At 38.9% G+C, this 71,937-nt stretch overlaps 3 protein-coding genes and 2 pseudogenes across 3 annotated transcripts; 1 reads left to right on the top strand and 4 right to left on the bottom strand.

Moving 5' to 3' along the window:
* LOC127196945 (RRP15-like protein) overlaps positions 1–1,027 on the bottom strand; it is a 1,741-nt pseudogene extending 714 nt beyond the window's left edge.
* A 7,881-nt stretch (positions 1,028–8,908) lies between these two features.
* Reg1a (regenerating family member 1 alpha) lies at positions 8,909–11,188 on the bottom strand. Its single transcript, XM_051154568.1, has 5 exons — positions 11,125–11,188; positions 10,427–10,566; positions 9,998–10,135; positions 9,174–9,285; positions 8,909–8,976 (listed from the first exon to the last, which is right to left on the bottom strand). Exons 1-5 carry the CDS (start codon positions 11,186–11,188, stop codon positions 8,909–8,911), a joined length of 522 nt encoding a protein of 173 aa, XP_051010525.1.
* Positions 11,189–33,259: 22,071 nt separating this feature from the next.
* Positions 33,260–36,376, bottom strand: LOC127196799 (regenerating islet-derived protein 3-alpha). Its single transcript, XM_051154567.1, has 6 exons — positions 36,358–36,376; positions 35,972–36,077; positions 35,014–35,132; positions 34,678–34,815; positions 33,775–33,901; positions 33,260–33,532 (listed from the first exon to the last, which is right to left on the bottom strand). Exons 2-6 carry the CDS (start codon positions 36,045–36,047, stop codon positions 33,468–33,470), a joined length of 525 nt encoding a protein of 174 aa, XP_051010524.1. The 5' UTR covers positions 36,048–36,077; positions 36,358–36,376; the 3' UTR covers positions 33,260–33,467.
* A 3,793-nt stretch (positions 36,377–40,169) lies between these two features.
* On the top strand, positions 40,170–40,768 carry LOC127196944 (high mobility group protein B3-like; annotated as a pseudogene).
* A 5,033-nt stretch (positions 40,769–45,801) lies between these two features.
* On the bottom strand, positions 45,802–48,239 carry LOC127196798 (regenerating islet-derived protein 3-beta-like). The gene is made up of 5 exons (XM_051154566.1): positions 48,164–48,239; positions 47,550–47,668; positions 47,230–47,367; positions 46,525–46,651; positions 45,802–46,282 (listed from the first exon to the last, which is right to left on the bottom strand). The coding sequence occupies exons 1-5, from the start codon at positions 48,237–48,239 to the stop codon at positions 46,215–46,217; spliced, it is 528 nt and encodes a 175-aa protein (XP_051010523.1). The 3' UTR covers positions 45,802–46,214.
* Between the last annotated feature and the right edge of the window lie 23,698 nt (positions 48,240–71,937).

The raw sequence follows: 71,937 nt of genomic DNA, 5'->3' as shown, positions 1-71,937 counted from the left end.
TGAGCTCATCTTCCAGCTTCGACACTGCAGCCTTGGCTACCATTTCAATTTTTTTCTTTTTCTTCAGGGAACGCTTCAGCTTTTTCCCGGTGCTCACATGTGAGTCTTTTTTTAAATATATTTTATTAATTTATTCATATTACATCTCAATTGTTATCCCATCCCTTGTATCCTCCCATTCCTCCCTCCCTCTCATTTTTCCCTTACTCCCCTCCCCTATGACTGTGACTGAGGGGACTTCCTCCCCCTGTATATGCTCATAGGGTATCAAGTCTCTCCTTGATAGCCTGCTCTCCTTCCTCTGAGTGCCACCAGGCCTCCCCATCCAGGGGACGTGGTCAAATATGAGGCACCAGAGTTTGTCACATGAGAGTCTTAAACGGCTGTGGCCATTTGGACTCGCCAGAAGTGTCCCGTCCTGATTTTTATAGTGACTTACTAGTTTACAATTACTACACACTTACTGGCATTTGTTTGTTTTGATTTACCGTTGTTGTTTTGAGGGGAGAACTACAATGAATGTTCTATGCAGAATACTTGACACTACCAAGAATGAAAAGTCTGCTTGCCATTCTGTCATGGTTCCTCTTGCTTTGTTCATTCTAAGATCTTTCTTTTTCAGAGTTTGGGAGCTACATCTTTAACCACACTTGACCAGAAGCTTCACCCTTATGCTAAAAGGACTGCACACATTTCTTTAAAATATTTTATATACATGTAACAATCTACAGAATAGAGGTGCTCTGAGTAATGATCAAATGGGTTGAATATGAACGCAATTTGTAAAAACAGCAACAAGCACAAACAATAGAATAAATTTTCTCAAGAAAATGGCAACTTGCTAGACAATCTCATTCTATGAAGACATGGACCAATGAGCTATGTAAACGATTACAATGTAATAACTGAATACACAGGAGTTTGATAGTATGTAGTGATCATTCTCAGTTCTGTCAACCCAGTATTACACTCTACAGATGTCATTCTGCTGCGTCAGCACTGCTTTTGTTCTTTTAATGACAGCCATTCTGGCAGAAGTGAGATGGCGTCTTAATGTGTTTTACTTTGTAGTTTCCCAAAGCTTAGGGTTTTTGAACATTTTCATATCACTACTGAACACTATACTTGATCCTTTGAACAAAATGTTTCTGCTTTTCACTTGTCCATTTATTGATTGGACTTTTGGCATTCCTGTGGCTTAATTGTTTAGATGTTTATATATTTTAGATATCAATTCACTGTCAGATCAATGAAAAGTAAAAAAAAAAAATTCTGCCATTCTTTTGGTTATCTTCTCCATCTATTAATTGTACAGAACTTGAAAATAATTCCAAAAATGACAAGTGACATTGGTGAAATGGAAAAGTTTCTTTAAAATGTGTTGCCCTTAATACAATATCTTTACCCAAATTTTACACACAAAAAAAATTGCGTATGTTTCCTAAGTATCAACCTAAGTCTTTTAATGAAGTATTAAGTAAGCTAAACCTTAAGTTAAATTAAAACTGCATGAACTAAGATCAGAATCACTTACTACTCAAAACATTTAAAGTCTGCAAAAGGACAGAAGTCACAAGTGTGTAGTGGCAAAAAGAGCCATAGTGGAGCAACAACAACTCATGAAAACACTAAAGGGATTCAAGAAACACAGTAATTGCCCTCTTAGAAAGTTGTTAAATTTCTTCCTTAATATAATGAAATGTTTTATATAAACATATATGTGTGTATTCAGATCACATATGTGTATATGTGTGTGTTCAAATATTTGTACATCAGTTTGGGAAATTTCCTGGGATCTTAACATAGACATGGCCCCTACTATATTTTAAAATGTAAACATGAAAGCTTCTACAAAGAATATTTGAAAAAAAGGCACAATTGTCTAAGGATTTCTGTTAAGTTCAACTGGAAATTTTTCTTTTTTCTTTTTTTCTTTTTCTTTTTTTGAGATAGAGTCTTATACTACGGTATAAGCTGGCTAAGAATCCACTAAGTAGCCTATTCAGCTCTCAAATTAAGGTAACCTGTTGCTACCGTTTCTTGAGTGCTTTGATTACAGGCATTAGAGACAATAGCTGGCTTATTTATTAAACATGTCTAATTAACTGGGCATCTACTGCCTTTTATTTTTAACTTTCTAACGGTAAGAACAGAGCTTGTGAGTATAGCTCAGGTTGTGGAGCACATGTTTAACATGCAAATGCCAGGTTGATACCCAGTACCACATAGAAGAAGTGTGGTAGCTATCACCTGCCTGTAAACCCAGCATCTGAGATGCGAAAGCAAGGGAATCAAAATTAAAGTGATTCTTGACTACCTATGAAGGTTCCGGTCAGCTTAGGATACATGAAACTCTGTCTTGGAGAGCAGTAAATAAATAAATAAGATTTTAAAACTGCATTCTCTCTTAACATAAAGGCCCTTAAGCTTCATAATTATTTGCAACATGTTTCATCTTTAATGCTAAAACAGTTAATAGAAGTTGTATATTTTTCAAAACTTTTCAGTGCTTTGTCATTTTCATTTCAGTGAGCTTGTTTGTGCTTATTACTGTGCATTTTTTAAAGAGTGGTGTCAGTTGTTTTTCTTCGAGATGGGGGACAGTAAAGTGTTTATTTACGCTTACACTTCCAGGTAACAAACCATTCCTGAAGGAAATCAGAGCAGGAATTCAAAAGGGCAGGAACCTGGTTACAGTAGCTGATATAGGCTGTGGATGAGTACTGGTTACTGGCTTGCCTCCATGACTTACTCAGACTGCTTTTGTATAGAACCCAGGACCATCAGCCCAGGGGTAATACCACCTACACTGAGCTAGACCCTCCCACTTCAAACACTAATTAAGAAAACACCTTACAACCTTGCCTACAAGCTGATCTTATGGAGGCGTCTTTTTTTCTTTCTTTCTTTCTTCCTTCCTTCCATCCTTTCTTCCTATCCTCCTTTCATTTATTCTTTCTTCTTTTTAATTCAAATTGAAACCACAGTTTCACCTCCCTGAACTCGTCTCACCTTCCCTCCCCTCTCCTTATTTTCCTTCAGAAAAGATCAGGTCTCTAGGAGAAAACAGCCAAATACAACAAAACAAGATACAGTAAGACAAAACAAACACCCTCATATTGAGACTGAACAAAGCAACCGAATAGGAGGAAAGGAGTCCCAGGAGCAGGCACAAGAGTCACAGATATATCTGTTTACACTGTTAGGAGTCCCACAAAAACACCAAATACAAGGGACCTACATTTGTAAAAGAAACACTTTTAAGGCTTAAATAATGCATCGATACCCACACATTAATAGTGGGAGAATTCAAAACTCCATTCTCACCAAAGGACAGGTCATTGAGCAAAAATCTAAGCAGAGAAATAATTAAATTAACAATTTGAATGAATCAAAAGGACCTAGGAGCTATCTACGGAACATTTCACTCAAACACAAAGGAATATCCATTCTTCTGAGCACGTCTCTAAACCCTTTCAAAAACTGAACATATACTTGGTCACAAAGCAAGCCTCAACAGACACGGAAGATTAAAATAACCCATTGCATCTTTTTAGACCACCATGGATTAAAGCTGGACCCCAGAAACAACAAAAATAACAAAAAGCCTAAAACATGCATGGAAACTGAACAACTCTCTACTCAATGACAACTTAGTCAGGGAAGAAATTTAAAAATTAAAGACTTCCTAAAATTAAATGCAAATGGAAACACAACATACTCCAACTTATGGGACATAATAAAAGCTGTGCTAAGAGGAAAGTTCACAGCATTAAGTGCACTCATAAAGAAGTTGGACACACCTCATACAAGCAACTCAATGATGCTCCTGAAAGTTCACCGAGAAAAAAAAAAAAAAAGGAAGCAGACATACTCAAGAGGAGTAGACTACTGAAAATAATCAAACACATGGATGAAATAAACTAATTAGAAACAATTTAAAAAAACCAACAAAGCCAAGAACTGGCTCTTTGAGAAATTTGACAAGATAAACAAACCCTGTGCCAATCTAACTAAAAGACAGAAAGACAGTATCTAAATGAACAAAATCAGAAATGATAAAAAATGGAACAGGGACAGAGGGGAAGGCATCCTATTGGGATTCTAAATGAGAGATGCATGGGAGAATAGCAAAACAAAAGGATACAGAGGGTCCTAGAAATCTACAAGTAGAACAATATGATAGGCAGATTTGGGCCCAGGGGTCCTGCTCAAACTAAGGCACCAGCCAAGGACAATACAGGAGGTAAACTTTAAACCCCTTCCCAGATCTAGCCAATGGTCAGAATATTCTCCACAGTTGAGTGGAGAGTGTGATACGACTTTCTCACTTACTCTGGTGCCTCACATTTGACCATGTCCCCTGGAGGGGGAGACCTGGTGGCACTCAGAGGAAGGACAGCAAGTAGCCAAGAAGAGACTTGATACCCTATGAGAATATACAGGGGGACGTAATGCCCCTCAGGAACAGTCATAGGGGAGGGGAATAATGGGAAAATGGGGGGGAGGAATGGGAGGATACAAGGGATGGGATAAACATTGAGATGTAACAAGAATAAATTAAAAAAAAATAATAATAATAATAATAATAATAATAAAAAGAAAAAAAAGAGGCATGAAGGAAATCCAAATAATCATTAGGTTATACTTTAAAGGCCTGTAAGATACAGAAATTCAAATTCTAATTGAAATGGACAATTTTCATGATAAATCCCACTTAACAAAATTTAACTAAGATCAGGTAGAATAAATTCCCAGGGACACATGGATTCAGAGCAGAATTCTACCAGACCTTCAAAGAATAGCTAAAACCAATACTTCTCATAATATTTCACAGCATAGAATCAGAAGGAACATGAACTGACTAATTATTTGAGGCCATAGTCAGCTTGATACCTAAACCACACAAAGATCCAACCAAAACCAGGCAATTTCAGACTGATATTCCTTATGAGCATTGATGCAAAAACAGTAAATAGTCACAAACCAAATCGAAGAACACATAAAAAAAAATAGCACCGCCTGCTCTTCCAAAGGTCCTGAGTTCAATTCCCAGCAACCACATGGTGGCTCATAACCATCTGTAATGTGATATGGCGCACCCCTCTGGCTTGCAGGAGTACATGCAAGCAGAGCACTGTATATATAATAATAAATAAATAAATCTTTAAAAATACTTTGACCTAGTAGGCTTCATCCCAGGCATGCAGGGGTGGATCAATATATGGAAATCCATCAATTTAATCTACCATATAAGTAAACTGAAATAAAAAACCCATGATCATCTCCTTAGATGCCAAAAAAGCATTTGACAAAATCCAGCACCCACTCATGTTAAAAGTCTTGGAGAGATCAAGAATACAAGGCACATACATAACATAGTAAAGGCAATATACAGCAACCCTCTAGCCAACATCAAACTACATGGAGAGAAATTTAAATCAATTCCACTGAAATCAGGCAGAATAGACTGGCCACTTTCTCCATATCTCTTCAGTATAGTACTAGAAGTCCTATCTAGAGCAATAAGGCAACTAAAGGAGATCAAGGAGATAAAAATTGGAAAGGAAAAAGTCAAAGTATCACTATTTGCAGATGATATGATAGTATATATAAGTGATTCCACAAATTCTACCAGAGAACTTCTACATCTAAAAAACACATTCAGCAAAGTGACTGAATAAAAAATTAATTCAAAATATCAGTAGCCTTCCTGTACACAAAATACAAAAGTGCTGAGAAATAAATTAGGGAAACAACACCCTTTTCTATAGCCACAGGGAAAAAAATCAAGTATCATGGTATAACTCTCACCAAGCATGTGAAAGACTTGTATGAAAAAAACTTCAACTCTCTGAAAAAACAAATTGAAGAAGATATCAGAAAATGGAAAGTTCTCCTATGTTCATGGATCAGCAGTATTAACTTACTAAAAATGACCATATTACCAAAAGCAATATCTAGATTCAATGCAATTCCTATCAAAATGCCTGCACACTTCTTTATAGACCTTGAAAGAACAATTCCCAACTTCGTATGGTGAAAGAAAAAAACCAGAAAAGATCTTCTGAAGGTATCCCCTATTGAAGAACATTATTAAAATCTGCATAGTACTGGCATAGAAACAGACTGGTGGATCAACTGACTGTAATTAAAAACTTAGACATAAATTCACATACTTATGGACCTTGAATTGTCGCAAAGAAGACAAAACCATACAAGATAAAATGATAGCATCTTCAACAAATGATGCTGGTCTAACTAGATGTCTATATGTAAAAAATGCAAATGGATCCAGATTAATCACCCTCCACAAAACTCAAGTCCAAATGGATTGAAGACCTCAACATAAAACCAGAAGGCACTAACTCTATGAGAAGGGAAAGTGGGAACCATCCATGAACTCATTGGTACAAGAGACAACATACTGAACGGAACCCCAATAGCTCAAGCTCTAAGATCAACATTTAATAAATGGTATCTACACTGTCAATAAGACAAAAGAACAGTCTACAGACTTCTAAAAGATCTTCACCAACCTTACATATGACAGAGGGTTAATACCTAATATATATAATGAACTCAAGAAATTAAACACCAACAACCAAATAATAAAACTGAAAAATGGTAAACAGAACTAAACATAGAACTCTCAACAGAAGAATGCGGAATGGCTAAGAAGCACTTAAAGAAATGCTTAATGTCACTAGGCATCAGGGAAATGCAAATCAAAATGACTCTGAGATTTCCTCTTACACCTATGGGAATGGCTAAGATCAAAACCTTAAGTGACATCACATGCTGGTGCGGATGTGAATATAGGGGAACACTCCTCCACTGCTGGTGGGAGTGCAAACTTGTACAACTACTTTGGAAGTCTATCTCGTGCTTTTTCTGAAAAATTGGAATAGCTCTACCTCAAGACCCAAAAGATGCTCCATGATACAAGGGAATTTGCTCAACTAAGAACGTAGCTGCTTTATTCATAATAGCCAGAAACTGGAAACAACCCAGATGCCCCTCAATCAAAGAATGTATAAAGAAACTGTGCTACATCTAAACAATGGAAAACTATTCACCTATTAAAAACAAATACATTATTAAACTTACAAGCAAATGTATGGAACTAGAAAAATCATCCTGAGTTAGTTAACCCAGACCCAGAAGGACACACATGGTATCTGTGTGGTATACTCACTTATAAGAGGATTTTAGCCATATATTATAGGATAACTACACTACAATCCACAGACCTAAAGGAGCTAAGTATCAAGGAGGACTCAAAGGAGGAGGCTTAATTATCATTAAGCAGGGTAAATAGAATAGACAGTGAAAGCAGTTGAAGAGAGGAAACAGGATGGGAGCCTTCCATAGAGGTCTTCTGAAAGATTCCACCCAGCAGGAGATTGAAACAGATGCTAAGTCTAACAGCTAAACTTATGGAAGAGTGGGGGCATAGAAGGACCTGGAAGACACAGGAGCTCCACAAGAAGACCAACAGAGGTTAAAAAAAATCTTTGAGCTCAGGGTGGCCTGGCAATACTAAGACACCAAACAAGTACCATGCATGGAGACCATTGGTTCCTTGCTCATATTTAGTGATAGGCAGTTCAGTATCCATGTGTCCCTAGTAAGAGAAGCAGGGGCTCTCTCTGTGGTGGACACTGCTGCCTGCTCTTTGATCACTTCCCCCAGGCAACAGAGGAAGAGGATGCAGACAGCCCTGATGAGACATGATAGGGTGGGGTTGTTTAGTAGGTGAGAAGGGATTCCCCTCTCTGAGGACTAGAGGAGGGGAAAAAGCAGGAAGAAGGACAGAGGGTGGGACAGGGAGATGAAAGAGGAGATGCCAATGGGGATGGAACATAAATATATTTTTTAAAATAAATTTAATTTTAAAAAATCTGGACTCTTGACTGCATTTGGAAATAGGGTCCTTAAATGCCAATTAACCATTTCTATACATTTTTTTTATTTGAGTAATCATGTTTTATTTATTAGTTCATTCAAGTACTGCCATTTGTCACTATGCTGGCCTACAAGCCTCTAGTCTGTCTGTCACCAATTTATTCAGTATTTTAGACCTGGCAAATTTCCTTAAAATCTCAAACCAATTGTAGCTTCAAATTGTTTCCCTGAGCACACAAAAGTAACTTCCTTAATCTCCAACTTATGAAATCCCAAAGGACCAAAACACTTATGTCATTCATTAGTGAGCAAACTATCAATTTCTACAAATCACAGTCTCCTTAAGCAAATGCAAGAAATACTTGCACTTTAAATTTATCACAAATAAAGGCATCAAAGGCTCATGAGGAAAGCAGTTTTAACAATGGCTATGCCAGAATGAGCTTGACAGTGATGGAATTCCTTCCGTCCTAGATGCCCAAGCATTGGCAACAGACATAGGGAACTCAAATGAAAGCACAAGTGAGGAACTCTATTTTATCTTCATTAGGTCATGGATCAAAAAAAATTGGAGTAGATAAAAATACAGTAATTATTATGGTTTCTGATTTTGTGTTTTTATGGGGTTTCTTGTATGTATCTCTTCCTGTATATGTTTTTAGTGTATTTTCTTTGTTTTGTTGTTTTATTCTGTTTGTTTGTTTTCTTTTTTATTTGCCAGGTTTTTTTATTTTAAGTGAGAGAGCAAGAGAGAGAATGCATGGAGTTGGATGGTTGTGGAGGTGGTAAGGATTGGGGATGATATGACATGGAGAAATGATAATCAGAAATATTATATGAAAGGAAAAGTATTTTCAAAGAAAAAAATAAAAGAAACCAACATACTGCAAGTCTGGTGTGAGTTCAAAAGGAAAGAGTATTTAATTTGGGTTGGATATGTGGTTTTCTTTCATTTTCTACTCCACAGTAACAGATCTGGACATTTGTTGTTCAGGTGACTTTAAGCTTTGAACTTGCAGACAAAGGAGTACTGAGCATCACAGTTTTCATCCTTCCATCTCTTGTATGCTACAAGTCAATGAAAAAAAAAAAAGTCAGATGGAGAGAGTATGGTCTCTTCTACTTCTAAGATTCTTTGGGACACGAAATAAGGGGAACGTGCTTCTATTTCTTGTTTAAGTAACCCTTCCATTATCTCCAACCCCAGGTACATCTCAAGAGCTGAGCACAAGAAGCAAACAACAATGTGAGACTCTGGTTCTCACCTGTGTTTGAAGTCAGTGACACACAAAAACCACGATTGGAAGTGCTTGGAGCTCCAGTGGCCCATGATTTGAACCGAAACAGAGATCCACTGCTCCAGTGCCAACGACGGTTCTACAGGGAAAGAGTCAAATTGGGCCAATATCACTCAGAAAGTGGTAGAAATGCCTGGGTCATGTGCATGTTTATAAGAGGACCAAAACATAGGACAAAAGTAGATGTCACAGTCTCATTGAGAATCATAATGTTTCTTCATTTCGGGGCTTCCCTGAAATATTTAACTCCTTCCACTCTCCTTCAGAGAAGTAAGTACTCTGAATTTTACGAAGAAGTATTTATCACAGAAAGCCATTCCCAGGGTCTCTTTCTTGAGGCAAAAACCTTGCCTAGTTCAGCATACCACTAGATAGTACAAGATATGTTGGTATAGCAACAAATTTGTCAAAGCAGAATTACAAATAAAATATAAAAATTATTTTATTCTCTGTAATCTGAAAAGTCTTCTCTTCTAACATATAAATCATCAAGATACACAATAAGTAACAATCAGTATGTAACAAATGTTTCTCACATAACACAGTAAAATTAACCATGAATGCATGAAGCTATAAAGAAGTTGAGCCCCAGTTAGGTCTATATCCACCTTCAGTGAATCCCAACATGATCATATTTCTAGCATTCACAAACACATTGCTTTTCTATGAGTGTTGTAGAATTGTTTCTCACAGACTTGACTTGGTTCTCTGAGTTTTCCTTCATCTGATTATTGGGAGATAAAAAGGCCACACACTCACATTGTTGGGATATAAAGAGGCCACACACTCACATTGTTGGGATCATGAAGTCCAATCCAGACATTGGAAATTGTAGTACCACTCTCCTTAACCAGAGAGGCCACAAAGTTGCTCTCAATCTGGCTGAGCAGTGACACCAGGTGACCTGAATTCATGTTCTGGCAAAAGAGCTGTGGGGAGAAAATAGATTACTCAATAGAAAGGGAGTTTTGAGCAATATACTAGTCCTCCTAAGGAATGTCTTATAAAAAGGACAGTGTGTTGATATTCCTGATGATAATGTGATTCAGCACCAAGATTTCTGTTGGAAAGATTCAAAATGAAAGTCATCATCAAGGAAAAAAGCTGAGGTTGGCCATTGGGGAAAACGGTGATGTGCCCTATCTTATGGAGCCTCTAGGAATCATGAACTGTCTCTATATTCTGATACCTCCCTCTGGCACACATCTCTCCTCACTTACATCTGCCTCCCCCCAGGTCAAACGATCTTCAACAAAGTAGTAGCAGTAGGAACCATAGGAATTGGCACCTTCTGGACAGGTGATTTTGGAAGAAGGGAAGTCTTGTTCGGCCAAAAGCAAGTCTTCTGCAGCCTCCTGGCCTGGAAAAGGAGAGGGACAGGGACGTGAAGGAGATAATGAGTATGTGAGAAAGCCGGAAGATTAGACAGCCATTGTTGTCCCCTCTGTAGGGATACAAAGATGTAGCACAGGCAGTAGACCTGCTGCCAGCTCTAAGCTCTTTTATTACTGCTTTTCTCTCCCAGGCTTTCTTTCCTTGAAACAAAAACTCACTTTTAACTTCTGATGCTACTTTTCCACAGTTGTTCCATTACTTTTCTGAAGTGCTTACTACCATTTTGGGGAGTATCTTACAGCTTTTCATAGATAATTTTTATATTTTCCTCCATAATTTTATGCTCTTTGCATACAAGCCTCCCAAAATTAATAAAGTCATCGATGTTTAACCATATAAACAAGAAAACATTAGTTGTCAAATTTTCTGGTAGGTGGGGATGTATTTGTCCACCACCAGTGAAGCCATAAGAATGGCTGATTAACCTCCAATGTTTACCATCCTTTTTCTCAAATCACATGAGCATATATATGGATGGAACAAAGCCTTCAAGTCTATAGGGATTACGGTTCAACAAACTTACCTTGGCTGCATGACAGGAACATCAGGCATGCAAACAGGATAAGGGATGCACTGTTCTGAGCCATGCTGATCAGCAGACTGTCTTAGGTTTAAACTCCAAAAAAAAAACAAAAAACAAAAACAAAAACAAAACAAAACAAACAAAAAACAGTTCCTATTGAAGAACAAAAAGAATGAAACTCTAGGAGTGGTGAACACAAGCTAGATCCTACACAACACTTCTTGTCTCTTGATTTCTTAGTGAAAGAAGGTTGTCTTGCATTCCCATATACTTAATTTCTTCTCTCAAGATTTCAGGAATTCATAGACCTAGCAATGTAAAGGCAGTTTTGTCCTTTCCTGGGGGATTAATACTTATAGAACATGTGTACATCATCCATTTGTCTCTTTCCCCAGGTCTGAGTAGAATAGCTTATGTTAGAGGAGTTTTGCTCTTGTAAACACACTTACCTGACAGCTAGTAGTAATAAGGTTTTTCAGGCTATGTAGTGGTTGGGCTTTTATATGCAGCAGGATAGGGCCAATGGGTCATTACAAATGACCAAAGGGAGGAGCATGAAGTCTCAGAAGATTGACTTTGGCGTAAGTGGAATAAAGAAATTCTGGTAACATGAGACACACATCTTCCTGGAACATCATGAGAATGTTCCCAGGTGCTGAACTCTTTGTACTCCCACTTGGAAAAGTTCTCAAGTGAAAAAAAAAACTATTTTGTTGCACAAAGGCATCCAGATTCCTTGTTCCCATGTCCCTGAGAAGGAACCAGGTCCTTCCAGGAATTCTCAAAGGTGAATTGGAGAAAACGGACAGCAGGGGCACCCAAAGGAGATGTGTGACTTTAGAGCAGGGCAATCTGTGGAGCGTGGGGGAGGATAGCTACCTGCACACAACATGGAACACATCTGCTTAAGACAGAAAAATAGTTTAAAATTTAGACAACTTAGGTACTTTCTCTGGAAGGTTATTATATAAGAAAAGAATAGTGAACTCACTTTTTTCTATTCTGGTATTTTCCCTCTTTTCTCTTTCTCCTCTTTAATTTCCTAGTGTACACACTTTTGTCTCTAAACTTTACCACTTATAGACTCCTGCTCAGGGTGTCTTATACACTTTTTTTTTTAAATATATTTTCTTATTAATTTATACTTATTACATCTCAATGGTTATCCCATTCCTTCTATCCTCCCATTCTTCCCTCCCTCCCATTTTCCCCTTATTCCCCTCCACTATGACTGTTCCTGAGGGAGATTACCTCCCCCTGTATATGCTCATAGGGTATCAAGTCTCTTCCGGGTAACCTGCTGTCCTTCCTCTGAGTGCCACCAGGTCTCCCTATCCAGGGGACATGGTCAAATGTGAGGCACCAGAGTACGTGAGAAAGTCATATCCCACTCTCCACTCAACTGTGGAGAATGTTCTGACCATTGGCTAGATCTGAGTACGGGTTTAAAGTTTACCGCCTGTATTGTCCTCAGCTGGTGTCTGGGTTTCAGCGGGACCCCTGGGCCCAAATCTGTCTATCAAATGTTCTACTTGTAGGTTACTAGGAGCCTCTGGATCCTTCTACTTTGCTATTCTCTCATGCTTCTCTCATCTAGAGTCCCAATAGGATGTCCTCCCCTCTGTCCCAGTTTCCTGGTAAGTGAAGGCTTTCGTGGGACATGCCCCTTGGGCTAGTATGCAGATATAAGTGAGTATATACCATTTGAGTCTTTCTGCTTCTGGGTTAACTCACTCATTATGATCATTTCTAGCTCAATCCATTTATCCACAAATTTTGGGAAATCCTTGTTTTTAATAGCTGAGTAGTATTCTATAGTGTAAATGTATCACAGTTTCTTTATCCATTCTTCTACTGATGGACACTGAGGCTGTTTCCATGTTCTGGCTATTATGAATAAGGCTGCTATGAACATGGTTGAGCAAATGTTCTTGTTGTGTGCTGGAGCATCTTCTGGGTATATTCCAAGGAGTGGAATAGCTGGGTCTTGAGGAAGCCCTATTCCCAGTTTTCTGAGATAGCACCAGATAGATTTCCAAAGTGGCTGTACTAGTTTGCATTCCCACCAGCAATGAAGGAGTGTTCCTCTCTCCCCACATCCTCGCCAGCATGTGGTGTTGCTTGAATTTTTGATCTTAGCCATTCTGATGGGTGTAAGATGGAATCTCAGAGTTGTTTTGATTTGCATTTCCCTGATGACTAAGGAGGTTGAGCATTTCTTTAAGTGTTTCTCAGCCATTTGATACTCCTCTGTTGAGAATTCTGTTTAGTTCCAAGCCCCATTTCTCAATTGGGTTATTTGGTTTGGTGGTGTTTAGCTTCTTGAGTTCTTTATATATTTTGGATATTAGACCATTGTCAAATGTAGGGTTGGTGAAGATCTTTTCTCAGTCTGTAGGCTGTCGCTTTGTTCTCTTGACACTGTCTCCAGCCTTACAGAAGCTTCTCAGCCTCATGAGGTCCCATTTATTAATTGTTGACATTAAGGTCTGGGCTGTTGATGTTCTGTTCAGGAAGTTGTCTCCTGTGCCAATATGTTCCAAGCTCCTCCCCACTTTTTCTTCTAAGTGACTTAATGTCTCTGGTTTTATGTTGAGGTCTTTGATCCACTCGGCTTTGAGTTTTGTGTAAGGTGACAAATATGGGTCCAGTTGTATTTTTTTACACATAGACCTCCAGATAGACCAGCACCATTTGTTGAAGATGCTGTCCTTTTTCCATTGAATGGATTTGGCTTCTTTGTCGAAAATCAAGTTACCATATGTATGTGGATTCTTATCTGGGTCTTCGATTTGTTTCCACTGATCAACCAGCCTGTTGCTGTGCCAGTACCATGATGTTTTAATTACTATTGCTTTATAGTATAGTTTGAGATCAGGTATGGAGATTCCTCTGGAGCACCTTTTATTGTACAAGATTGGTTTAGCTATTATGGGTTTTTTTTTTTCCATATGAAGTTCAGAATTGAACTTTCAATGTCTTTAAAAAATTGTGTAGGTATTTTGATAGGGATTGCATTGAATCTGTAGATTGCTTTTCGTAGGATGGCCTTATTTACTATGTTAATTCTCCTGATCCTTTAGCAAGGAAGATCATTCCATCTTGTCATGTCATCTTCAATCTCTTTCTCCAGAGTTTTGAAATTTTTTTCAAACAAGTCCTTCACTTGCTTAGTTAGAGTAACTCCTAAATATTTTATATTGCTTGTGGCTAATGTGAATGGTGTGGTTTTCCTAATTTCTTCCTCTGCAAGCTTGCCATTTGTGTATAGGAAGGTTACAGACTTTTTTTTAATTAATTTTGTATCCTGCCAATTTGCTGAAGGTGTTTATCAGCTGTAGGAGTTCTCTGGTGGAATTTTGAGGGTCACTTATGTACACTATCATATCATCTGCAAATAGGGATAATTTGACTTCCTCCTTTCCCATTTGGATACCCTTGATCTCCTTTTGCTGTCTTATTGCTCTGGCTAGAACTTCGAGTACTATATTGAAGAGATATGGAGAGAGTGGGCAGCCTTGCCTCGTTCCCGATTTTAGAGGAATTTCCTTGAGTATCTCATCATTCACTTTGATTTTGACTATTGGCTTGCTGTGTATATCCTTTATTATGTTGAGGAAAGTGCCTTGTATCCCCGATCTCTCTAAAACTTTAAACATGAATGGATGTTGGATTTTATCAAATGCTTTCTCTGCATCTAAAGAGATGATCATGTGGTTTTTTATTTCAGTTTGTTCATATGGTGCATTACATTGATGGGTTTCCGTATGTTAAACCATCCCTGCATGTCTAGAATGAAGCCTACTTGGTCATGATGAATGATATCTTTGATGTGTTCTTGTATTCGTTTTGCACATATTTTATTTAGTATTTTTACATCGATGTTCATAAGAGAAATTGGTCTGAAATTCTTTTTCTTTGTTGAGTCTTTGTGAAGTTTAGCTATCAATGTGACTATGGCCTGATAGAATGAATTTGGCAATGTTCCATCCATTCCTATCTTTTGGAGTAGCTTGAAGAGTATCGATATTAGCTCGTCCTTGAAGGTCTCGTAGATTTCCGCACTGAAACCGTCTGGCCCTGGGCTTCTTTTGGTTGGGAGACTATCAATGATTGCTTCTATTTCTGTAGGGGAAATGGGACTATTTAGCTTGTTTATCTGTTCTTAACTCAACTTTGGCAAGTGAAATTGATCAAGAAAATCGTCCATTTCCCATAGATTTTCAAATTTTGTGGCATATATGCCTTCAAAGTAGGATATGATTCTCTGTATTTCTTCAGTGTCTGTTGTTATGTCTCCCTTTTCATTTCTGATTTTGTTGATTTCAATACTGTCTCTCTGCCTTTTAGTTAGTTTGGCTAACGGTCTGTGTATCTTGATGATTTTCTCAAAGAACCAGCTCTTGGTTTTGTTGATTCTTTGGACTGTTTTCTTAGTTTCTAATTTGATAATTTCAGCCCTGAGTTTGATTATTTCCAGACGTCTACTCCTTTTGGTTGTTTCTGCTTCTTTTTTTCCTAGGGCTTCCAGCTGTGTCATTAAGTTGCTTGTGTGCGATGTTTCCAATTTCTTTTTAAAGGCACTTAGTGCTATGAATTTTCCTCTTAGCACTGCTTTCAATGTATCCCACAAATTTGGGTATGTTGTTCCTTCATTTTCATTGAATTTCAGGAAGTATTCAATTTCTTTATTTATTTCTTCCCTGACCCAGGTATAATTAAGTAGAGAGTTGTTTAGTTTCCATGTATTTGTAGGCTTTTTGTTATTTCTGTTGTTATTGAAGTCCAGCCTAAGATCATGGTGATCTGATAGGATACAAGGTACTATTTCAATCCACTTGTATATGTTGAGGCTTGCTTTGTGACCTACTATGTGATCAACTTTGGAGAAGGTTCCATGGGGTGCAGAGAAGAAAGTATATTCCTTTTTGTTTGGGTGAAAAGTTCTGTAGATATCGGTTAGATCCATTTGATTCATCACATTGGTTAATGATGTTATTTCTCAGCTTAGTTTCTGTTTCAAGGACCTATCTTTCAGTGAGAGTGGAGTGTTGAAGTCTCCCACTATTATTGTGCAGGGATTAATGTGTGGTTTAAGCTTCATTAATAGATCTTTTACAAATGTGGTCACCCTTGTGACCATAGATGTTCAGAATTGTGATGTCATCTTGGTTGACTTTACCTTTGATGAGTATGAAATGTCCTTCCTCATCCCTTTTGATTAATTTTTTTTGAAAGTCTATTTTGATTGATATTAAAATGGCTGTGCCTGCTTGCTTCTTGTGGGCATTTGCTTGAAATATTTTTTCCAACCTTTCACCCTTAGGTAATGTCTATCTTTATGTGTGAGATGTTTTTCTTGAATGCAGAAGTATATTGGATCTTGTTTATGCATCCATTCAGTTAGTCTGTGTCTTTTTATTGGAGAATTGAGACCATTGATGTTGAGAGATATTAATGACCAGTGACTGCTAAAAATCTAATTTGATGTTGGTTCCAGTAGAGTGTTTGTGTGGTTGTGTTTTTGCGATGGTGTAGTTATCTATTTCCTGTGTAGTTTTGGTTGTAGCTTGTCCCTTTGGGGTGTTGTTTTTCTTCTAGGACCTTCTGTAAAGCTGAATTTGTGGACAGGTACTGTTTGAATTTGTTTTTGTAATGGAATATATTTTTCTCTGTCAGTGTTTATTGATAGTTTTGTTAGATAAGGTAGTCTGGCCTGGCATCTGTGGTCTCTTAGGGTTTGCAGGATCTCTGTCCAGGCCCTTCTGGCTTTTATGGTCTCTGTTGAGAAGTCAGGTGTAATTCTGATAGGCTTGCCTTTAAATGTTATTTCACCCTTTTCCCTTGCAGGCTTTTAATATTTTTCTTTGTTCTGTATATTTTGTGTTTTGATTATTATGTGATGGGAAGTTTTTCTTTTCTGGTCTATTCTATTTTGTATTCTGTAGGCCTCTTGTATGTTTATAGGCATCTATTTCTTTAGATTAGGGAAGTTTTCTTCTATGATTTTGTTGAGAATATTTTCTGGGCCTTGGAGTCTGGCATCTTCTCTTTCCTCAATGCCTATTATTCTCAGATTTCTTCTTTTCATGGTGTCCTTGATTTTTTGGGTGTTTTGTGTCATGAGTTTTCCAGATTTGGCATTTTCTTTAATGGTTGCTTCAAAATCTGTGATTGTATCTTCTAGACCTGAGATTCATTCCTGCATCTCTTGGATTCTGTTAGACCAACTAGCCTTCCTCTCTGAGCTCTCACATTGCCGTTTTTCTTCTGTCTGTGTGTTTATCATTGGATCCATTTTCATCTTCAGATCTTGAACAGTTTTATTGATTTCTTTTATCTGGTTGTTGTATTTACCTGAATTTTTTCCAGTGCCTCTCTATAGGCTGTTTTTATATCTTCCACCTGTAAGGCTGCATCTTCCTGCATTTGATTATGAATTTTATTTGTTTCCTCCATTATCATCTTCATTACTAAGGATTTGAGGTCATTTTCTTGTATTTCCATTGGGTTTGAGTTCTCTGGGTTTTTTTCTTTGGGATAGCTGGTATCTGGAGACTCTATATTGTTTGGGGGGGGGTTGTGTATGATTTTAAGCTGTCCTTTAGTCATCTTGCCATCTCTGTTTTTGGCAGGTAGCTTCTGGAATTGGGTGGAGGGAGTCTGAGGATAGATTCACCAGTTTTCTCATGATTTCCCTAGGCCAGAAACTCTGATGCTTCACTGGTCTGGATGGAAGGAGGCCATCCCTGTAGTTTGAGTCTCTCACAGCCAGTGATCCCCAGCTTCCCTGTGCTTGTCCTGGGTCTCAGAATGTGTGTTGGGTAGGCCAAAGTGGCCACACCCTTCTGGGTCCCCCTTAGCACCAGAGCTCTCCAGGGACTGAAACAGGTCAGGTGGAGGGGGTCTGATGGCCACTCTACTCCCTGTCTTCCTGAGTTTTTCTTAGTCCCAGAGCTCTGATACTCTGCTGGTCTGTGGTTGCCGGTAGTGTTTTGGGACCCAGACTGCTTGCAGAATCCAGGTTAGTGTCACGGGGCACACACTGAGTCCAGTTCACATCTCTGGACCCAAGCAGGTCTCGAGGCCTAATCCATGCACTTAGTCCAGTTAGCGCTGAGTCCAACTAGGGTCACGGGCCCAAACCACACACTGAGCTCACCATGTTCAGCTGGAATCTCAGGGACGGGACTGCATGCCAAGCTCAGCTAGAGTCTCTAGGCTCAAACTTCCCACTGAGATCAGCTAGGTTCTCTGGGCCCAAACCACATGCCACGTTCAGCTAGAGTCTCTGACCCCAAACTGCCCACCAAGCTGAGTCAGGGACTCTGGGCCCAAACAGCACACTGAGTTCAGCTAGGGTCACAGGGCCCAAATCTTACACTGAGTCCCCTCTCCTGCAACAATTCCCACCAGTCACCAGGCCAATTGCCTCAGCTAGAAGGTTCCCAGCTGCAAACATCAGCTGCTACCATAGCCGTGTGGTCCAAGAACATCGGCGCTCCTCCTTTGTGCAAGGGCATGCAGGTTTTCTGTATTTTGGTCTTTTCAAACTGTGGAATACTCCTACTGTAGTGCAGTGGGGAGCTTGGTGTTCCTGGTTAAGAATTCTGTGCAATTCCCTGAATCGTTTATTGGAGCTTCTAAACACGGTCCACACTGCTAGCCACCATCTTGGATCTCCTAAAAGGAAATTTTCAAAATTATTTTCTTTAAGTATTCTTTGGGACAGGCTAATGAAAACATAAACAACCATATATTGAACCATGTGTGTATCCCTAGGATGAATCCTACTTGATCATGGTGGATGATATATTTGATGTGTTCTTGGATTTTGTTTGCAAGTATTATATTAAATATTTTTGCATCAATAATCATGAGTGAAATTGGTGTGAAGTTCTCTTTTGTTGTAGAGTCTTCCTGTGGTTTAGATATCAGGGTGACTGTGGCTTCACATAATGAGTTGAGCAATGTTTCTCCTGTTTCTTTTTTGTGGAATAATTTGAGGAGTGTTAGTAGTAGCTCTTCTTTGAATGTCTAGTAGATTTCTGCACTAAAACCATTTTCTCCTTGGTTGGGAGAATTTTGATGACTGCTTCTATTTTTTTTTTTTTTTAGATTATAGTACTGCTTAAACTTTTTTTTTTTTTTTTTTTTTTTTTTTTGGTTTTTCTAGACAGGGTTTCTCTGTGTACCTTGGCTGTATTGGACTCACTTTGTAGGGCAGCCTCGAACTCACAGAGATCCACCCTCCTCAGCCTCCCAAGTGCTGAGATTAAACACGTGTGCCATCACCGATGGCAGGACTGTTTAAACTTTAAATTTTTTTATTATAATTTATTCAGATTATATCTTGGTTGTTGTCCCCTCACTTGTATCTTCCCATTCCCACCCTTCTTCCCTCCTTCTTATGCCCTATTTTCTGCAGTCAGAGGTGTGTTTAAACTTTTTACCTGATCTTGATTAAATTTTGTTAAGTGAAATTTATCAAGAAAACTGTCCATTTCCTTTAGATTTTTCCAACTCTGTGGAATATAGGCTTTTGAAGTAAGACCTAACAATTCTTTGTATTTCCTCAGTGTCTGTTGTTATGTACCTCTTTTTCACTTCTAAGTTTGTTTATATGGATACTCTCCCTCTGCCTTTTAGTTAGTTTGGCTGAGGAGTTGTCTATCTTGTTGACTTCCTCAAAAGACCAGCTCTTGGTTTTACTGATTCCTTGTATCATTCTTTTAGTTTCTAATTAATTGATTTCTGCCCAGAGTTTGATTATTTCCTGTTGTCTACTCCTCTTTGATGTCTTTTATTCTCTTTTTTCTAGAGCATTGAGGTGTGCTGTTAAGTTGTTAGTATGGGATATCTCCAATTTCTTTATGAAGGCCCCAGTAACTATGATCTTTCCTCTTAGCACTGCTTTCATTGTGTCCCATTGGTCTGGGTATGTTGTGCCTTCATTGTCATTGAATTCCAGGAAGTCTTTAATTTCTTTCTTTATTTCATCCCTGACGAAGTAAGTGCTCATTGAGTAGGGAGTTGCTCAGTTGCCATGAGATTGCAGGCTTTTTGTTTTTGTCTAGTTACAGGTTTAATCCATGGTGGTCTGATAAGATTCAAAGGGTTGTTTTAATGTTCATGTATCTTTTGAAGCTTGTTTTGTAACCCAATATGTGGTTGATTTTGGAGAAGGTTCTGAGAGTTGCTGAGAAGGTTTATTCTTTTGTGTTTGGGTGAAATGTGCTGTAGACGTTTGTTAGGTAAATTTGGTTCATGACATCTGTTAGTTTCCTTATTTCTCTGTTTAGTTTCTGTTTCGATGACCTATCCATTGGAAAGAATGGGGTGTTGAAGCCTCCCATTATTAATGTATGTGAATTGATTTAAGCTTTAGTGTATATATATATATATATATATATTTACTAATGTTGGTGCTCTTGTGCTTGGGACATAAATGTTCATAACTGAGAATCATCTTGATAGATTTTTTCCATTGATGAGTATAAAGTGTCCTTCCCTATCTCTTTTCATTAATTTGGGTGGAAAATCTATTTTACTAGATACTAAAATGGCTACTTCAGCTTGATTTTTGTATTTGTTGGCTTGGAAACCCCTTTTCCAGCCCTTTACTCAGAGATAATGTCTTTCTTTATTGCTGAGGTGTACCTTTTGTATGCAACAGGAAGATTGGTCCTCTTTTCACCTCTGTTAGTCTTTGTCTTTTTATTGGGGAGTTGGGAAGATGGGGTCATTGATGTTGAGCAATATTTATGAGCAGTGGTTAATTCCTGTCTTGGGGGTGGGGGAGAGAGAGGGGGGAGTACTTCCTTTCTTTTGGTTTTGAATTTCTGCGGTTATTTATTTCCTGTATTTTCCTGGTGTAGTTAGTCTCTTAGGTTGAAGTTTTCCTTCTAGTATCTTCTGTAGACCTGGATTTGTGGACTGGTATTATTTACACTTGTTTTTGTCATGGAATATCTTATTTTCTCCATCTATGGTGATTAATAGTTTTACTGAGTATAGTAGCCTGGGCTGACATCTGTGATCTCTTAGGGTCTGCTGGATTTCATCATCTCTGTTGGAGCTTCCCTTTTCTGAGGAATAGGGGGGGGTAGAGGGAGGGAGGGACTAGGAGGAGAGGAGGGATCTGCTAATGGTCTTACTCTCTGCTTCCATGCTTACTTTCTCATATAATGACCTAAACCATGATACCGTACTTTAGCTGCAGAAATGTGATATTTTCCAATGTTCTGCAGGAATGTTTCTGTAAGATTCAACTGACCTTCGGAGAAAGGTCCTTGAGATTCTAAGCTGTCCTTTAGGGAAGACACTGAGAGTGTCCTCAGTTTCAATAGAGCTAGACAATACTCCACGGTGTATGGAGTAAGGATGCCTGAGGGCCAGAAAAGGATAGCATGACTAGTAGATGTAGGGAACAATTAAATTAAAAAATACGCCCTTTTTTTGGGAAGGAAGATGCTATCAAGTCAGCCATGGAAATTAACAGATATGGCTCAATTCCTTCAGTTAAGTTTCTTTTCTTCTAGTTTATTAAATGATAAATTTTCTTATCTATATTTCAGGAAGTACAAAAAGCTCTAAAGTTCTATCAAGTTTTTAAACTAAGTTATTCCTTTATAGTTGTATTGATATTTTGAAACACAAATATGCTGTTATTTTCAGGGTATATAGTAACCTTAGTTCTTAACCCTAAAAGAGTGAAATGGATTGAGTGCTTCCATATGCAAAGGGTTACACCAATAGGGAGGAACTTGTTCATGTGAGTATTCTCTGTTAATTGAAAAAAATGAGAACAATTATAATGAGCAAAAAGCAATTTGACCTTTTGGTTTACCGAAAAATCTACTGAGACTATGCACATATCTGCCCTCTTGCTTTAGAGGTTCATGTCATCATCTGCACCTTTAAAAATTCTGAAAGAAATTCTAGACCAGTGGTCCTCAACCTTCCTAGTGCTGCAACTCTCTTACAAAATTCTGCACATTTTGATGACCCCCAACCATAAAACTATTTTCATTGCTATTTCATAGCTGTAAATTTGCTACTGTTATAATCATAATGTAAATATCTCTTTTCCAGTGGTGTTAGGTGACCCCTGAGAAAGGGTCACACAACTCCCAAAGGGGATGTGGCCCACAGGTTGAGAACTGCTGCTTTAGAAGAAGATGTCATCATCTCTACCTTAAAAATTCTGAAAGATGGTCTAGACCAAATACACCTGTAACTCTCCTCAAAAGAAGCAAAGGATTGTAAGAGGCACATAAATTATTTTTCCCAACACCTCAGAGCATCAGTTTCTGTCACAATAAAACAAGTAGATGTCACAGTTGAGGTTATATATGAGTTTTACTTATTTATAGATATTTTATCAGTCATCTGAAACAAATTCAGATATTTTCCCAGAATTTTTATGTTTGTTTAATATTTGCTATGCAAATATTCTACTTCAGCTTGGGATTTTTAGAAAAGATGATTCTTAGGATTCTAATATGATGGAAGAGATTGTATGAGATAGTGACAGTGAAGAGTGAACATTTGAAAATGTCTAAAACATTGGATTGGAATAGAAATGAAGCCCACAGCAATAGTTATATAACTGAAATACTTTATTCATACTTATGAAGCATTTGTGCATGTCCCTAATAGGTAGGCAGATCCTCCAGAGAGCATTTCCTTTTTCAACATTTTTAAATGAAATTCCTCATCTTCAAGCAATATGCAGCTCTCTTTTACAAAATAAACTATTTATTGTTTGAAGTATTTCCCCATAATATTTCTGTTTTACTGTGTTACTACATCACATAATTTGACAATGTTCACATTACATTACTCTTATCTCATACTTTCCTTTGTTTCTCTCATTGTTTCTTTTCCATTTTCATATCCACATGGGCATGTGCACTTGCATGCACTTGTACTTGTGTGCTTCTTTGCATGTGTGTGTGTGTGTGTGTGTGTGTGTGTGTGTGTGTGTGTGTGTGAAGTGCAAGTTCCACAGGTGAGGAAGTAAGGAAGTTCATGATGTTTTGTTTTTATTCTTTTGACTAATTTAGCTTAATATGACTTCTAACTCATTAGGTTTTTACCTCAAGATCCTCCAAGCTACCCTGACTGGAAGTCCTTCTATGGCTCACTCAAGTTGATATGCTTTTATTCTTTGATTTTTATTAGTATACAGAGAAAGAGAGAGAGAGACAGACAGACAGAAAGACAGACACTCTATACATGTATAGTTTGGTTTTGTTGTTACTTCCACAGCATGGCTTCTGCTTCTTTGGCTCAAGGAACATCGTGGAAAAGGGGGTAGAGAGTATGTAGGAGCCAGAATACCATGAAGTACCTAGCCGTTGGCTTCTAAATAAGTGTCAATTCATCATTCATCATATTTATTGTGGTAAAAGATGGAGTATAATAAAATAAATTCTGTCCACTGTTTCTTGATACTCTTTTCCTCCCTGTGTGTCTTTATTATTCACTGTAGACTGTTTGTATTCTTGGCTGCTACAACTACCTTTTGCACTTTCCTGGAAGATCTCTTCTTGTATCAACTAAGAATCAAGGCTTTGGGAATTTGGCATCTGGGTACCAAAGCAGTGAGATTACATCATTTCCTGAAGGAAAGTTTGTTTTGATCAGGCTATCTAGCCTCTGCCTGGAAGAGTATCTCAAAGTGTCAGAAACACCCCTGACCTACAAAGTTGTGTAAATCCTCTTCATGTTGGGAGGCTGTTCTGTAAGACTTGCAGTTTCCTGGATTGCATTTTGATGCTTTTCACAATGGTTTCTGGCATTTCATTCATTAGCTAGGCACTGCTGTCTGCTTTGTATGGTGTGTAACATGTCTTCCTTGTGTGTTCTTGTGAGAGTTGAACCATAAATGAGAGACTGTAAAAAGGGTTCTGGAAATGCAGTCAGCTCATCACTTACATCTGACTTTGTTAATTTAACAAACATGAAATTTTTTATTACAGTTGAGAACAGTGAAAATTTAGGAAGGTCCAAAGTTTTACCATATTTCCCCTTAGAGATAGAGTCTCTCATTTTTAACCCAAGAAAAGTTTGAAACTCACTATGTAGCCCAGGCTTTTCTCAAACATACAATGATTCTCATCACTCAGTCTTTGAGTACAACTATAGATTATGGGTAAGAGATATCACCGCTGACTAATATCTTAATTATGTCTGTTTTGCTGAATGGATTTCCTTTTCAGTTTTTAAAGATTTATTTGATTGTAATTATATGTTTGTGTGTCAGGGTGGGGTGGGGGCTTTCACATGACTGCACATGCCTGTGCTGTCCAGAAGAAGGTGTAAGATCCCCTGGAGCTGCCCAAGTTGGATGCTGGGAACTACATTAGGCAACTCTTCCACAGCAGTACACATTCTTAACCTACAGAACCATCTCTCTAGTTCACACACTCACATTAGAAAATAATTCTAAAATCATATATACAAGATGAAAAATAAATAAGTAAACTACATTCTCTTAAAAATTATTTCAAATGCAGGTGATTGTAACAATGGTGTGGGTTTTGTCATATTAATACAAAAGACACTTGTTTCTTATAATGTCTCCCAACACAGGCTTGATTGATGTTTCTCTGTATTCTTATGGAATCACTTATGGTCACTTGGTCAATAGGTGGAGAATTTCAAGGAACTTCTCTGGAATTATAGATTAAGTATTTTCATAATTATGCCATCATCAAAAGAGAATCAGAGTCCAACCTAAAACTGACTTAGACAAATTTTATTAAGCCATACTATCTCAAAATTTCCCCCACTATACAATCTCATTGAAAAGAGAGTACCATTTTATTTCATTTTTTATTAAACATAGGGTTCTCTCTCTACCTCTGTTCCTAAAATGTACATCAGCAGCTTTAGGTGTGAATCTCATATCAGCTACATTTCAGTATCATTGAGCTAAGTTACTTTCAGGTGGCAGACTATAGGCAAGGACCCGCTGCACAAATATCTGAGCAAAGAGAAATTGTAAGGGAAAAATTTCATAGAGAACTGAGAAAGAAAACAAAGAAGAATTTAAGACATAGTGTCACTATGTAGCCCTAAGCTGTCCATGAACTCAATGACCCTTGTTTCATCACCTGGTTGGGATTACAGGGAAATTAAAGGTATGTGCCACCATACTTGTCAAAGGGGAGGCTATTTTATAGCTGCCAAGTGTCAGTAGTGAAGTGACAACATGAAACTGGGTTCTTGATTTTCTGGGGACAGTTTAATTGGGATACTTGCTATGACACATCTGTAACTTGTTTGTTTGGTTCATTTTATTTCTTTAATTATTTACTTAAATTTGTGTGGTGTCCTCATGTGTGTGTGTGTGTGTGTGTGGTCTTGCTAAATGTTTTTTTTTCTTGCTAGTGTGGATGAGTGTAATATGAGTGTGCACATGTATACCTATGGGTGTGGAAGTCAAAGGTTGATTTTGGGTGTCTTCCTCACTTACTCTCCACTTAATTTTAGGTTCTCTTGCTAACCCTGAAGCTCATTGATATTGCTAGGCTGGCTAGCCAATGAGAGTTAAGAATCCACCGGCCTCTGTCTCACTGCCCTGCACTGGCATTACAGGTGTGGCTATTCCATCCTTGAATTTTTAAGTGGGTGCTGAAATCTGAACGCAGATCTCCATGGTTGTGCACCAGATCCTTGGCCTCTGTTTACTCTGTAAAAGACTCTTTTGTTTCAGTTTAAGATGACAGCCAACTATGTAGCTAAGGATAGCTTCAAACTCACAGCAATCGTCCTGCCTCAGCTCCAATTGGTAACAGGGTAGGTACCTTTATTCATCCCCTGCCTTCACTTAGATAGTCTAAAAAGAGTAGCTCTGGATTCTTTCGTAAGGTAAGAAAAGAAACTGCACTCTTCCTTTTCGGGTGGCTGGGAAATGGATAGTCCTACCTGCTATTCACGACTTGGTTAAGCTGTGAAAAGAAGCAAGGAAACAGGAAAAAAATGGAAAGGAAGAAGAGCTCAGGCAACTCATGACCCAGAGAAGCGGCATTTGAGCTCTGAAGAAACAGAGTGCCCAGACAACCATATCACTAGAGTTATGGGAAAGTTGATCCCAAAAGTTTCCTTATAGAATTTTTAAGGTCGCTCTGTGCAGTGACTCTCTGACATATAAGTAAGAATAAGCAGCATTTGAAGTTATATGCCTGGATTATTTCAGTTACTATAATGTCATCCAGGTTCACTGATGTGCTAACACATAGCCAAATTTTCTTGCATCTGAAGACCAAATAGTATTCTGTTGTGAATATACCATATGTGGAAAATCAAGGACAGAGAGATGCTGTTGCATAAGACTCAGGTTCTGTTTGCAGCATCCATGTCCACTGGTCACATGCCTGTAACTCCAGCTCCAGAGACTCTAACCTTCTCTCTGGCCTCCACAGGAACATGACTCACATGCATACCACCCTCCACCCACACCCACACATAATTAGAATCAAATGAGTCCTTTAAAACAGAAGATCTGTCCATTTATAGCTTTTTAATTGTGAGCAATGCTGAGAGAAATACATAGGCTAAAGAAATTCCATATCATTCCAATGTTATTTCCTTTGGGTGTTTATTCATCAGGGGGGCTGCTGTATCACATGACAGTTCTGATTCTAGCTCTTTGAGGAAGCCCCATATTTTACATAACGGCTGTGAAAGTACCTTCCTATTAAATGTGTACAAAGATTCACTTTTCTCTGCATCCTACTTAATACTTTTCATCTATTGCTGACAATCAGGGTAGCAGGTGAGAGGAGAAGTCGTGTGATGCTTTTAATTTGCATATGCCTGACACTTAGAGATGTTAAGCCATTTCTTTTAAATACATCTGTAGGAATTTATAAATCCTTTTGAGTAATCTCTATTCAGATGATTTTGACTGTTTTTAATTGGACTAATTCTTTTTACATGATGAAATTGCATGAGCTCCTTGTACATTTTGTGTATGAGCCATTGGCCTCATATACAATCTCTATTTTTTCCTATTCTATAGAACTACTTTCAATTGTATTACCTTCTGCATTGTTTGCCACACGTTTTTTCACCTACTTTTTAATTTTTAGTATTTTTTTTCTAGTTTTACAAACTCTACTTAACATATTTTCTTTTTTTAATATATTTTATTAATTTATTCATATTACATCTCAATTGTTATCCCATCCCTTGTATTCTCTCATTCCTCCCTCCCTCCCATTTTCCCCTTATTCCCCTCCCCTATGACTGTGACTGAAGGTGACCTCCTCCCCCTGTATATGCTCATAGGGTATCAAGTCTCTTCTTGGTTGCCTGCTATCCTTCTGAGTGCTGCCAAGCCTCCCAATCCAGGGGACATGGTCATTTTCAATTTATTGTAAGTTATTCATATTACAACCTGATTGTTATCCCCTTGCTGGTGTCTTCTTGTTTCCACCCTCCCAGCCTCTCTGCTATGTTCCCCTCCCCTAGACCTCTGACAGAAGAGGACCTCCTCCTCCAACATATGACCACAGCCTGTCAAGTCTCATCTGTATAGCCTGCTTCCTCTTCCTCTGTGTGCCCCCAGGCCTCCCCACCAAGGAGGAGTGATCAAATCAGGGCACCACAGTTCATGTCAGAGGCAGTCCCCACTCGCTCCAACATACAACCATGGAGAACAAGCTGTACATTGCCTGTATCTGAACAGGGCATCTAAGTTCACTACATTCATTGTCCTTGGTTGGTGAAATAATTTGTGCAGCATTTCCCGACTGGTTCCACATCTGCCAGCCTTGATGGTCTCCTTGTGGGGCTCCTGACCCATCTGGGTCCTTCTACCACCACACCTTCTCCCATACTACTCTCAGTTGTCTGTGCAGAGTATTCCAGTTGCAAGTGCCAGTATCTGCTTCTTCCAATCCCTGTTGGGTGGAGTCTCTCAGAGGGCATCTCTGTTGGGCTATATCCACTTATAAGTGAGAATATATCATGCATGTCTTTCTGGGTCTGAGTGACCTTACTCAGGATGATCCTTTTTAGTTCCATCTATTTTCTGCAAATTTCAAGATTTCCTTGTTTGTTTGTTTTTTTTTTTTTTAATATCAATTATTTTTTTTAATTTTTTAATTAATTTATTCTTGTTACATCTCAATGTTTATCCCATCCCTTGTATCCTCCCATTCTTCCCCCCCCCCCATTTTCCCATTATTCCCCTCCCCTATGACTGTTCCTGAGGAGGATTACTTCCCCCTGTATATGCTCATAGGGTATCAAGTTTCTTCTTGGCAACCTGCTGTCCTTCCTCTGAGTGCCACCAGGTCTGGGAGAAGCATGGGAGAATAGCAAAGTAGAAGGATCCAGAGGGTCCTAGAAACCTACAAGTAGAACAATATGATAGGCAGATTTGGGCCCAGGGGTCCCACTCAAACTAAGGCACCAGCCAAGGACAATACAGGCGGTAAACTTTAAGCCCCTACCCAAATGTCCTTGCTTTTAATAGCTGAATAATATCCCATTGTGTAAATGGACCGCAGTTTTTTTATCTATTCTTCAGTTGAGGGATATCTAGGTTGTTGCCAGATTCTGACTATTACAAATAAGGCTGCTTTGAACATAGTTGAGCAAATGCCCTTGTATGGTGGAAGCATCTTTCAGGTATATGCCTAGGAGTTGTATGGCTAGGTCTTGAGGTAGCACTATTCTCAATTTTCTTAGAAAGTGCCAGATTGATTTCCAAAGTGGTTGTCTAAGTTTGCATTCCCACCAGAAGTGAAGGAATTCCCCTTTCCCCACATCCTCATCATCATGTGCTGTTACTTGAATTTTGGCTGTTAGCCATTCTGGTAGATGTAAGATGAAACGTTAGAATCATTTTGATTTGCATTTCCCTGATAACTAAGGACCCTGAGCATTTCTTTAGGTGTTTCTCCACCATTTGATATTCTTCTGTTAAGAATTCTCTGTTTATCTCTGTACCCCATGGCTCAGCCACTGAAGGCTAGGCTCACAAGCAAAATTATTTTTAGTAGTTTTGCTTTTAAAATTATAATGCAATTACATCATTTTCCCTTTTTATTTCCTCCTTCCGAACATTCGAATATACTCCTCCCCACTCTCCTTCATGTGCTTGGCTTCTTTTTTCACTAATTGTTATTGTTTGCATATATGTATATACAAATATATTTCTAAATATAACCTATTCACTCTGTATTGTGTTTCTTGTGCAAATGTTTTCAGGCACACACTTTATATTTGGCATACCCACTTTTCTCTTTTATGGCTTTGTTGACTCTACTTTAGGACTCACATCATAAAATATTTCCCAAACTAATATATCATCAAATTTTCAGCAATGGCTTCCTCCTGATCGTAATAATACAGTGAAGTCTTTCATCTACTTTGAGTTAATTTTCATTTTACTTGTTTTTTAAGTATTATTATTTTTGTTTATCTTGTGTACCTATGTGTGATAAATGAGGTTCATATGTGGAGGTCAGAGTTCTCTGTTTATGTCACTTGGATCCTACATTGAATTACTGTTCTCAGGCTTAACAGCTGGGACCTTTACTAACCGAGCCATCTTTCTGGTCTTTGAGTTAATTTTTACATGCCACAATTTCAATATTCATATTCCTGTATCTGGATATCAATTTAGTATGGATATATGATATGTATGTCTATATATATTTCAATGTATTTATTTAAATAAATAAATGCCCCTCTTCCTTCCTCTCCTCCTCAGAGATGGGAAATGTTCCCCATAGGTACCAACATTCCCTGGCACATTAAGTTGCTGCAGATCCTCTTCCACTGAGGCCAGACAGGACAGCCAAGTTAGGAGAATGAGATCCAAAGGCAGGCATCAGAGTCAGAGGGTGCCCCTGCTCCAGTTGTTTGGGGATCAATATGAAAACCAAGCTGTGCATATGTCCAAGCTGTTACAAATGTGCAGGGGCGCTAAGACCAGTACATGCATGCTCTTTGGTTGGTGGCTCAATCTCTGTGAGCTCCCGTGGGCTTTGGTCAGTTGACTCTATAGGTCTTCTTGGGGAGTCCTTGTCCCCTTAGGCTCCCTCTGTTGCTGTCCCAACTTTTCCATAGGATACCCTCATTCTATCAATTGTTTGGCTCTATGTCTTTGCATCTGTTTCCATCAGCTGCTAGGTGAAGCCTCTCAGAGGAGACATGCCAGGCTCCTGTCTATAAGCATAGCAGGGTAACACTAATAGTGTCAGGGATTGGTTCTTTCCCACAGGATGGGTCTCAAGAAGGGTCAGTCTTTGGTGGGCCATTCCCTCAATCTTTACTACATCCTTGACAATGCTAGGTGTCACCCTAGCTGAAACTCCTACCAGAGGGGCATATGGAGCCTAACGTGGTCACAACTGTAGCCAGGCAGGACTTCCAAAGTTGGGATCAGGACACCAACCCACCCACAAAACCTTTGACCCAAAATTTGTCTTACTGACAAGATGTTCAGGGACAAAAGTGGAGCCCTTTACTCTGAGATAAAGTCTATCTTTGTTGGTGAGGTGTGTTTTGTGTATGCAGCAGAATGATGGTTCCTGTTTATACACTTATTGTATTATCCTGTGTCTTTTTATTGGCGGAATTGAGTACACTGATGTTGAGAGATATTAATGACCAATGATTGTTAGTTCCCGTCATTTTGATGTTGGCGATGGTAGTGTGTGTGTGTGTGTGTGTGTGTGTGTGTGTGTGTGTGTGTGTGTGTGTGTTTTCTTGGGTGTAGTTAAATTCCTTGGATTGGAGTTTTCCTTCAAGTGTCTTTGATAGCCCTGGATTTGTGCATAGGTATTGTCTAAATTTGGTTTTGTCATGGAATATCTTATTTTCCTCATCTATGGTGATTGAAAATTTTGCTAGGTATAGCAGTCTGAGCTGACATTTGTGGTCTATTAGGCTCTTCAAGACATATACCCAAGCCCTTCTGGCTTTTAGAGTCTCTGTTAAGAAGTCAGGTATAATTCTGATAGGTCTCCCTTTATATTTGACTTGGTCTTTTTCCCTTGCAGCTTTTAATATTATTTCTTTGTCCTGTGCTTTTAGTGATTTTATTATTGTGTAGCTGGAGGATTTTATTTTCTGGTCCAGTCTATTCAATGTACTGTAAACTTCTTGTACATTTATGTGCATCTATTTATTTAGGTTGGGAAATTTTTCTTCTCTGCTTTTGTTGAAAATATTCTCTGGTCCCTGGAGCCTGGAATCTTCTCTTTTGTCTATTCCTATCATTCTTAGGTTTTGTCTTTTTATAGTGTTCCTGATTTCTTGGATGTTTTGTGCCATGAATATTTTAGATTTAACATTTTTATTTACTGATGTATTGATTTATTCAATTATATCTTCCAAGCCTGAGATTCTCTCCTCCATCTCTGATATTCTGTTGGTGATGTTATGTCTGTAATTTCTGTTCTTTTTCCTAAATTTTCCATCACCAGGATTCCCTCAATTTGTGTTTTCTTTATTGTTTCAATTTTCCTTTTCAGGTCCTAAACCTTCCATTCATTTCCTTCACTTATTTGATTGTACTTTCTTTAAGGGCTTATTAATTTTCTCTTTAAAGATCTCTATCTGGTTGTGTTTTCTTGTATTTCTTTAAAGGGATTTATTGTTTTTTCTTCTTTAAAGGCCCATATTATCTTTATAAGGATAGATTTAAGGTCATTTTCTTGTGCTTCAGTTCTGTTAGGATAACTAGGGCTTGTTGTAGTAGGTTAGCTGTGTTCTTCTGAGGCCATGTTGCCCTGGCACTTTTTCACTCTGTTCTTACCTTGGCCATCTGGTTGTCCTGGTGTTGGGTAGGTGTTTCTAATTCCATAAGACTTCTCAGAAAAATGAGTAGAAGTTTAGCTAGGAGGGGAGATACTCTTGGGTTCTGGCAGCCCTCCTCTCTAAGGTAGTAAGGCTGTGGGCCTGAGACTGGAAGTCAAGGGACAGCCCCTAACTCTCCTCTGCTGGCTGTGTCCCAATGTACTCCCAGGCAGGGGATTATGGTGAAGAGGTCTAACCTGAATGATCCTGGAATTTGGTAGGCAGGTCTCCTCAGGAAGGACAGACACTGGACATTCCTGTCATCTGGCAGCCCTCCTTGTTAAGGCTGGTAAGACCATGGGCCAAAGGTTGTAATTGTGTGATCCTAGGACCCCAGCTGGCTTTTTTGAGCTAGATATAATTTTTCTTCCATAAATTCTTGATAAATTTGATCCTGTCATTTAATTATAATCTTTGTTCTGTATTTTCACAGCTTTCAACAACATATTAATAATATACAAGCTAATCACGGGAATAGATAAATATTCTAGGTCTTTGGGGGTTGATTTGTGGGAGTTCATATGTGTGGACATCTCTGTATTGGAATGGTTCCTATAGCCAGGGATAGTCTAGAGGCAAGGTCATAGGAGACTATCAAATCTGAAGGTCTGTTTTAATGGGATTGATTCGGTGCTAGGTAGAAAATAGAAAAAGGCTACTAACACAGAAAAGACTGACCAGTTATTCAACATTGCTAAAGTCTGTATCTGTGAGTCTTGGTCTGGTGGTAGGTCCACAGGTGTGGCTTGGAGTCTAAGATTGAAGATTCTTGCCTGCAGAAGATGAGGTAGGTGGGCATTAATAATGAGATTGTCTTGATGAAGTCTCAATTAAATGGATTAGGTTTCACTGGAATAAAAACATCTTTATATCTTGAACACATGCTTGGTGATCAAGAATGTCAGCTTAGAGCCAAAGCTGGTGGGGGATTCCTAGAACTTGAGCCAAAACAGTTGAAATGACATAAGCAGTGGATCTGAGGGCTCACTTCATTAATAACAACTAAAGGAGCCACAGCACTGGATTTAACTGAGTTACTCTACTGTTACTGTTTTGTACCCTACCCTACTGTTCTGAATAGATATGGAGGATAATTTTACCTTCCTCTGCCAAGCAGAGAATATGTGAGAGGACTGTATCTTTATATATCTATAAGGGTACACTGTAGAGTCCACAGTCATTATAGCACACCAAGGGGAGATGCACTCCTCTGTAGTGAGCATGTAGTTTCCTTCCTCCACCACTTTCTGGCCCTCCACAGCACCTTACCGTGAGAGTAAAACACAGAGGCACAAATGAAGCCATTTTAAATTATTTATCTGTAAGATTTCAAAGCACAAACTATACATAAATGCCTGAAACAAGAGTAAGGAGATGGATGAAAGAAGACGAATCACCAGAATATCAAGTCTGATGCAGGACTGTGAAGTGACCACAGCCTTGCTGAGTGAATCTTTGTATTTGATTCCTTGTCATGATAAGCTTCATGACAAACTCAGGAATCTGCCTGTCTCCTACTTGAACTTGCAGACAAAAGGTAATTCCCCATCACAGTGATGATCTCCCCACTTCAGAAATCCTGCAAAGAAAGAAAAGACATGTTGTGCCTTGTGGGTATCATGGTGAGGCACCTCAGAATCTGTACTACGTCTCAAAGCCTTTCATTTAGCTTCACCAATTTCCTACTTAGGGGCATGAAAGTTAGGAGAACACAAAGACATACTGCATTCTCTGGTTCAGGAGGATAGGTACAAGGTCATACCCATTGGTAGAAAACAAGAGTGAAAAATATTGGGCAAAGGTAGTACTTTCATTTCTTACTTGATGTTGCTGTTAGACTCCCACAGTGACCACGATTAACAGTAGAGGAAGGATCTCCATCCCAGTTAAGATAATTCAGGACATCAGAGTTACTCCACTCCCATCCATCTCCATTGGGTTGTTGACCCTGTACAGTAGAGATGGGAAGAGAAAGTATGTTAGAGATTCACGGAATTTGGTTCATTCCACCATGCTGTCCAGACACCTTTTCAATTGGAAGACTGACTTAATTTGTATCTCCTACAGGCTCCTCTTTGGCAGTAATCACAAGCACTGTAGAACAAGAGAAACAAGGTACATGCTACATGATGAATTATGATGCATTTCAGAATAGCCTCTGGATCTCACACTATCACCTCTAAAAACAACAAAAGTAGGAGGTGGGGAAATGTCTCAGCAGTTCAAAGCACTTCCTGGTCCTATAATGGACCCCAAGATTAGATTCCAGCACTCATATAGTAGCTCACAACCATCTTAACTATAGTCCTAAAGTATCTGTTCCTACTTTCTGACTTCTTCAAGCACTGGACATGCACATGGCACACACTCATACAGTTAGGGAAACCACAAATAAAATAGATACATCTAATTTTAATAAATAAATGTAAATCTTATATTAATTTACAGTACTCCCAGAATTTTTTTGTGAAAATTTCTTGAAGACCAAAGAAATTTCTAATTGGTTTTCTCAAATAAAAAAGAAAAACACAGAAGCTGACAACAGGCAAGAAAAAAAAATTAAACTGAAGACTAGGAACCTCCATAGATTTCAGCCCTTCAACTATGGTGTTATGGGTGACCTTTACCTTATGTAACTCAACATCTAAGTGTTAGGTTCTCCTAATGTTACACACAGAGAGGAGACACAGAAACTGTGCTTAGAAGGAAAAGATAAAATCTCACCATGGTTGGATCATGGAGCCCAATCCAGACATCTTTGTAATTGTTTATTCTGCCATTCACCAGGGTGGACACAAAAGAAGCCTCGCCTCCACTAAGAATAGACACAAGGTGTCCTGAGGGTCTTTTCTGGCAGGCCAGCTGTGTGCGAGACAGAAAGGGAGAGAGTCTGAGACTCCACTGGCCAGTGATGGGGTTGATGTGTGTGAGCAGAAAGATTACATAAATGAAAGAGCAGTCATTCTGAACCGCCAATGAATCATGAAACTTGAGGCTTCTTCTCCTGTCGCCAACTCATACTTTATGGGGTTATCTTCAACCCCACCCCTCAGCACTCACGTCTGCTTGAAACCAGGATTTTGGTGTCACTATCAAAGCATAGCAGTGGGAGCGATAGGCCATAGAGCCCGTGGGGCAGCTGATACGTGGAGAGGGAATTTCCTTCTGGGAGTCTTCACCTGGGGGTGGAGGAAAATAAAAAATGGGATGGCATGACATGTAGAGTGGGAGATTGATGGGGAAGTCAACTCAAGAGAATGTTAATAAAGGGTGTTTTTTGGAGTGGTGGCTGTAATCAAGACAGTGATAGCCTCACTAAATTTTCCCTCTTGTAATCTTGTCTTTTGTTTGTTTTGGCTTTCATTGTGACAAAGCCTTTCAGTAGCACAGGATGTCCTAGAGTTCATTATGTAGATGAAACTGACCTTGAATTCACAGATATTCTCCTTCCTTTGCCTCTTGGATTCTGGGATTAAAGGAATGGCCACTATATCCAGCTAGGTTCTTTGCTTTTATAACTTTCAATATGAAAGAGTGAGATTCTCCTTTTTTTTTAAGTAATTTATTCAGATTACATCTCAATTGTTATCACCTCACTTATATCTTTCCATTCCCCGCTCCCTCCATTTTTCATCCTATTCCCCTCCCCTAGGTATGTGTGACATAGGGGACCTCCTCCTCCACTATAAGATTGCTTTAACCTTCCTACACAATCCACAGTCTATGACACTGAATTCTCTGCTTCCTTACTGACCCTTATACATGCCTTCTCCAGCATACTAACATAATTTAGAGTCTCCTATCAAAGTGGAAACCCTCTCATTCCACTGCTGATGGACCACTATGATACTTTTCACCATGAGTAACATGGAAGAAAGCAAGATGATGGGTGAGTTTCAGATGATTTTCCTGTGTAGATACACCTCACAATTCCCACATGAGACTTCTGAGAGCAGTACTTTGCTCACTGGCTCAAACACTCACAGAACCTGTAGTTCTAGAGGCAAAGAAGACTTACCTTGTACCTGAAATAGTAACAACAGGCAGGAGAGCAGCATCCAAGATGCACTAGTGACGGTCAGGTGTGGCAGCATCTTGTCTGTGAGGAACCAGCAACCAGGGCACTAGAGGGAGTGGTGGTCAGGGATGCAAAGTGGACCATTCCTCCCCTTTACCTTTGCCTAGATCTGAAAGCATACACTAATCTTAGCCCCGTCCCTGTCTTGCTATGGTCTGGAGTGAAATGAAGAATCCAACATTTCCCTTTGCCCTGAAAACCACCCAGGCAGCCTTCGGTGATTCTCAGAGCCCTATTTTCTGTTAGGACATGAACTCTCTTTTATCTTCTATAGTATGAGAGATGAACTGCTGCAAGGCTCTCATCATCTTTTAGCTCCCATTTACCTGTCTTGCAGAGATCTCAGCTGGTTGTTCTGGACAGAGATGACTGCTTTTATAATAGGAGTTGAGGGCGGAGCATCAATGTGAATAAGTTGAATGCTTATGCAAATCAGGGTAGTGGATAGAACTTGGCATGGGCTCTAGGTGGTTCCCAGCAAAATTGCAGGACTCTTCCTGGCAATGACCAGGAACTCACACAAGGGGTTATTTCCTGTTAGCAAAGCTGCTCTGTCCTCTGATACAGATGATGTTTGAAATTCTGCCTTGTTGACCTCCACCAGATACCTTCTGGGAAACTTAAGTGAGGCTAATTTGTAGCTTCATAATCTCATGCTGCAGAAACTTATGTAATTTTTAATGCATACATTCATACAGACATGCACACATACATACATACAGTATACAATCCATAAGAAGTCATTAATTTCCTGTAATGACCTACTTTTGTTTACTCTACTCTATCAGCTTAAAGTCTTTATGTTCCAATATGACTGTAGCTATTTCTACTCTTCTCTGCCTTCTATTTTCTTAGAATAACATTTCCATTCTTTCCCTTTCAGTCTGTGTTTCTCAGGCCAGGTGGTGAGCATTTTGCAGGTAACAAGCACTGGTATTGCATTTTTAATAAGTTAGTCATCAAAAATATTTTTACTTACATTCTTTTTTCCTGTATAACATTTACATTCAGGGTTATTATTAAAAAGCATATAGTTGGTCCTCTCACTTTGTTGATGTTTCTTCTTGTCATTTTTAATATTCTGTGTTCATTGTTTTGCTCCTAACCACTTGATAATTCACAGTATTGAAACAGTTGGTCTTCCTATTTCTTACTAGCTTTCCTACTCCCTTGTTAATTTACTTTTCCATGTTGTCACAAATGTGTTTGCTTTTCTTCCTCATCTGCAAGTATTAGTCTCATTACTATCTTCTTCAGTGATGGTTGAGTAGTCACGAATTTCTTTAGTTTTTGTATTTGATGCTTTTATTTTTCTTTTAAACCCAAAGCATAGCCATTGCACATATATTAATCTTGATTTATGGTCATTTTCTTTGGGAACTTAAAATATGCCATTCCATGCTCTCCTGAACCTTAGGATTTCTGCTGAGAAGTTACTTTTATACATGACTCTCTGAGTCAGTCCTTGTTTCTCGCATATTTTTGTTTCTATGGTGGTTAGCTAACTTTAACTAGATTAGCTTTAGAGGAGCTCAGTCAATCACTACTGCAATAGCAGACTTGTCACCAAGTGGAATAAACAACTGACTCTTGTCAGAATAATAAAAGACCAAAATAGAAGTTTGTAATCTGAAACATTTACTTCAAGGTGAGGTAACAGCATTACAGGCTTGCTCCAACAAAGTCTGAGAAAACTCAGTCTAAGCACAAATAGTAAAAGATTTTTAGAATGCATGAAAATGGTAGAGGCCCCATTACCCACAGTTGTTTAAATAAAAGTAATGGAAGATATATAAAAGGAACAAAATATTGTGATTTTCACATTTTAATAAAGCCTAAACATAATTACTGAATGGAAACAGTATTAAATGTATGTTAGGAACTATTGTCTAGTTAAAGGTAAAATTAAAGAGGACACTATCACACAAATGGCAGGATTTAGAATGAATTCTCAGCATTGTTTTTCTTCTGAGTTGTTAAAATCAGCACTGAACTCTGATGAATGTATGACATTCTTATTTTTACAGATTGTCTCTATGTAGCCCAACTGTCTTGGACTTCTTCCTTACCTCAGCCTCCTAAGGGCTAGGATGACATGCATGCCCCACCATGCCTTGTTTCATGCTATATTTTTTCATGTTAAATTTTACTTACTAAGAGTTATTATTTTCATCATATTTTTGTTTGTTGGGGTATAGGAGCATATTCTATAAAAAGGTTTTTGGTTTTGTTTTGCCTGTTGGACTTTGCTGATTAGATCCACAAGTTGTAACAATCTATTTCATTTTATGTATGTGTGAAATATGTGATATGTCCTAATAAGAGTCTTAAACTATCGCCCCTCAAAACTCCTATAGTTTTAAAGTTTAATGTGGAAATGTTTGCGAATTTACTCAGTGATACTAAGTTAGTCAAATAGGCCTATGATCCTTGGTGTGAGGCCCTGCACCACGGACCAAGCATAACCAAAAGCTTGCGGCAAAGAATGTAAATCCACCATTTTCTAGCTTGTGCAAGTCTATGATTTACTTGGCAATACCTCAAAAGAAGTGAGTGAAGCTACCAAAAGTTTTACTGCATGTCAAGTACTTATAATATTAGGTGATGATAGATAGATAGATAGATAGATAGATAGATAGATAGATAGATCAGAACAAAAGCCTAGCATATGATAGAATTGACCCTCAGTGTCCTTAGGAAATTGGTTCCAGGACCCCTTTAGGAACCAAAATCCAAACATGTTTAACTCTTTTATATAATACTGAATAAATAGTATGTACATATAACTTTGGGTATTCACTTATATGCTTTAAGCCATCTCTAGATTACTTATATTACCTAAAACAATGTAAATACTACATAAATAGTTGATATGTTCAAATTTTTAAAATAATGACAAGATTCTGCACATGTTCAGGAGAGACTAAAATTTAAAAATATACTTACCACTGACTGAATCCATCCGTGTAGAACTTCTAAAGTTAAATAGATGATTGTTCTTTATAGATAGACAGTAATAGAATGTAAAATGGCAACTTTTAAAATAGTTTCTATTTTATAAGGATCAATTGCTTTGGAACATATGAACACATTTCCTATAGCTGAATCACTGAAGTTTCTTTGTCTACTCATTAAACAATAATTCATGAATGTCATAAATTACGACACAACTGTACAGCAGTTTGTCTTAGAAAACATGGCCATGAGTTTCAATATCAACCTACCCACACAATCACAGAGACCAGGAAAACACATGCTTAAAGGCAGATATTGACTTCAGTTCACTTTTCCATGGATTCCTTGAGTTCAGAGGCATTAAGAAGAGAAAATGTCCTTTGCCAGCTGCAAATGCATAGATGTAATTGACACAGGCTAAAGATGCGGACTTAATTAACATTAAGTAATTGTCATTTTTAAGCCATCTTTCATTTGCCTTTATGGGTACATATGTCAGCACAGTGGAGCCTGTTAATATATACACATGGCATATACTCACATAATGGTAGACATCCTCATATGCACACACATACAGACACATGCATGCACATATTTAAAAGAATAAATATAAAATAGAGAGCTAGAATCATTTATGAAAGAATCTTGAAACCCCTTTGAGTATGTGATAAAAGTCAGTATGCTATTTTGAAGTATCATTCTGAGCTGAAAACACACCTGCAATCTCTTCTCACTAAGTACCTAAGAAACAAGGAAATAGCAAAGAAGCACATTTATTCACCTGTTGTTCCTTAAACTACTGGCTACAATGTTGACTCACTGATTGCTTTAAACATGATATCCTGATTTTTAAAAAACTTGAAACAGCCATTGAGCCAGTAATTGTACTTTGTATACAGTACAAATCAAGTTTTAATACACCAAATTTTACCATTTTGATGTATCTTAAATCTTATTAGACAAGCACAAAAACGGATATGTGTCTACAGAAGTCAGTTCTTCAGCACAACTGAAAATGCATTCAATTTCATATGCCTATACATATTTCCTTAAAAACTAAAAATTATCATTTCTCTAAATTTTATTTTAAAAAAGAACTGCATGAGGCAGCTAGCAAGAGGCTGGGGAGAGCTGAGCTGCATGACATGCTGCGCTGCCCAGACAATCGAAGAATACAGTGAGGATGGCTAAAAGTGACTCTAAGAAACCAAAGGACAAGATGTCTACTTATGCCTTATTCATGCAGACATGCAGGAAAGCACATAAGAAGAAAAACCCAGAAATCTCAGTCAACTTTGCGGAGTTTTCCAAGAAGTGCTCTGAGGGGTGGAAGACAGTGGCTGGCAAAGAGAAATGAAAGTTTGATGAAATGGCAAGGGCGGATAAAGTTTTCTTTGATCAGGAAATGAAAGACTATGGACCAGCTAAAGGAGGCAAGAAGTAGAAGGGCCCTAACGCCCCCAAAAGACTTCCATCTGCATTTTTTCTTATTCTGCTCTGAATTCTGTGCTCAAGAACAAATCCACAAACCCTGGCATCTCCATTGGAGATGTGGCCAAAAAGCTGGGTGAGATGTGGACTAACTTAAGTGACTGTGAAAAGCAGCAGTACATTACCAAGGCAGCAAAGCTGAGGGAGAAGTGTGAGAAGGATGCTGCTGACTATAAGCCTAAAGGGAAGTTTGACGGCACCAAGGATCCTGTTGAAGTTGCCCAGAAAGAGGTAGGAAAAGAATAGGAGGAGGAGAAAGAGGAAAAAGAATACAAAGAGGAATACGAATAACATCTGTCTCCTTGTGAATACCTTCAAGTAGGAGAGCGCCGTGATTAACACATCTCCTATTTGAGCTGTGTCTATAGCCTTTGTTAGGTTTAATTACTAAATTTGATCACAATCAGACTGTAGTTTCTCAAAGTGTCAGTGGTTTACACAAAGTGGCCGTGGATGTCCGGAGCGTCCTGAAACTGTATCAAGGTCGTACATAGCTCCAAACATTTTTAAAATGAAAAGGCACTCTCATGTTCTCCTCACTCTGTGCACTTTGCCGTTGGTGTGGCAAGGCATTTGAAGATGTTCTGGCATTTTCTTTTCAATGTGTAAGGTAATGTTAACTATATGGTTGTTGACTAGAAATCTTGAGTTGTAAGCTGTACATATCAATAGTTTGTAAAGAGAACAAAATAAGGCAGACAGATGCTTGATGCTCCTTGTTTGGCATAGAGGCTGTGAGGGAAAATGCCTTTTGGAGGGGGCCGTAGCTCAGGCCATGCACTGAGGCTGGACCTGTTGGTACCATGGTGGGCATTCATTTATCTTCAGGTTGTCTTGTTTGTATATATAATGGCATAGCATTCTGATACTCTTAGCTGTGGAAAAGGGGGGAGTTGTCAGCTGGCATGAGAAGTGTTTAGATTTTTTCTTAAGTGTGGTAGATTTCAAGCTGGTTTTAAACCAACTGCATCTATGAGAGTTCAGGAACTCTCTGTACCTAAACACAACTTGCAACATTCAGGGTTTTTTTTTTTTTTTTTTTTTTTTGTATGTTTAGAATGCTGAAATGTTTTTGAAGTTAAATAAACAGTATTACATTTTTTTAACTGTATAATCTGTAGCATGGAGTTGCCTGTGTTTACTTAGGTTTCCCAGAACTTGACACCTGGTAGAGAGTAGCAGGATTGCAAACTTGACCTGTGTGTGAGGACAGAGCTGGCCCAACAGGAAAGGAGGCACATGGGTGGCAGTTCTCAGTCTCTGCCGTGAAAAGTCTCTGCACTCTTACTGGGAGCCTCCTGGAATCCATGGCAAGCACTACCCACCACCCTGACCCTCATGAGCCTTCCTTGTTCATGCTGATGCTGCTTTCTCAGATCTTGTTGTAAAAGCGAGGTCGCCAGCCTCCTGACCATTCATCACAGAGTTCTCCGAAGACAAGAAAGCAAGAGCTAAAAGATGGTGACTGACAGGGATTCACTTCTCACCCTGCAGTAGAATGTATAGAAACTTCTCTGACCTCACAAGGCAAAACTCTGAAAGTCAGAAGTAGGAGCTGAAGGGTAAAAAGGGTCCTTCCATCTTGTTCCAGAACCACAGAAGAAGAGGCATCACATCCCCGTTAGTGTTTCCTTACAGAGCTAGACAAGCAGGAAGGAAAGAGGTTGTGGTCTCTGTCCATGTCCTCTCTGACCATACTCCCACCAGATATGATGACGCCTCCCATGACTATCTGTAGCATATGCTGTATGCTGCTTTCCACTCTGCAGGAGACACTGCCCAACAGAAGTGGATGGAAGTGGAGCAGGTCTGGCCTGCTGACCTACTATAATTTGGAGAGGAACCATCTGTTGCTCCAGACTGCGGCTACTGTGAGGTTTTGTCTCTGGCCTCAGGTAAGACAAAAAAGAGCCATCTCTAACTATCCCCATCTTCCCCCACCCAGCTTGACCTGCTGGGTACAACCCTGAGCTGAGAAATACAGTGTAGAATTGTCATCTGGCGTCTCTCATGGTTCCCTCTATGTCTGCTTCCCTTGGAGATGCAACAATGGCGAGTGTGCAGGAGAGATGTCTAAGTCCAAAGCAGAGATTGGGTTGTTCTTTCCTTATGTTCACAGATTCACCTGACCTTTGCTTCTTGTCTCTCTGCAGGTTATCAGAAGTGGAGAGATTATAATTGTGAAACACTATTTTCCAGTGTCTCCAAATTCAAGGTCTAGGGCAGTTCTAATGTCAACAGCCTGAAAATATTCAGAAGCTCACATATACAAGGGAGAAAATATGAGGGCTCACACATAAAGAGCATGTTCTATTCATACTACCACATCTACTGCCTCGTCTTATCTCCGCTGTTCTTCCATCAGTAATTTCTCTAGGGACAGTGGCCTAAGGATTCAGAGAGCAATAATAAAATTTAGTCAACAATTTGTACTTCTGTGCTTCCTTTTGGCAGCAAGGCAAGAAGTCATGCAGAGTTAATACAGAAAGAACCTTTGATGCATCATAGTTCCAACTGTTGTTCCTAAGAAATAATATCTAATGATATATCTACTGGAGCAATGTGATTAAACTGTGGGCAAGGCTTAGGGAAGATGATGTGACCAGATGAATGCATTGTCCTCCCTTCACCCTGATAGGCTGTACATGCCCTTCAAGTTGGGACATATAGAGTCGGAAGTTATTTAAGCAGTCCTCATCAAATATCAAGTACTTGTCTGCTTCTCCACAAGGCAAAATCAAGAAGAAAATTGCTTATTGAGGCTAGAATTTCCTGGTATATAGAATGAGACTTAAAGAAATAGAGACTTATTTGTTTTAGAAGCTGCTTGCTTCACTTCCTACTTAAGTAATACGTTTATTCCTCACATTTCTGATGGGATTGAAGACTAGATAGCTATAGTTTCATAGTTAGGGTTAAGTTGTTTAGAATTTAATAAGATGTTTAAGGTCTAGTAAATTTTTAAGTTGATAAATACAAGATACTGTAGAAAATGATTTAGACACAAAACTTTAGATTCACATAGGTAAGATAGAAGGTATTTTCTTCAAGGTTGCCAATATAAATGAGATAACTCCTACATGTGGCTTTCCTGATTGTTCCATAACTGTTCCTACTCTATGCAGTTTATTATAAATAAATAAAGTCCATTTTTTGTTCCACACTATTTATTATGTTAGGAGTATACATCGAGACAGCCACCATATAGTAGGCACATGGCCATGCCCATTGCTATGTCACAATAAGAAAATAACTTTGAATTGCATTTCAACTGCAATAAAAGCATTCTAGAAGAAAAAAGTACCCTCAAATAAATGCTGCATAAACAAGAGAAGACTTCAGAACCAGTTACCCTAAGAGTCCTTGTTTCTTGACCCCTTGACATAAGGAAGGGACACATCCCCAGGAATTTTGGAGAAAAAAGAAATAGAGAGGAGGAAACAGTGTCTTAGAACTGACTAGATGACAGCAAGAAAGAATAAGGAAGTGAATATTCTGTAATGATTAGTTATATTGCTAATGTGCCACAGTGTAGAATCAAGGGTGAAGAGAATCTCTATGAGGAATTGTCCACATCAGGTTGGCCTATGGGAATATCTGGGGCATAGGGGTGGTGTGTTGCCTTGACTATAAAATGATATGTTAAGATCCAGCCCTCATGGGTCTACGTTAGTTGACTGTATAGGTCTTCTTGTGGAGTCCTTGAATCTTCCTGTTCCCCCAGTCATTCCCCAAACTCTTTCATGGGACTCCAAAGCTCTGTCTAATGTTTGGATGTGGGTATCTGCACCTGTTTACATCAGCCTCTGGGTGAAGCCTCTCAGAGGAGTTATAATAAGTTCCTCTCCACAGGCATAGCAGAGTAGCATTAATAGTGTCAGGGGCTGGTTCTCTCCCATGGGTTAGGTCTCAAGTAGGGCCACTCTTTGGTTGCTCATTCCCTTAATCTTTCCTGCATATCTTGTGAGCAGGACAAATTTTGGGCCAAAGGTTTTAGTGTCTTTATCCTTCCGCTGGACTACAGGAGGTGACTGCTTCAAACTCCATATCCCTCACTGCTAGGAATCTCAACCAGGGTGACCCTCAAATATTTCCTGGGACCTTTCCTATTGCAGGTCCCTGGCAAATCCCAGAGATTCCCCCCACCTCTGATTTTCATTCCATCACCAGGCCCTCTCTCCCCTGCTCTCACTACTCTTAATCACCCCTGATCTCCTCCCTGTCCCCTCTCCTACCATGTTCCTTCCCTCTACTTCAATACCTATTTTATTTCCCTTTCTGAGTGAGATTCAAGCATCAGAAGTTAAGAGTTTTAAGGCCGACTTCAAAGGTTTCCTTTCTCTTCTCTCTGACAGGGTCTTAAAAAGAATATTCTTGGCTTTTATCATAAGAACTTGATATGTGATGTGAGAAAAAAATCCTATGGGGATATTGGGGTCTCCATAAAAACAGAGCCTACAGAAGTGTCTTCCTCTCACCAAGGATCCACACTTAGTATTGAACCTTTCTCCCAAGAGCTTATAGGTGTATAGAGAGGGAGCTATGTCTTTGTTTCTTCTGTAAACACCAAGAAAGGGGTTTTCTCTCCTGCTTCTATTCACTCATTAGTCCAAAGAGAATTTGTTAAAGTACTTTCAGATTTTCTTTTTGTCTTGTTTGAATGAGACTAAGAAGATTCTAGAGTCTTTGTATCTGCACTGTTATGGCAATTCCATCTTTTACCAAAGTGAATAAAAATTACTATTCATATAGATTGTATTTCCAATGTGAAACTTTAAAGATGATACTTGAACTATTGAAAGCATTAGCCATCAGCTCCTACCTTGAGCAATGGCTGTGAGGGTCACAACACAACCCTCAATGAGCATGGCTCACATTATTAGTTACAGTGCAGCATGGCAAGCATGCACCTTTAGGCACAGCCTGAATAGATGGAACTGAAAATCAATTGCCGTGTCTCTTCTACAACTCTGAAATCCTTTGTCTTATTGGTCATTTACTTGAATATTTTTGTTTCCATTTTCATGTCTTTGCAGGGTTTGTGTCTCTATTTCTTGTTTTTTATTTGCTTTTTAAAGTGAGAGAGACAAAAGGGCATAGGATTGGGTGGGTAGGAAGGTAGGGATGATCTGAAGTTGGAAAAAGGGGAAAGTGTGATCAGAATATACTGCATGCAAAAAAAAAATCAATTAAAAATGGTGCACAGGCTTAGAAAGATATCTTTGAAGGTAAAAGCCTAATGAATAGAGTTGGTTTGCCTTCATTCCCAGGGAACTTACTGAAAAAGAGCTGGAGGTAGTGGCACCCACCAAAAATGATGGGACACAGAGGATCCAAAACAATTTCTCTGACACTTGTTAGTATACTGTATAGCAGAAACAAAAGAGACCCTGTTTCAACAGACCAAAGGTAAGAACTGAGACATTCTCAAATGTCACCACCCTCTGATCTCCACAGACACTCTGTGACATTCACACACCTATAGCCACATACAGACAATGATAATATTTTTAGTGGAACATAAAAACTCAAAGTGTGACTGAAGGTTTATTATTGCTTTCCGAGACATGAGGTCACAACCTATACAAAAGTGACTAAGGAAAGATCTGGAAAGAGTAAGTGAGGGCTTTGATGTGGTCTGTGGGTAGAACATACTCCTCCTGGATAAAACGTCACATTGGTCCCTTGTCCATAATGAGCTTCAGGACAAAGTTAGGCTGTTTGTTTTTGGATAAACCTAACCCGTGAATTTGCAGACATAGGGCAACTTCACATTACATGTATTATCTCTCCACTGCAGAAATCCTGAGAAGAGAAAAGGGTAAACAATTAAGGACCATGGATCTCAAAGAAATGACTCACTATGTGGCCTCAATTTGAAAAGCACTCCCTCATGCTCATCAGTGGTAACAAGGGCAGGGAAGGAGATACCCAAGAAGCCAAGAAAGAAGATGAGAGAACAAGAACACATCACATTTTCTAGCTCAGACATATCCAGGGATGTGACAAGAAAGGTATGCATTTAGGCAAGGAGGCTCTTCTCTTACCAGAAGTTCTTGACAAACTGCCACAGAAACCACGGTCTAAGGCAGTGGATGGGTTCCTCTCCCAGTTATAGTAATTCATGACATCATTGTTACTCCACTCCCATCCGCCTCCATTGGGTTCTTCACCCTGATGAGGAGGTATCCAAATAAAAGGAGGGGTCCTGAAAGCTCTCCCATGTGTGACATCTTCAGTGAAACACTGGAACCCCTCCCAACTTCCCATAACTCAGTTGATTACCCTCAGCTTTCAAGAGCACAGCAAAAGAAATCATTGTTGTTTTAACTTCGACTTATAAACCCAGGAAGTATTGATGAAACTAGGACCCACTGAAATTTATTCAAAATATAAATGGTGGTAAATTAGCAATTTCCTCTAAAAATGGAATTACAATGTTTATTCTATAAAGAGAACATATAGACTGTGCCTTTATTCTATATTTCTTGACAATACTGTGTGCAGACTCCCTGAAACTGACAAAGAATACCTCCAATTCCTCTTGTAGACCTCTGTAAAAGTCAGTAAGAGGCATATGAAGTTCATCTGAAGTCTAGGACCCTCATAGAGCTCAGCTCTGCAATAGCCCCTGATGGTTTCCCTGATCCCAGTGTCTGATCTCTGTGTCTTTTACAGTTCTTTCAGAGGAGGCACCAAGAATGTGCCTACATGATAACACTTGAGAGGAAATAGAGAAAAAGGAATCATACCAGGGTGGGGTCATGGAGCCCAATCCAGATATATGAGCAGCTGTTTCCAGTGCTCTTCAGCATGGAGGACAGGAAGGAAGCTTCTGCACCGCTAAGCACAGACACGAGATGCCCTGAAGGTCTCTTCTGGCAGGCTATCTGTGTGAGGTGCAAAGTGAAAAGGAAATTTAGACATCACTGGATAATGGTAAGGCAGAGGTAGGTAAGGGGAACAGGTTAACTTAAAAGTCAGGTATACATCTCTGAAACAATGAACTAGGGAGAATGGCAGCCCACATTCCCCCAAGACCCACATAGGCTTTCTCTTTCCCAGAACTCACTTCTGCATTGAACCAGGACTGTGGTATCCGAAGCAAGGCATAACAGTAGGAGCCATAAGCCTGGGCACCTTTGGGACAACTAATGCGTGCGGAGGGCACTTTCTTCTGGGAGTCTTCACCTGGGGTAGAGTAAGACAAATAGAGCAATGGGGTGAAATGAAAAGTGGGATTTCCATGGCAGGTCAAAACAGGGGATATGTTATGTGTTTGGGAGTTTGTATAATAAACAGATATAGTAAGTGACTACAGCCTCAGTTTTCCCTTCCTTCCTATCCATTAGTTCATGACTCCACCAACTCTAGGCAGATAAGCTTAACCTCAGTTGTCCCTGCTTCCTCTCACACAGTTCATTATTAACCATCATATTTTCCCTTTTTGTCCTATCAACATAAATTATAACCTCCAGAGGAAGCGAGGAATCCTGTCATTCCAAGAGTGTCAGGCCACTACGATACCTTCCACAACCAATGACCTGGAGGAAGGAAGGATGGTGGAGATGTTGCAGGCAGTATCCCTGTGTGGAGGTTCCTCATCATAACCACATGAAACTTTCCTGTGTTCTGTGGCTCTAAACACTGACAGGGAACACAGTGCTGGATGCAGAGAGGTCTTACCTTGCACCTGAGAAAGGAGCATCAGGCAGGAGAGCAGCATCCAGGACATGCTGGCGAGAGTCCTGAGAGGCAGCATCTTGTCTGTGAGGAAGGAACAAGCAGAGTCACCCCAGGCAGTGTGGTTAGAGAGGACATGCAGAGAGAACCATCCCTCCCGTTCTGTGACTAATTCTCTAGGGTCGTTAATATTGTCCTAAATGTCTCCTGCTATCCCGGAATTAAGTGGAAATATGTGTTTCCTCACTCCCCTGAGAGAGGGGGGATTCCTCATTCCTAGGTAGCCTTAGCTGACTTAGAATGCTGTGTACTATGAGGATAGGAACACCTTCTGTTTGTGAGAGGTAAGCCCATGTCTCTTTCCTCGTAGTTCAGCTCCCACTTACCTGTTTTGCAGAGATCTGGATAGTTTGTCAAGGCAGAGATGGCTGCTTCTTATAACAGAATTTGAGGGAGGGGCACCAATGTGAATAACTGGAAATGCTTATACAGGTTAGGATGGTGGGGAGTGCTTGGCATGGGTTCAAAGACATTCCCAGAAAGAGTAGGAGACTCTTCCTGGCAAAAACTGGAAAAAAATGTCATAAATATTACCTCCTTGCTGTTTCAAGCTTGCTTTACTCTCAAGTGTGAGTGAAATTTGAACCTTCCACACCCTCTTCCAGATATTATGTCCTAGGAAACACAATGAAACAACAGCAGAACTGTGACACAAATCATGCTGTGATATAGGTTTTAAAGTACTATTACCTAGTCAGTTAAGAAAAATAAGAATGCTAACTAAGAAAATTAAATATAAGAGTATACATGGAATCAATTTGGAAAACCTCATTAGTGTAGAAATTTCTTTATACTCTTCTGGAAGTCATGAAAATTAGAAAGAACTGAGTGGATTAGAAATTGTAGGCATAAATTGATTGATTTCGAAGAATAAAAAGAAGACATTGTGATTTTTAGGTATGCTGATAAAGCTTTATATGGTTATGTAAAATCAGCCTTTTTTTAAGTGTTTTTAAAGACAGCATTTCCCTGTTCTAGACTCACTTTGTAGACCAGGCTGGCCTTGAACTCACAGAGATCCACCTGCCTCTACCTCCTGGGTGCTGGGATTAAAGGCATGCACCACTGCCAAAACAAATGCACCCTGCATGCACTCCTCTGAGAATAAGAATAAGTCTCAGTTCATTGTATACTAACCTGGAAATGTGTTACCCTGGGGAACCATCCTCAGACTGAGATCTCTCAGTTACAGGATCCTGGTAGACTCTTTAACAATGGTTTTGTAACTCTACTGTTAATTTCGTATTAAGTATTTATTGTCTGTGACATGTTTATGTCTAAGTGTCTATGACTCTATAACATCTGTACTTTTGGAACCAAAAAACTGATGTAGTGGCATAGTTTTGATTAAGTCAAGGTCACCATCCCTTGGCCTTCTTGTACATCTGTAAGTAGAAAACAGCTATTGTCAGTCAGGCCCTGCGGCACAGGTCGGCAATCTAAACCACTCAGGAGGCTGAGGCAGATGCATTGTAAACGTAAGGCCTGTCTGGGCTAAAAGCTCAAGGTCATTCTGGGAATGTTATTAAAAGCCCATATCAAAACAGAAATTGAAGAGAGGTCTGTATATATAAGTTTGTAGCAGAACATTTGCCTACCATGTACAATGCCTTGAGTTCCATCCACAGTAGAATATGCGCACAAAAAAATTCATGTCATTGTTTTGAAATACTAGACTTTGATTAACAGAAAATTAGTTAACTGAAGTAAAATCCAACCCTTGTGTACGAACTTTTAATAGTCTTTATGACTAACTGCAAAATCAGCATACTGAAGTGAAGAACAGAGATTGCTCTCTAGAAAAACACCTAACCGTAACCTGATGTAACTCACTGTTTTGTATCAGCTATTTTGCTTCTTACATGAAAACCAAGTTGACAAATGTTTAGTTGTTCACCTATGATCAATTTATTAATAGACATTAAAATTGACCAATGCAAATTAGTGAATACATACTTGTAAAATGCTCCATCATATAAATTTCAACAATTGATAAAGAAAAAGCAATTTGGAACTCTCAATAAATTTTAGGAGAGCAAAAGAACTCTGTGGTCAGAACAGTTTAAAAATGTTTGATAAGTATGTAGCAACAAGTTTAGAGGAAAAGAATTATGAGCAATAGATTTTTTATATATTTTATTAATGTATTCATATTATATCTCAATGATTATCCCATCCCTTGTATCCCCCCCATTCCTCCCTCTCTCCCATTTTCCCTTTACTCCCCTCCCCTATGACTGTGACTGAGGGGGACCTCCTCCCCCTGTATATGCTCATAGAGTATCAAGTCTCTTGGTAGCCTGCTATCCTTCCTCTGAGTGCCACCAGGCCTCCCCATTCAGGGGATGTCTTCAAATATGGGGCACCTGAGTTCATGTGAAAGTCAGACCCCACTTTCCACTCAATTGTGGAGAATGTCCTGTCCATTGGCTAGATCTGGGTAGGGGTTTGAAGTTTACTGCATGTATTGTCCTTGGCTGGTGCCATAGTTTGAGTGGGACCCCTGGGCCCAGATCTACCCATCATAATGTTCTACTTGTAGGTTTCTAGAAGCAAGGGATAATGGGGAAATAGAATGAGCAATAGATTTTATGCTATACCATGGAGACTCCTCCGCAACCTGCAGAAGGTGAGAAGTCTTGTCGTGTAAAAGGCTTCCTTTCTCTAGTAAGTGAATATAAGGAATGTGAGCAATATAGAAGTGTTAACACATGAGGAATGTATGTAGGTCAGTATTGACTCTTGATTTAAATAAGCCAAAGAGGAAATATTGATTATGAGATCAGTAGATACACAGTCCTCTATTTCATCTGTAGAGCATTACCATTACTCATTTTACTTGGTCTTATGCTATAATCACCCAAAGCTTGTTATATTATTTATTTAAGAAAATATTATATGTAATCTTGGTTAAAAGTAGGAAAATCATTATATCTTTTCCTCTTGCTTCTTAATAGTCTATAAGTTTTAGCTTTATCCCATGGTCTTTGAATATGATGCACCATGTTTTCATTTAAATGAGCTGATGTTAAATTCATAAGGCCATGACAATCCATAGAATATGTGCAGTTGACTTATGAAGCAGTTGTTCATTTTTCTTTTTTGTGTTTGATCTCTAGAACTGCAGTTTGATTTTTCCCAGGATTTGTGTGTCTCTGCACATACTGTATATTTTTCTTAACCGTGGTACATTTTTTTCTATTACAGTCTTTACTAAGTTTTGTTGTAGGCTCTGTTTCTTAACAATTAAACTTTATTATACAGCCCAACTAGCTTACACAAGAAGGAAAAAAGGTTAAAGGGAAAAAAGAGTGAACCTTTCGGTATTCGTTCCATGGGATGGGTCCTTAGGTGGCACTGGCCTGTGTGCTGATCGAGCATGTTCGCTGATCTACGTGAGCTGAAACTGGGTCTGAACTTGTTGTTCTCTCTTCCCACCTGCCTGAGTCATGTGGGAAGGTAGGTCTCCTTCTCCCATAGAAGGTCAATTAGAAAAACAATAGTCCAGGTGGGGTCCCCAGGTCTGCTTCCTGAATTCCAGGCCCAGGATGGCTCCACTCAGTCTGTCACAAGGTATTCATGGGGTGCCCAAGGGTAAAGCCTGCCAAGACTGCTCCCACCTGTGACAAAGCTTATTCTTTCCCACATTTTGTAGCAGTTGTTCTTTTATTCCCACAGCCAGAGGAAGGAGGCACTTCTTGGCTCTTCATTACCAGAACCTTATTGGTCCTTGTAAGGAAACAACATTCCATGACAGTATTGTAGCCTGCCAAGGAGTATACATTACAGGCTTTTCCCACTTTTAATGATGATCCACATCATAGATTTAGGAATATGTAAAATTGTCATTGTTCCTAATGAATACAGGGAGTTGCACCAGATAAACAGAATCTAAAAGATCCTGGTATCTTTGAAATTATCAAACAGGTTATTTGTTTTAGCCAAAATAATATCTAATGGGTTGAATGCTCCTCATATATTTTTCTTTGAACTAAGAATGTAGTAATTGTTAAAACTCCCCGTATCAATATTAACTATATGTTTAAGTCACATTTTACAAAAAATATTCTTCCAAAGTAGATTGGAAATGAAAGAAGAAAGTTTCTTTTCACAGAAGCGACAATGTCTTCAATGCTTCATGACACTGTCTTCCATGAGCTGGCTTCACCCTCCACACAGTGCAAAGGTAAGCCTGTGTCATTAGGTATTTCCCTTAGGCCTGGTGGAACTTGGGAGTACTTTTCAGTTCACGATTAGCCTCCTTTATACAACCTTACTATAAAACTACAACACAAAAGCACAGAGTCTGAATTGAAATGTTTCTTGTTGCTCTCTGGGAACTAAAGCCACCACACACAGAGAAAAGAAACAGAAGAATGGAAAGAAAGGGGGTAGAGAAATGGAGATTTGGGATCAGATTTGTGAGCCTTTATTCATGGCTCTTTCTCTATGATAAGCTTTCTGAAAACTTTTGGTTGCTGTCTCCTCATCTTCCTACTCCCTGTATTTGCAGATCCTCACACCTGTAATCTCTCCACATCAGAAATCAGAGAGAGAGAGAGAGAGAGAGAGAGAGAGAGAGAGAGAGAGAGAGAGAGAGAGAGAGAAGATATTAAGTGTACAAGAGAAGTAGATCTTGTGAACCCTGTAAAGTTGCATCTCTGGCTCTGATCAAGATCCTAGCACAGGACAAGCAGGCAGAAAGCAAGGAGATAAGACAAGGAAAAAACCACCAAGGAATTTTATAAGTTTGGGGGAAATCACAATGCTAAGACCTAGAACTGGAGCAGGAGAAATAGAAAACAGAACTCAGATATTTTCTGTTTCTCACCTGAGCCTTTTGAGAGACTCCTGCAGTAACCATGGTCTGAGGCAATAGAAGGATTCCTCTCCTGGCTGGCATAACTCATTATATCAGGGTTACTCCCTTTCCATCCACCTACATTGGTTTTTGGCTCTTGGGACGATGGAGCCTTCAGAAGAGAATTGCCTTTAGGCTCTATGCTGATGATGCTTTTAGCTAGAAACCTGAGTTCTCTCCTCACTTTCACAGAGCTTGGTCTAGTCACCTATGTGCTACTAAGAACCATTTATTTAACTATTTTCTGAACTCCTCACTCCTATTGAATAATCCCAGAAAAATTGCTATAAGTACTTTGAGGATATGGAAATTTATGTTTTACCCTAAATAATATAAATGCTAAGTTTATGCTTTCCTTTACACCTGGAAAAGTAATATCTAATGTCTAAAGAGAAATTATAGATTTTATTTTCATATGGAGTTCACTGGGTACCCTACACTCAGTCATTGAAGCTTAAAGTAGAGATTTCTAAGATCTCACATGAGCATTGTATGAAATAAAAGAATAGACTCATGAAAATTGTCTAAAGTCAAGGAGCAGTGTGCACTCCTTTCACTGAAGTTGTCATCCAGTTTATGAGCTCAATGTCCACTGAGTTTCCTGTCTGGGAGGCAGAAAAAGTATGCCTGGGCAGCAATAGCACTTTAGAGGAGGTAGAGAAAATGAAATTGCACCAGGATAACATCACGGAGATCATTCAGATGTGTTGATGGTTGGCCACATGATTCTTCACCATGAAAGACAGAATGGAAGTCTTAGCTCTCCTGAGCACAGACAGACCAGGTCCCAGGGGCTTCTGAAGGTCAGCTTTGTAGGGGGCAGAATAGAAAGAAGTGACCTCTCACATCAAACAGTGGGGCAGATGTTGGTAAAGGGGGAAAATGAGATATTAATTCTGATTGCTAATTAAGCACAGAAACTAAAGGACCTACTCTCTCCCTCACCCCCATGACTGACAAATACTTTCTATAGTAGCCACCTCACTCACCAATCCCCACCAGACACTTTTTCAGCCCTCAACATCAGCAGAAAATTAAGATTTGGTGTTCTAAAGAAACAGAAACAGTGGAAGCCATAGGCTATGGGGCCACTGGGGGCAGCTGATGCCTAGAGATGGCAATCAGTTCCTTCCCAGAGTCTCTCCACCAAGGGTGGGAGAAAATAATTATCAGAATGGTCTAATGGAAAGTCGACATTAGGTGGATATATAAGCTTAGAAAACTTTTTTGGGATTTGTCTTTTGGAGTCTTGTCTAAAATCATGACCAACTCCGACTATTTCTCTTTCACATACTCGTAGTAATTAGATGGGTCTACTTTATGAGGAAGTCTTTCTATTTTACATTTCCCTCTTCTACATCACTCTAGAGTTAGGAGTGGCTGTGCTGCACTTCCCACCTTTTCACACTGTGTCACTTCAACCTACTCACTGATATAATTTAGAAGCTTCTGATGATGGCCCACTATGCTCCTTCCCATTATTAGTGGACCTGGAGGAATGAAGGGTGATAGAGTTGCACACAGATTTTTTTTGTGTGTGTGAAACATTCTTTATCATTACCACATAAGAGTTTCAAGTACCTTCCCCTGCTTCTTGGCTCTGAACATTTTTAAAATGCCCAGTGATGCCTACAAAGAAACCTAACCTTGCCCCAAATAGGAATATAAATCAGGAAGGAAGCATTGAAAATACACTGGAAAGCTGGGCATGGTGGCGCACACCTTTAATCCCAGCACTCGGGAGGCAGAGGCAGGCGGATCTCTGTGTGTTCAAGGCCAACCTGGTCTACAAAGCGAGTCCAGGACAGCCAAGGCTACACAGAGAAACCCTGTCTCGAAAAACCAAAACAAAATGAAAATACGCTAGAAATAATCATAGGATGCGTGGGATTCAGTATCATGCCTGTGAGGAAGCAATTGGAGTCACTAAAAGAAATGTGATCATACACAAGGCATTCCAACATCCCAGTGCCTCTCACCTACTGCCTGGGTTTAATATCTTTCCTCTTGGTCCCCAATTCCTTTACAATTTCCTGGTATAAGTAGAATGTTTATTCTCTCTGTTTCTACTAAGAAATCTTATATCAGCAGTTGCAGACTATTCATGGTCTCTGATAATGACACTGCTTGTATCCTCAACAACATGAGCTAGAGCCTCTTCTTGGACTGTTATCTTTCCTCATCTCCTACTAATCTGTCAGTTGCAATCTAGAGTACTTTATAGTGCCATAAATTAGACATTTCTTAAGACTATTTGAGGAAAGGACACTTACATGAATGACAGGAATCCATATGATAGTGTCAGTGTCAAGGGTAGGGTTTGCCATTGTTTCCTACTTCATCCCTAAGGGTATCCAGGCCTGTTGCACACTGGGCTGGACTGGAGGGAGGGAAGCTTTGCTGGGATGTGTAGGTGCAGGCAAGATCCTGTTTGGCTAGGTGAATGCAGGGCAAGGAAGAACATCTTCCGAGAACTGGTACAGTTACTAGAGGAAGGGGTATTAACACCCCTGGGCAGGTGACCAGGGTCTCTGGGGAGAGGTTTGTGGGGCAGTAACTTACAATTGGCCAGGACAAGGATGCTGGAAGATACACTAATCTGCATATGCAGGGGATGGGGACTGGGGTGAGGGCTATTATGAGGTCAAACAAGGAGAGAAGCCTGATAATTACCAAGGTAATAAACACTCACTAGATTGATGGTGGGAAAGCTTACTTTATGACAACAGGTGGGGAAGGGGGAGAAAGCCAACTTCGGCCATCCTGAGGTATCCGGTGTTGAAGCTGTTCTTGACCCTTCCTTCATATTCCTGGGCCATTACCATCCCACAATATTTTCAGGAAATTTTCCCCCACACCTGGGTTTGGTTTAAGAATACTTCCTCCTTCCAGTTAGCATGTCAGCTTTTCCTTCAAGTTCACTGAGGATTTTCCCCTTCACTCTTTCCTTATTGTTTGACTGTCTGTGATACCAAGTTTTATACTAGATATTTAAAGCACATATCAAAATTAATTGCTGCCAGAATCACTCAAGCTCTTACATTTAATTTACTACTATGATTACATAAGTTCTGTGTCTTAAGTATAGTTGAGCAAATGAGTTAGCAATATTTAAAGTTATATAAGGAACTAAGGCTTAGAGCAGGCATGATGAATCAAGTATGCTGTCTTTGATGAATAATAGCAAAGTAGTAGGAAAAAAGGTGGCTTGTCATCTTAACACTTAAGGGGCTACAATGAAATGATACAGATGGAGGGAACAATGAATAGAAATTAAAGAAAGATTAGAGCGAGCATCATATAAAATCAACATAATACTTCATTGCTTATTCACACCTCTAGTTCAGCAAGACATAGTGCTCTTAGGTTTCTCTTGAGCTCTCTTGCAAAATAGTCATTATCTAGGATTAAAGCCATTTCCACCTCATTTTCATTGAAAAAATAGACAACTCCATGGGGTGGATTGTTTTTGTTGTTGTTGTTGTTGTTGTTGTTGTTGTTGTTGTTTTTGGGTTTTTTTTTGCTTTGTTTTTGTTTTTGTTTTATTGTTGTTGTTGTTGTTGTTAGGAAGGGAATTTCTACAGAATTTTAACTTCACAGTTATTGTTACTGCAGCTTGTGATCTTCTATAGTAATCTGTAGTGAGGTTATGAAAGTAAGCTCATAATTTATGGACTCAAGTCTTAAATGTCCACAGAATCTCTTCAAGTAATCATAAGAATAGACATCATATTCTTTTCCTAAAAGCGTGAAAGCATTTTTATAAAAATGTATGCATAACTATATAAGCAAAACGCCAGTACTGCCATAAGCTTAGCAAAGACTTAGTAGACCTTGCCAAGCCACAGAGGAAGAGGATACAGGCAGTCCAGATGAGATGTGATAGGCTGAGGTCAGAGGCTAGGGAAAGAGGGTTCCCCTTTCTGAGGACTATGGAAAGGAAGGGATGGACAGGGTATGACCAAGGGAAGGTGGGATTAGAATTAATGAGGGAGGGGACAACAATCAGGATGTAAAGTGAAAAAAGTAAAAGTCTTTTTAATTAAAAAAAAGACTTAATAGACAAATTTTGGCATTTAAAAGATGAAGAAGATGGACTTCAGTGGATGATCTCCAGGCAGTTAGAGGGAAACAGGGGAGATTCATCATTTCATTGTAGGAATGAATTAAATTCTCAGAAAATAGCAAATAAAATACTTAAAGAGCTAGAAACTTGGCTCAGCACTTCAGAGTGTGAGCTGATCTTTCAAAGAAACACAGTTTGCCTCCCAGAATCCAATTTGGGCAGTTCCAAATTGACAGTAACAATAGCTCCAAGAGATATGGTGTCCTTTCTAACATCCAAACATGACACACTCAGAGACACACATGCATGCATGCAACTAAAAACAATAAGGACCCTCTGGATCCTTCTACCTTGCTATTCTCTCATGCTTCTCTCATCTAGAGTCCCAATAGGATGTCCTTCCCTCTGTCCTAGTTTCCTGGTAAGTGAAGGCTTTCGTGGGACATGCCCCTTAGGCTAGTATGCAGATATAAGTGAGTATATACCATTTGAGTCTTTCTGCTTCTGGGTTAACTCACTTGATACCCTATGAGCATATACAGGGGGAGGAGGTCCCCCTCAGGCACGGTCATAGGGGAGGGGAGTAAGGGGAAATAGGAGGGAGGGAAGAATGGGAGGATACAAGGGACGGGATAACCATTGAGAGGTAACAAGAATAAATTAATAAAAAATTAAAAAAATAAAAAAATAAAAAAAACAAAAGCTAACCAAAAAGGGGTGTCCCATGAAAGTCTCCACTTACCAAGAGATTGGGATACCTGCAGGGACCTCCTACTGCCACTCTAGGTGAGAGAAGTATGGAAGAATGGGGAAGTAGAAAGATCCAAAGGGTCCTAGAAACCTACAAGAAGAACATCATGATGGGCAGATCTAGACTCATGGGGGTCTGCTCAAACTGCTACACCAACCAAGGACAACACAGGCAGTAAACATTGAACTCATGTTCAGATCTAGCCAATGGATAGGACATTCTCCACAGTTGTGTGGAGAGCAGGGACTGACTCTGACATGAACTCTGGTGCCCCATATTTGACTACTTCTCCTTGGTGGGGAGGCCTAGGAACACTCAGAGAAAGAATACACAGGCTACCAAGATGAGACTTGTTAGGCTATGACCATATGGTAGGGGAAAAGGTCCCCTTCTGTCATAGACCTAGGGGAGGGGAAAAAGGTGATAGAGGGAGGGAGGGAGGAAAGAGAAGATACAAGTAAGGGGATAACAATTGAGTGGAATCTGAATAAATTAATAAAAAATGAAACCATTACTAATTAGCAAAAAAGGTATTAGCTCCTTAAAATAAAGTCATCTAATTTTTTAGAAAATAAATAAAAATAATTAAAAACAAAAGCTGGACTGAGAGTATTCACTTGTAAGCCCTGTAATGGGAAGGGGGAGGCAGAGACAAGTGGATCCCTGAGGTTCCCAGTTCAGACAGCATAGCCTACATAAAGAGGCCCCATCAGAAAAAAACAAGGCATGGCACTTCAGAAAACAACAACAACAATAAAACAAAAACAAAAACACACCAAAGGCTGTCCTTTGGTCATTACACTCATCTATGCACAAATAGACACACACAGAGACAACCAAAAGAGATTTTTAAACAAATGTGAAGAGAAAATCTAATAAGAAAACTTATGAGTTGTATGTAATAAAATGTCCTCTGGAAAGCAACCAAGAAACTATGAATATGTAGCAGTATTTATTTATGAGAAAATTTAAATTTTTCTATTATGATTAATATTGTAGATAAGTAGGGTTTGCAAAACTGCTCAGTGGGAAGAAGCAGTTGTTAGTACACACATATATGTACATGTGTAGAGATTTTCTTGTACTATTAATGTTTATGATTAAAAGATTATTTCATACTTATTTTAAAATATCTTGTACTTATGATATTTAAGGTAAAATAGGATCTGTTTCACTTTCAAATAACTCAAGACAAAAGAGACAGAGATAGGCTGAGAAGACAGAAACAAAACCAATATCTTTTATAATTAATTTATCTTTAGTTTGTGTGAATTGGTATTTTGTTTGCATGTATGTCTACGTGTGAGTGTCAAATCTTGGAGGTACAGACAATTGTGAGCTGCCATGTGGGTGCTGGAATTTAAACCTGGATCCTCTGGAAGACTAGTCAGCGCTTTTAACCACTGAGCCAACTCTCCAGCCCCCAAAACAAATATGCTAAACTTAAAAAACAACCTAAATAGAGATAAGATCATCTGCACTTGTTTTCTACTTTATTACATGTTTAAATCTTTCAAGGGAGAATATTCTAATTTAGTATGCAAGCTCCTATTCAATTATAACAAATGTAGCTTTCCTACCATTATGATAAATGAATAACACACCTGGATAATATTTAATATGTAGAATCATAAAATCATATAGATATATCAAAATTATAAAAATTATAATATAAAACAATATGCACAGTTAATTCTCCTCATGATACCAATGTTCTCATCCTTCTGTGAGAGCTCATTAAACTCAGACATGCATAATCTCAAAAAATACCAGAAATAAAGAAAACCTCATTCAAATTATATCTTTAATTGAAATAGTACAATACTTTTAATAAAATTTGGGGTATAATATCTCTAACTGCAGTGTAACACCTTTGTTTCACTGTGGACTGCGCCAACTAGCTAGACATGAGAAGTTGTTCGATTTCTATGCTTATCGAGTTGGCCTTGGGATATTTACAGTTCATTTCTTGGCAAAGAAGGACTCCTTATTCTTGGACTGACCTAAGCTAGATTTTAATGTTCCCTCTGTCAAAAGATAAGAGATCCCCTTTGTACATTTTATCTATTTTCACTCCTATGTCAAATAATATTTCAATGGCTTCATGTAATTATATTTAGAATACAAGCGGGAAATGATCACTTTATCAAGAGTCCAGTATCCTTGTTCCAAGCACAGCATATGTAGAGAGTTACTGGAAGATGTTGGATAAGGCTCCACGTCAAAAATAGCCTTGAGCTGGCTCTTACTGATCAGAGGCCAGTAAAACACACTCCTTTGACATACCATAACCATTTGTCCTTAGTGTTACTCTAGCCCTTTCATTTTATTTTAAGGTGATCAGAAAAAGTGACGAGAGACAAAATGAAGATATATGATATTTGTAAAAGAAGAGAGAGTGGCAGACTTCAAAATCTCTGAAGCCAATAAGCAAAGCTATTAAAGAACTAGAATGCTGACATCAATTACTGGAATTAGAGCCGTCACTGGCAAACACTGACTGCACCTATCTCATGAGCTGTGCGATTATTGAGGCCAATAAAATTTTTATCAGAAAACTGTCAATTTCATTTGACATCCAACTCACACATTGAACTTGGGACAGTTCCACATTGTATGTTATGTTAGCTGTAATGCTAGGAAAATTACTCCAATTAAATATTTTATAAAGGCTGCTGCTTGTTGTTCATTTCTATTTCAGGGAAAAGTAGAGAAACTGTCAAATGCTCATCATTCAGAAAAGCCAAAGGTTATGTTTCAGTCTCATTATTCTCATATTTACTCAAACCGCTTGCTCACGTCAGCCCAACTTTGCACTTGCAAAAATGATTTTGTGTAGCTTTTATAGGAGATAAAAACAAGAATAAGAAATACTTTTTTGACCATGCTGCTTTTCTTTTTGTTGGGAGTTAACTATGATGCATAATCTAGAGTAACAAGTGATTGAATATTGTCGTCGCGCTTCATATCTTCTCCTCTTACCCCGTCCCATGGTGCTGGGGATTGGGCAGGGACTGACTCACACATGCAAGGTAAACACTGAAGTCCTCACATAAATACCCAGCCATCCTTGTACTGTTTTCCTTTGAGGTAGGGTTTTACTAAGTTCTCAGGCTGGCCCAAAATTTTTGATCCTCCTGCCTCAATGTCTTCAGTATCAGAGCCATAAGCCTGTGTCACTAGGTCCAGTGTGTACTTTCCTATTTTTTCAAGAGAAGTAAAGGAGAAAATACAAAGAAATTAAGAAGCAACACAATAGCAGTCCATCATCTTTCTTATTGAAAGTAGATTTTCTATTTTTCTTTTATTAAAAATAGATTTCTTTTCTATGACATATTCTGATTATGCTTTCCTCTCCCCCAGCTATTCCAGGATCCTTTTCAACTCCCCTTCCATCCAAATCCATATTCGTTCTGCCTCTCATAAAAAAAAAAATAATAAAATAAGACAAACAAAAACAAACAAAACGGAACAAGAAAAAATAAACAGAGCAAAACAACCAAAGCAAAAGTACAAGAAACATAGATGCAAAGACACAAATTCACATACACACAGGAGTCCATAAAAACACAAAGCAAGAATACATAACATGTGCATAAAGTACCAGTATGGTCAAAATAAATAAATAAATAAAATGACAAATAAATGAGACGCGGCAAATGTATTATGAGAAAAAGGACCTCCAAAGATGCCTCTCAGTTTGTTTTGTCTTGGCTGTCTACTTCTTGGCATGAGATAGAGCCTTAAGGGTGTTTTTTTTTTTTTTTTTTTTTTAAATCTCAACTGAGAATCCATAGAATAAAATTAATCTCTAATTTTTTATTTCCTAAAAATTATCAATTGGCATTACTATCTAGTTTGGGGATGGAGGCTTGTGTCCACTTCTTGTAACATCTCTGAGACCCAATCAAAGGTAGGCCCATGTTTGCTCTTTGTGTGATGCCTCAGTCTCTGTGAACTCATATGCACATGGAACATGCTATGCTTAGATGACCTTTCCTTGGTGTCTTCTGTCCACAATGGCTCTTACACTCTTTCCATCTCCCCTTCCACAGTGTTCCCTGAGTCCTGGGGGCAGCAATTTGATAGAGCCATCCATTTAGGACTGAGTGTGCTAAGATTTCTCACTCTGCAAATTGTTTGGCTATGGGTCTTTGCATTGTTTTCATCTACTGGGGTAGGAAGCTGCTCTGATGATGATTGAAAGATACTGCTCTATAAAATATTGTAGAATATCATCAGGAGTCAATTTTTGTTGTTTTTTTCAAGACTGACTTTCTCTGTGTTTCCCTGGCTGTCCTGAACTCGCTTTATAAACCAGGCTGGCCTCAAACTCAGAGAGATCCACCTGCCTCTGCCACTGTCCCTGGTGCTAGGATTAAAAGCATGTGCCACCACTGACAGGCATTAGGGGTCATTTTGTTGATTCATTCCTTTACCAGAACAGCAATATTTGGTTTTCTTTTAGGTTCCTAGCCTAGCTAGTCTCAGATTCTTTGCCACTCACGCAATGTCAAGTGTTTTAAATGAAAATCCCAAACGTTCTATTTTGCCAAAAAAGACCCAGGAGCCAGATCCTGGCCTGAAAACCTGCTAGCTCAGAAAGACAGAGAAAACACCTAGGTGGCCTTCCTACTCAGTTCATGTTCTGAGGGAAGAGACTCAAAGGCTCATTACCTCAGCTGACAGCCCAGAAGGAAAAGGCCAAAAAAATCCTACAAGGGCTAATATGCAAAATATATAAAGGGCTCAAGAAATTAAACACCAACACACCAAATATCGCAATTAAATGGAGAATTCTCAACAGAGAAATATCAAATGGCTAGGAAGCACTTAAAGAAATGCTCCATGTCCTTGGTCATCAGAAAAATGCAAATCAAAACAACTCTGAAATTCCATCTTACACCCATCAGAATAGCTAAGATAAAAAACTCAAGTTACAGCACATGCTGGTGAGGATACAGAAAAAATGGAATACTCCTCCATTGCTGGGGGGAGTGCAAACTTGTACAACCAATTTGGAAATCAATTTGGCGCTTTCTCAGAAAAACAGAAATAGTGCTACCACAAGACCCAGCTATGCCACTCCTGTGTATATACCCAAAAGGTACTCCACCACACAACAAGGACACTTGCTCACCTATGTCCATATCAGCTTTATTTGTAATAGCCAGAATCTAGAAACAACCTAGATGTCCCTCAACCAAAGGATAGAAAAAAAAAACTGTGGGTTTCTAGGACCCTCTGGATCCTTCTATTTCCCGATTCTCTCATGCTTCTTTATGATTAGCGGATCTGGGCCCAGGGGTCCTGCTCAAACTATGGCACCAGCCAAGGACAATACATACAGTAAACTTCGAACCTCTACTGAGATCTAGCCAATGAACAGGACATTCTCCACAGTTGAATGGAGAGTGGGGTCTTACTTTCACATGAACTCTGGTGCCCCATATTTGACCACGTCCCCTCGAAAGAGAGGCCTGGTGGCACTCAGAGGAAGGATAGCAAGCTACCAAGAAGAGACTTGATACCCTGTAAGTGTATACAGGGGGAGGACGTCCCTGTCAGTCACAGTCATAAGGGAGGGGAGTAGGGGGAAAGCAGGAGGGAGGGAGGAATGGGAGGATACAAGAGATGGGATAACAATTGAGATATAATATGAATAAATTAATAAAATATTTTTTAAACTGTGGTATATTTACACAATGGAATACTACTCAGATATTAAGAACAAGGAAATCTTGAAATTTGCAGGCAAATGGACGGAACCAGACTCAATCATCCAGAGTGGGGTAACCTGGACCCAGAAATACAGGCATGGGATATATTCACGTAGAAGTGTATATTAGCCCAAGATGGACGTCCTCTGAGAGACTCCACCCAGCAGGGGATCTGGACAGATACAGATACTGGATAAGAGATGTGAGTTGTGTGTCAGAGATGGGGGATGGAAGGACTGGGTGGAGGTAGGAGGGGGTCAATTGTCAGAAGCTACACAAAGAGACTATCAAGGCCAAAGGATCTGGACTCAGTGGGGCCTGCACAAACTGATACACCAACCAAGGACATTGCAAGCAGAGAACCTAGAACCCCTGTTCAGGTATAACCAATGGACAGTTCCTTCTCCACATGGAGAAGGGGTGGGAAGAGCAGGAGGCTGCCTCTAACAGGGACTCAGGTGCCCAAAATTTGATCACCACTCCTTGATGTAGAGGCCCAGTGGCACACGGAGGAAGAGGATGCAGGCTCCCCAGAAGAGAACTGATAGGCTGTTGTCAGACAGTGGGAGATGAGGATCCCATGTGTCAGAGGTCTAGGGAAGCAGAATAGTACAGAAAAGGGAAGGAGGATAGGAACAGGAAGATAAAAGTGAGGGGATTACAATCAAGATGTAGAATAAATAAATTATAATTAAAAAAAAAATCCAAGGCCAGATGCTTGCTAGCTCAAAGCTCAAAATGCCCAAAAAAGTGAAAAGCCAAGAAACTCAAGAGCTAAAGAGCTAAAAGCTTAAGAGCTCCTTCTACTTCTACACACTGTCTTAAATATCCTTCAACTCAAAATTCCTCCTATTCTTTAATCCCTGTCATCTGTTTTCTTGCTCTGCCTCTTGACCTAGGCTTAACTTTATTAAATCCTGTGTACAGAAAGCTGTTGGATTAAAGGTGTGTTCTAGGGCTGGCTGAACCACACCCTAAGCATCTGTTTACAATAAACAGGAAATTCTTGGATTAAAGATGTGTGTTAAGGATCAGCCATAAGAAGCAGGGGTTTACAGATCACAATATCAGGATCTCAATGGGTTCCAATATCATGCAACAGTCAAGTATGGGTTCAAACTCATGGAGTGGCCATATATCCAATCAGTTAGTGGTAGCTTACTCTCACACGCTCTGTGACACTATTTTATATGTGTGTGTGTGTGTGTGTGTGTGTGTGTGTGTGTGTGTGTCAAGGTCATCCTAGTAGATCAAAGAGTTTGTTGCTGCGTTGGTGTTTACCTTTTTTCTTTGGTATCATGCAGAGTATCTCAGAATATAATGAACACTAGTTCATAGGGGTGGTGCTCTAGGTAGGCACTGGCTTAACTTCTCTATATTGAATGAGTTTGGTGCCTGAGGTAGTCAGTATTACAACCTTACAATCATAATTTTGGGGAGCAACCAATAGTCTTCATAAACTGGATTGTTCAGGGGACCCCATGGGGTCCTGTTGTTGGCCAACAACTCAATTAGATATAACCTGTTCCTGGTACTGGAATCTTTGGTGACAAAAAATGTCTGATTGGGTTTATGTCTCCCCCACTGTTTGGTGATTTTATTAAGATTGCCTATATATATTAACATATTTTCATAAGATCTAAGGTATTGGGTTTCCATTCTACTCAGCCAGTGGTACCCTAGTTGTATCTGATTTTCTTCCTACTACCTCCCTTGCCTCCCCTTTTCTAAACCTCCTCATTTGACCTTCTCATTTTTGCCCTTCCATTCCTGTCCATTATTAGCTATCCATTCTATTTCCTCTTCTAGGACTCTTAACTTCTACCCAATCACTGTGGTTTTATAGATTGCAGCTTGTTTATTGAAGATTTAGAAGTTTATATCCACATATACACAAATACAGACTATATTACCTACCTCAGCATGATTTTTCAAGCTCTGTCCATTTAATTGCCAATTTTATGGTTTTATTTTATTTTTGAAATGGCTGAGTAATATTTCATTGGATAAACTTACAGTGTTTTCTTTTTTTGTTCAACTATTGAGGGACATCTAGGCTGTTTCTAATTTCTGGATATTATGAATAGAGCAATAGAGCACATGGATGAGCAAGTGGTGTTATAAGATGCAGTGTCCTGTTGGCACATGCCCAAGAAGAGTATAGCTGAATCTTGAAATAGATCCATTCCAAGCTTCCTGAAAACTGACCACATTAACTTTTACAGTGGTCGCACCAGTTCACTCTCCTAACAGCAATGAGTGTTTCCTATACTCAACATCCTTGCCAGTATGAGATTCCATTTGCTTTATCGATTTTGGCCAATCAGACTGGTGTTAAGATGAAATCTCAAAGTAGTTTTGATTTGCATTTCCCTGATGACTACAGATATTGAACATTTCTCTAAGTGTTTATTAGCCATTTGTGTTTTCTTTTTTGAGAACGCTCTGTTTAGATCTGTACTCTATTTTTAAATTGGGTCGTTTGTTTTCTTGATGTCGTGTTTTTTGAGTTATTCAAACATTTTAGATATTAGCCCTCTGTCAGATGTATATTTACCAAAAAACAAAACAAAACAAAAAAACTTTTTCATTGTTATCCTGCCACTTTGTCTAAATGATGGAGTTCTTGACATACAGAAGCTTTTCATTTTCATGTAGTGCCATTCGTTAATTTTTGTTCTTTATATCTGTGCATCAGAGTTTAGTTCAGAAAGTCTTTTCTTGTGTCAATGAGTTCAAGGACATTTCCCATGTTCTCTTCTATCAGGTCTAGTGTGTCTGGCTTTATGTTGAGGTTTTTGATCCATTTAAAGTTGAATTTTGTGCAGGGTGACTCTATTTGTATTCTTCTACATGTGAGAACCCAGTTTGACCAGCACCATTTATTGAAGATGGTTTTTCCCAGTGTATATATCTAGCACCTTTATAAAAAATCAGGTGTCATGTGGGCAGTTGCTCATACTGATAAGACAATGAGGTGGAAATTAGAAATTGGATTCATAATTCATTCATATAAATAATCAAAAGTTTTGGAGAATATTTTAGGATGCACACATATATGGTAAAACAATAATATGCTTTCTAAAAATAAAAAATTAAAAATATGAAAACTCTTAATGCAAAGCTGGAAGCATACATTATAATTTATAACCAACATATGCCTATTACATAACTATTTTCTTAAAATTGACTTAAACTAACAAGTTAACAGGAAAACATTGCAGGGAATGTGAGCACATGGGTAACAGCAAAGGAAATATATTCTTTTAAACATGCAAAATCCTGGTCACGTTATTATAATATTTATATTATAAGTTTTGTAATATATAACAATTGAAAATTAAGTCATGTTAAATCATACAGAAATATTCTATTTTCTGCTCCATCTTATTATAAACCTGTATCTTAATAGAAAATATCTATTAATCACATAAAACTATGCTGAATCTGCCAGACAGGGAAAGGTCTAGAGATCTAATTACAAACTGTGTGAGCAAGCATGCAGAGAAATAGGATTCCTATACATGAAAGGAGGGCAGATAAATTGGTGTCATACTTGCTCTTTGGCAGGGCAATTTGATCATATTTATCAGAATTTAAAATGTGTGCTCCTTGTGCCCTTGAATTTTCCTTTCCAATATTATTCCACAAATGTGATTACATGCATCTAAAATTAATTACAGTGAGGGTTGTTCATTGAAAGATGGTTAGTAATGAAAAATAATGGAAGTAGCACATATATGCATCAGAAGAAAATCATAAATACATGGGATCTTCACTCATTGAAATCCAGGTTGGCCTCCTCTGAACCAGATCTGTTCTGGAGCTCTGAAGACTTGCACTGAAAAGTAACATGACAACATATTACATGGTACTCCAGAAAGGATCTAATATAGATATATCTATCAATTACACCAATATTATGCAGTAATATGTTTGGAGAAAGATGCATTAAGTGATATACATTAAAGCCACAGTATTCATACTTCCTGTCAGTAGTTGATAAGTTTAGTTAAGGCAAGATGAGACATCCTCTGTAGGGAGAATACAGAAACTCAAAGACATCTACGTCCTAATTCCTCAAAAGTATGAGCTCTAGCTACACAAGTTGTATCACTGGGTTAAATGACAAGAACTTTACAGATGTAATTAATGTAATGTACACCGATATGGCACATTGTCATGCAATTTCTAGATTGCCCAATCTAATTAATTATCAAAGATATTAATGTTGAATAGAATGCCTGGCAGGAAAAAAAAAGAGAGGAGAAGAGAAAAAATGAGAGACATGGAAGAAGGAAAAGTCACAAAGAAAGAGTCTATGTATCTTTCCTGTCTGAGACTTGGAAGCTACAAAACAGAATGCAGAGCTCCTTAAAAAACTGAGAGAAAATCACAAGCAGGAGGCAACTGAGGTCACAGATGAAAGAGCCATGAGCCTGGTAAAATCAAGAGGCAGAATTATGCCTTTACAACAGAGGTGGTAAAAACCCTATTATACAATGAAAATAAACAAGTGTGGCAAGACGTTTTATAAAACCATGATTATATCATTATTATATTAAAAAGTAAAACAATATTTGTGTTTCAGATACACAGGAGAAACATGTTGTACCTACTGAATCCTGAGGTAAAGGTGTCACACATACTTCTAAGGACAGGGCTCTGGTAAGAGAAATTAGAATGCTATGCTTCTACATCAATGAAGTAAAAGTCTCTCTCTCTCTCTCTCTCTCTCTCTCTCTCTCTCTCTCTCTCTCTCTCTCTCTGTGTGTGTGTGTGTGTGTGTACTTGTGTTCTTTCATTTAGGCATGCAGATATAGTTTTAATTACTTATGTTGTTAGAGTGCACACAATCAGTGTGATAATATTCCTTATTAGTTGTAGTTATTGCATCTGCAAAATCCCTCTTCTCACTTAACTCAATTATATAACCAAATGTAATGTCATGTTACCCTACAACTCAAACTTTTGATGAATTGGCACATGGACATCTTTCAGTTTCCTTGTTCTCATTAGATCGCCAATGTTATCTTTGCCTATTTGAGCAAACTATCTTACCAGAAGTACAGACAGTTATATTTTTAACAGATACCATTAGTTGGTGGAGAGGGTTCCTCAAACATATTGATCTATCATTAGTATACTTGAGAAAAAATGTTTAGCTTAGATTCTTCTAAAACCGATGAGTAGCTGGATAGATACATATATAGATGGATCGAGTACGGGGAGATAGATCAGTGTATTGATAGATGATAGATAGATAGATAGATAGATAGATAGATAGATAGATAGATGATAGATAGATAGATAGGTAGATCTGAGAAATTAAGAAGTATCTGTCCAGTAGATGAGAAGACAAACACCATTGTTTCCTCTTTTCATAATATGGATTGCCTCAGCACTCTGGGCTCCTGAGATGATCAACTTCATGACCACTAAATCTTCTCTCCTTGATTTTCATGCTGAAAAACATAAAGTATATAGCCACATACTCTGCTCTCACATAACGTAAAACAACATGTGAGTGTAAAAGTAGTTCAGTGGTGTCTGGCCCCAAGTCAATACCTCATAAAAGCTTGTACCAGTTTCTTCCAATCAGCATCACAAATCTAACATCCTCTGCACAAAGGACTGTCATAATTTATGGCTACAGTTCAAATAGAAAACAGTCAATATCCTGGGCAAGTCTTCCCATTCGTTTCTCGTAAGGCATGCATGCAATTTATGACCCTTCTAACTTATCATCACTCGAAGAATGTATTGATTTATATTTTTTAAACTGAGTAGCTGGCAACTGTGATTTGTGGTACCAAGTGAAACTGGTATTTAAACACTCCAATTCATTCCAGCCTTCACATTTGTAAGAGGTCAGTGATTCTCATTATTGCAACCTACTTTCTGTAGTCTTTCAGCTGAGACAGTGTGGGACTTTTAACTTTTGCGTTGAAGGAATAAATGAGCAACTTTTGATTTTCCAATATCTCTAAAGATCTTCAACCCAATATTTTTACCCTCTTTTTTCAATATCACACTCATTTAGCTGCTGTAGCATAAAAGCTTTAGGAATGTAATTAAGATTACTAATCAACTGATTATATGTTATCTTGGACTATATGTTCAGGATATAAGTCCTCAAAATCTGAAGAGGAAGACAGGTCACATGACGAGAGAGAGGCAGTATGATGCAGTAGATAAATCCATAAATGTTTAAGATTGACAATGATTATATCCATTATTACCAGTATTGAAAAAAGAGCTGATCTGGACCCAGAGGGATCTGCTCAAACTACTACACCAACCAAGGACAATACATGCAGTAAACATTGAACCCCTATTCAGATCTAACCAATGGACAGGACATTCTCCACAGCTGTGTAGAGAGCGAGGACTGACTCGGACATGAACTCCAGTGCCCCCTATTTGAACACTTCCCCTTGGTGGGGAGGCCTGGTGACACTCAGAGAAAGGATCAGCAGGATACCATGATGAGACTTGATAGACTGTGACTTTGTGGTGGGGCAGGATGTCCCCCACTGTCACAGACCTAGGGGAGGGGAATAGGGTGAAAGAAGGAGGGAGCAAGGAATGGCCAAATACAAGTGAGGGGATAACAATTGAGATGTTATCTGAATAAATCAATTAAATAAAAAAAAGATAAAAGAAAAAAGAGCAAGGAGACATTAGTCATGGGAAGCGCTGTCCAGAAGCTAAACCCAACACCCAGCTGCAGATAGCAAAGAAGTAGAGGCCCTTAATCATGAGACATAAATTTCATCAACAATCTGAGCTGGCTCAACTGACATATTTTGGTGCCCACAGAAAGGAATACAGTTCTATAGTTCTGTGGATTTCTCTTCTCCTTCTTTAGTTTAACACATATTTCTCACTCACTTTTACTTGTACCAATATTCTTTTTTATTTGTTTGTTTTTAATTGGATGATTGGTTGGTTTATACAATATATTTATAGATACAAGACTAAGATGTCTGTATTTTTTATTTACTTTAAATAAAAAATATTATGACTATTAATGTTTAAGAATTATTTTATTTTAGGTGCAGAGTATTTGGCCTGTATATATGTAAGTTCATTGCATATGTGTCTGGTGTCTGAAGAAAACAAAAGAGGCCACCATATCCCCTAGTGCTGGAGGTGCAGATGGTTGCAAGCCATTGGTGGGTGCTGGAAACCAAACCTAGGTCTTGTGCAAGAGCTGCACGTGCTCACAACTGCAGTGTAATTTCTCTGACCTATTATGACTTTTATTCTTGCACTAGAATAGGTGTTATAGGATGCTACTTGACTCTTTTATCCATTCCCTAGATACTTCCAATTTTTTGCTTAGTGTCTGGGTTGAAGCACTGTTGTTGATGATGTGTAATATATTAGTTCTTGACTTGCTTGGGTGTAGGAGTTAGCAACAGCGTCTAGATTGAACGGGTGAAAAAAACGAGCAGCTGGCAGCTGCTAACTCTAATTTGGGTAAGTGCTCTTAGCACTTGCCAAATTGGAAAAACCATCTGCCTGAGGGATGTCTGTGCTCCCCTCATTATAAGTGTTGGACTATTCAAAAGTTCATCCTCTGTGGAAAGCAAGTTACTTTTTTGGGAAACAAGGGACTGTGAAATTTCCTCCGCTCTCAACATTGTGCTGCTGGTTAACTTAGCTCAACTGTCATCTGAGCTTGTAGACTTGGGTCTCAGATATTTTACAGTTCTCTAGTGTGCTTCATTCTTAGACCTTTTAGGATCTTTGTAAATGCAGTGTCCCAAGTGGCTTTAGTTAGCATGCTTTTTTGTTGTTTTTGAGAGTTTGTTTGTATTTACAAAAATACAAAAGCAGATTCATTTTTGCACAAATTTATTTACTACCAATAATGAAGGATCTCTATAAAGCTCATATATTCATTGTCAATTGACTATTTTCTTTTTTAATTTTTTTAATTTAAAATTTTAAATTTATTCACTTTACATCCCTATTATAGCCCCCCTCCCTTGTCTCCTCCCAGTCTTACCCTACCTCCTTCTTTTCTCCTACATCCCTCCCCTAGTCCTGAAAAAGAGGGAGCCTCATCCCCTACCATCTGACCTTAACCTATCTATTTTCATCAGGACTTCCTGTATCACTTTATCCTGGACTGACAATGCTGCCATTCCAGAAGATGTGATCAATGAGGAGGCAACAGAGTCCATGTCAGAGACAGCCCCTGATCCCCGTATTAGGAAACAACATGAAGACTGAGCTGGAGAAAAAGGAACACTCCTCCATTTCTGGTGGGAGTGCAAACTTGTACAGCCACTTTGGAAATAAATCTGG

This window comes from Acomys russatus, chromosome 13 (genome assembly GCF_903995435.1).
Source record: "Acomys russatus chromosome 13, mAcoRus1.1, whole genome shotgun sequence".
Taxonomy (NCBI): Eukaryota; Metazoa; Chordata; class Mammalia; order Rodentia; family Muridae; genus Acomys; species Acomys russatus.
This window is presented reverse-complemented; position numbering and strand designations above follow the sequence as displayed.

Bases quoted from the DNA above. Each gene is read 5' to 3' on its own strand.
- Reg1a (XM_051154568.1), bottom strand. From the start codon at position 11,188: ATGGCTCAGAACAGTGCATCCCTTATCCTGTTTGCATGCCTGATGTTC. The intron at 9,286-9,997 runs GTGAGTGTGTGG...CTTTCCCTGTAG, and splicing joins GACTTCATGATCCCAACAAT to AACCGTCGTTGGCACTGGAG. The intron at 8,977-9,173 runs GTGAGAACCAGA...ATTGACTTGTAG, and splicing joins GTCACTGACTTCAAACACAG to CATACAAGAGATGGAAGGAT.
- LOC127196799 (XM_051154567.1), bottom strand. From the start codon at position 36,047: ATGCTGCCACACCTGACCGTCACTAGTGCATCTTGGATGCTGCTCTCC. The intron at 35,133-35,971 runs GTAAGTCTTCTT...CTCCACCCCCAG, and splicing joins GTTACTATTTCAGGTACAAG to GTGAAGACTCCCAGAAGGAA. The intron at 33,533-33,774 runs GTAAGAAATGAA...CTTTCTTTGCAG, and splicing joins GAGTCTAACAGCAACATCAA to GATTTCTGAAGTGGGGAGAT.
- LOC127196798 (XM_051154566.1), bottom strand. From the start codon at position 48,239: ATGCTGCCTCTCAGGACTCTCGCCAGCATGTCCTGGATGCTGCTCTCC. The intron at 46,652-47,229 runs GTATGATTCCTT...CCTCCTCATCAG, and splicing joins GGCTCCATGACCCCACCCTG to GGTGAAGAACCCAATGGAGG. The intron at 46,283-46,524 runs GTAAGAGAAGAG...TTCTCTTCTCAG, and splicing joins CAGTTTGTCAAGAACTTCTG to GATTTCTGCAGTGGAGAGAT.